General features: G+C 40.1%; 1 protein-coding gene across 1 annotated transcript; it reads right to left on the reverse strand.

The window, feature by feature from the left end:
* Positions 1 to 14,702: 14,702 nt before the first annotated feature.
* LOC126291417 (replication protein A 70 kDa DNA-binding subunit-like) lies at positions 14,703 to 60,543 on the reverse strand. Its single transcript, XM_049984913.1, has 5 exons — positions 60,303 to 60,543; positions 29,425 to 29,472; positions 27,623 to 27,816; positions 18,314 to 18,826; positions 14,703 to 15,583 (listed from the first exon to the last, which is right to left on the reverse strand). The coding sequence occupies exons 1-4, from the start codon at positions 60,333 to 60,335 to the stop codon at positions 18,352 to 18,354; spliced, it is 750 nt and encodes a 249-aa protein (XP_049840870.1). The 5' UTR covers positions 60,336 to 60,543; the 3' UTR covers positions 14,703 to 15,583; positions 18,314 to 18,351.
* Positions 60,544 to 64,600: the final 4,057 nt, after the last annotated feature.

Here is a 64,600-nt window from a genome sequence, read left to right on the forward strand (position 1 = left end):
CCACATCTTTACTGTGCAGTCCACCCCATGAACCATGGACCATGGACCTTGCCGTTGGTGGGGAGTCTTGCATGCCTTAGCGATACAGATATCCGTACCGTAGGTGCAACCACAACGGAGGGGTATCTGTTGAGAGTCCAGACAAACGTGTGGTTCCTGAAGAGGGGCAGCAGCCTTTTCAGTAGTTGCAGGGGCAGCAGTCTGGATGATTGACTGATCTGGCCTTGTAACAATAACCAAAACAGCCTTGCTGTGCTGGTACTGCAAATGGCTGAAAGCAAGGGGAAACTACAGCCGTAATTTTTCCCGAGGGCATGCAGCTTTATTGTATGATTAAATGATGATGGCGTCCTATTGGGTAAAATATTCCGGAGGTAAAATAGTCCCCCATTCGGATCTCCGGGCGGGGACTACTCAAGAGGACGTCGTTATCAGGAGAAAGAAAACTGGCGTTCTACGGATCGGAGCGTGGATTGTCAGATCGCTTAATCGAGCAGGTAGGTTAGAAAATTTAAAAAGGGAAATGGATAGGTTAAAATTAGATATAGTGGGAATTAGTGAAGTTCGGTGGCAGGAGGAACAAAACTTCTGGTCAGGTGACTACAGGGTTATAAATACAAAATCAAATAGGGGTAATGCTGGAGTAGGTCTAATAATGAATAGGAAAATAGGAATGCGGGTAAGCTACTACAAACATAGTGAACACATTATTATGGCCAAGATAGACACGAAGCTCACAACTACTACAGTAGTACAAGTTTATATGCCAACTCTGCAGATGACGAAATTGATGAAATGTAAGATCAAATCAAAGAAATTATTCAGATAGTGAAGGGTGACGAATATTTAATAGTCATGGGTGACTGGAATTCGGTAGTAGGAAAAGGGAGAGAAGGAAACGTAGTAGGTGAATACGGACTGGGGCAAAGAAATGAAAGAGGAAGCCGCCTGGTAGAATTTTGACCAGAGCACAACTTAATCATAGCTAACACTTGGTTCAAGAATCATAAAAGAAGGCTGTATACATGGAAGAAGCCTGGAGATACTGACAGGTTTCATATAGATTATATAATTGTACGACAGATTTAGGAACCAGGTTGTAAGACATTTCCAGGGGCAGATGTGGACTGACCACAAACTATTGGTTATGACCTGCAGATTGAAACTGAAGAAACTGCAAAAAAGTGGGAATTTAAGGAGATGGGACCTGGATAAACTAAAAGAACCAGAGGTTGTACAGAGTTTCAAGGAGAGCATAAGGGAGCAATTGACAGGAATGGGGGAAAGAAATACAATTGAAGAAGAATGGGTAGCCTTGAGGAATGAAGTAGTGAAGGCTGCAGAGGATCAAGTAGGTAAAAAGACGAGAGCTAGTAGAAATCCTTGGGTAACAGAAGAAATATTGAATTTAATTGATGAAAGGAGAAAATATAAAAATGCAGTAAATGAAGCAGGCAGAAAGGAATACAAACGTCTCAAAAATGAGATCGACAGGAAGTGCAAAATGGCTAAGCAGGGATGGGTAGGGGACAAATGTAAGGATGTAGAGGCTTATCTCACTAGGGGTAAGATAGATACTGCCTACAGGAAAATTAAAGAGACCTTTGGAGAAAAGAGGACCTCTTGTACGAATATTAAGAGCTCAGATGGAAACCCAGTTCTAAGCAAAGAAGGGAAAGCAGAAAGATGGAAGGAGTATATAGAGGGTCTATACAAGGGCGATGTACTTGAGGACAATATTATGGAAATGGAAGAGGATGTAGAAGATGAAATGGGAGATACGATACTGCGTGAAGAGTTTGACAGAGCACTGAAAGACCAGAGTCGAAACAAGGCCCCCGGAGTAGACAACATTCCATTGGAACTACTGACGGCCTTGGGAGAGCCAGTCATGACAAACCTCTACCATTTGGTGAGCAAGATGTATGAGACAGGCGAAATACCCTCAGACTTCAAGAATAATATAATTCCAATCCCAAAGAAAGCAGGTGTTGACAGATGTGAAAATTACCGAACTATCAGTTTAATAAGTCACAGCTGCAAAATACTAACGTGAATTCTTTACAGATGACTGGAAAAACTAGTAGAATCTGACCTCAGGGAAGATCAGTTTGGATTCCGTAGAAATGTTGGAACACGTGAGGCAATACTGACCCTACGACTTATCATAAAAGCTAGATTAAGGAAGGGCAAACCTACGTTTCTAGCATTTGTAGACTTAGAGAAAGCTTATGACAATGTTGACTGGAATACTCTCTTTCAAATTCTGAAGGTGGCAGAGGTAAAATACAGGGAGCGGAAGGTTATTTACAATTTGTACAGAAACCAGATGGCAGTTATTAGAGTCGAGTGACATGAAAGAGAAGCAGTGGTTGCGAAGCGAGTGAGACAGGGTTGTAGCCTCTCCCTGATGTTATTCAATCTGTATATTGAGCAAGCAGTAAAGGAAACAAAAGAAAAATTTGGAGTAGGTATTAAAATTCATGGAGAAGAGGTAAAAACTTTGAGGTTCGCCGATGACATTGTAATTCTGTCAGACGGCAAAGGACTTGGAAGAGCAGTTGAACGGAATGGACAGTGTCTTGAAAGGAGGGTATAAGATGAACATCAACAAAAGCAAAACAAGGATAATGGAATGTAGTCTGTCGGGTGATGCTGAGGGAGTTAGATTAGGAAATGAGACACTTAACGTAGTAAAGGAGTTTTGCTATTTGGGGAGGAAAATAACTGATGATGGTCGAAGTAGAGAGGATATAAAATGTAGACTGGAAATGGCAAGGAAAGCGTTTCTGAAGAAGAGAAATTTGTTAACATCGAGTATCGATTTAAGTGTTGGGAAGTCATTTCTGAAAGTTTTTGTATGGAGTGTAGCTATGTATGGAAGTGAATCATGGACAATAAATAGTTTGGACAAGAAGAGAATAGAAGCTTCTGAAATGTGGTGCAACAGAAGAATGCTGAAGAGTAGATGGGTGGATCACATAACTAATGAGGAAGTATGGAATCGGATTGGGGAGAAGAGAAGTTTGTGGCACAACTTGACCAGAAGAAGGGATCGGTTGGTAGGACATGTTCTGAGGCATCAAGGGATCACCAATTTCGTATTGGAGGGCAGTGTGGAGGGTAAAAATCTTAGAGGGAGACCAAGAGATGAATACACTAAGCAGATTCAGAATGATGTAGGTTGCAGTAAGTACTGGGAGATGAAGCTTGCATAGGATAGAGTAGCATGGAGAGCTGCATCAAACCAGTCTCAGGACTGAAGACGACGACGACGACGACGACGACGACGACGACGACGACGACGACGACGACGACGACGACGTGCAGTAAGCTACAGTGTAATTTAATGGTAAGAATAATTACTCAATGACACAATCAATTATGCTCAATGCATTTACAGCATTTTTTTTATTTAATGTAAGTTTAAATTATTATTTCTTTTCTCACATGCCTATTAATGATTGACCTTTTAGTGCTCGTCAAAAGGAATCTCGTCATTTTAGACATTAACCTTCAGTAGGCATTGTATATTTGAATGATACATTGCATTCGCCCCCGTGACTGCTATAAGAAGCAGTAGCATTTTTATGGATTACGGCAGTCAGCAGAATGTCTGTTATGACTATATATCTTTACCGAGACTTTAGGAAATGGACACTGGCATTTTACACATTTTGAATATACATTTAGATCTAAAATTTTCTTTTCATTCAGTCCAGGGATAGAAAAATCCTTTATTAGAGACCATTTCTTTGCAAGTACGTGTTTGTTCAAAACCTCTTATGAATATCTTATACACTATAATCAAAAGTTAAAATAGAAGTAAAACAAATTAGTAAGGCTGGAAAGTCCAAACATATTAATGTCCATTCTCATTTCGAAGTTTAAATATTCAACCCATACAGTTTATAAAGCTGTTTAATATAATGTTTATCTCGTACAAATTTTATTTAAATTCACAATAGCTTTTTTGGGTGGTTGTTCATACTATCTTCCCAAATCCCATTGTCGAGTGTGGTTTTTCCGATCTCAGTGTTGGTTGCTTCTGCAATGCAAATTAGTAGCGTCTGTGTTCAGGAAGCCCCTTAGAATGTGCTGTAATCCTTTGTTGTGGATACTGTAACAATTTTTTTAATCACGAGTCCGTTTTGACTTGATATACTGGGACCACTATGGCACCCTTCTGCCTGTAGCATTTGATCGCTTACACTTTTTCTCACTCTAACACTGTTTATCACACACAATTATAATAAAGCCCCATCCGTGAAAAACAACCAAAAGATAACACCACCGCCTCGGAATTTTACTGTTGGCACTACACATGCTGGCAGATGACATTTATCGGGCATTTGCTAAATCCACGCCCTGCCTGCCTGCCTCCTCCTCCTGCATTCTGAAGATATCTCTTTTGCAAGGAGAGATGATTAAATACTGTAATATTGACTGAAAGTAAGAACAATATATTTGTAGTAGAACCAAACTGCTGACTGATTTTAAGATTACCCATAGAACATAAAACACAGTTAACAGCTTATTCCATTTCAAAATTTCTTCAAACCGTATACTAAGAAACTTAACAGAATTAACATTAGATAGCTCTTGGTTTTTTAGGAGTATGCTGGAGATTTCTTGTTTTTGAGGTGAGATGCTGAATGGTATGCAAGTTGGTTGGTTGTACATAAATGATGAAATTGTTCTCACTGAACAATTGTGGTTAAGTTATTACGTAATATTAAAAAACCTAACATGTTCCACAAATCAGGTGTGTACGAATTTTAGTATTCAGACCATTATGTGGGTCAACCTGGGAGATACATTGAGGCCAGATCCTGTGAGCGTGTGGTTCTGGAAAGAAGGGATCTGACAAATGTAATTTTGTCACTCACTTGACTGACAGCAGACAGTGTTTCGGATCTGACCTCACATTTAAAATTGCTTCATAGATTTGAGAAGAGCAGATTTTTACATTTGATAGAGGAGACAGATTTTTAGACATCAGAAATCTTCCTGCTCTATCTTGCTCACTGAGCAAGGGACAATTAGAAACACCCAGTGTGGGAGCTTTTTGGAAACTGCGTTCATCAATAGAAGGAGCAGTGATGACCCAGGAGGGACGCATCAACCTAGTAGATTCATTTCTAATGGTTTGGCAGTATACCAACCAAGTACAAATGGTATGACCAGAAATCTAAGACAGTTTTCCAGAACGTATCAATTGTACATTTTGTAATGCAGTTTTTAACATCAGTGTATGCCACTTACATTTCTTGAAATTGCTAAATAAAATTTTTATAAATAACGTACGGTACTGAATGTCATCTTTAAAGTGCAGCTAAGAAACTAGGTTCAAAATTTCACCACATCCTCTCCCCTTACAAGTATATTGGCGAAAATGGTTTGTATTTGGACAATGTAAGTAAAGAATGGTAAATTATAATTTTCACACCAATTTGATAATCTTTGTTCCCTGTTTCATAGAAACGGGCTTTTAACATCCTGATGTACTTCACAAAAAGTGCTTCATGTAATGTAATACTTGCTGTAAGGATGTTTGAATTTATATGCCTACAGGCAGATTGCGTCTATTATAATTGTTATTTAAATTCACTGTACGGTCATGTATCAAAAAGTATTTTAATTACGATCAATAAAATAGAAGATGCTGTCTATCCAGTATGACACAAACTGATTTTAGCTGTATGTGTCTACAAACAGCAGCTTTGGTTGGACTAATGCTACAATATATTGGAACATGTGTTATAAAAGAGTACACGACTATCTCTAATGATCTGTATTTGTCAAATTGGAATTGAGCACAACTATGAAATGGCTTTTGATCAATGTGCTGCCTCGGTGTCTGATTCTTGTAGCATCTGTATTTATAGCATTGATGATAGCTGCACTGCTGGCTGAAAACTAGATCTGCAATGAAAGACAGATGATATTACAACCAATGTCATTATTCAATCTGTCCTGCATTACATCACAGTTGAGGGTACAGTCATCGGCACAGGATCGAATGTGATGAAGTATATCTTGGTAGTTAGAAATAGGAGGCTGTGGTAGGGAGGTAGGACAGTTTAGAAAAGCTGCTGTTGGTATGAAGGGTTCAGATGGTGCAGGCTGTGAAGCAGTCATCAAAATGAAGAATGTTGTGTTGGTTAGGCAGTGTGCTCAACATCTGGGTGGTCCAGCTGTTTCTTGGCCACAGTTTGCCAGTGGCCATTCATGCAGACACCTTGTTTGTTATCATGCCCGTATAGAAAGCTGCACAGTAGTTGCAGCTCAGCTCATAGATCACATGACTGCTCTGCTTCTGAAGGGATAGGTGATGCATGTGACCGAACTGGAGTAGGTGCTGGTGGGAGGATGAATGGGAAAGGTCTTGCTTCAACATATATGACAGGGATAAGAACCATGAGGCTAGGGGCTGGGAGAAGGGATGGATTAGGGACAGACAAGCATATTGTGTAGGTTTCGTGAGGCAGAATACCACTGTGGGAAATTGTTTTGAGTACCTATGTGCATCTTTTAAAAAACTGACTGATTGGACTGAAAATAATTGTAACTGCCATATTGAAGTTATAGTCAGATATAAAATATATAAAAACCTGTGAAGTTTTGGGTAGCTGAAAAATGAGCGTGTGAAAGAAAAATATTAGATCTATTATTGCAAACTATGTCAGCTGTGAGTCTATACTTGTCATTAAGAGAGAAAAAGTTTACTAAAGGAGGTTGACTGTCAGATCAAAAGAACGTGAATAAAAAATCAGTTCCAGTACAATGTGTTTCTTGGTTCAACGTGTATGCTGTGCTTTCATGAGTGAAATATGTGAACTACATGCAGAGCATTATTCTACTACAGTTAATATGATAGTGTTTAGGGCATGGTGAAGTATTTTGTGAGGTTTATGGCAGTGTGAAGAGAATAAGGAATATTACAGGAGATATTGAGATGAAGTTTGTGAAGTGTGCTACAATAATGATAATTATGGTGATGTTAGCCTGAGGATGCTTCAGGGACTTACTGGTGCTCTGTTTTGTAATTTGTATTATTCTTGTTTGTGATAGTATGCTGTGTATGGTTTTGGGGAGTGACTAGCGTGAGTTTATGCTAATGGTTGGAGTAAAGTTTTGGTCTGTGATAATGTTGCTGATTTATTGAAATTATTGCTGTGGCTCCGACATATCTGTCATATGTGAATTTTGGTTGGTAATCTTTCACGTCATAGTTTTGGGGAGACGGAAATTACCAGGGTGATTCATACGAAATTCTGAATGTAATGATATAGCTGATGAATAATTTATACCAAAGGATAAACTTTGGAAACTGTATGAATTATTATTTGTATAACTGCAAATAAATAATTAAAGTGAGTACTATGAAACAAGTGCTTGCATGTTATGTAATAGTATGAGATTATTTAAGATTCTAGTGCAATTTAAGGATATTTGCAGAATGTCCATTTTGTATAGCTTAGAGATGAAGTTAGTTACTTTGAATACTAGATTTATGTGAATATTCTGTCACTGTCAAAGTTATAATTTTTTCATATCAGCACACACTCCGCTGCAGAGTGGAAATCTCACTCTGGAAACATCCCCCAGGCTGTGGCTAAGCCATGTCTCCACAGTATCCTTTCTTTCAGGAGAGCTAGTTCTGCAAGGTTCACAGGAGAGCTTCTGTAAAGTTTGGAAGGTTGGAGATGAGATACTGGCAGAAGTAAAGCTGTGAGTACCGGGCGTGTGTCATGCTTGGGTAGCTCAGTTGGTAGAGCACTTGCCCGCTAAAGGCAAAGGTCCCGAGATCGCGGTACGGCACACAGTTGTAATCTACCAGGACGTTTCAATCCCCATCTTGTTTATGACAATATTTATTTAAACAATGGAAACTCCATTGCTGCAATACACATGTAGTAATTATCAATTTTCTTGAAATCATTTTATTACTTCTATGTATTATGTACTCTTCTGCATAAAAAAAGAAAAAATGAATATGTTCAAGCTTATACTTGTGGGATCTTGAGAAAACTGTATGCTGGTGTACATCCGTTGGACTGGTGCCTGAATTTGCTTAAAACATCTTTCAGTCTGAATTTAAAACAAACATTATCTATTTCCTAAAATGAGAATGATCATCACTGGTCAGATAGGTTAAAATGAAACAAATTGTATCTATTGTTACAATCTTTTCGAAAATATTTGAAGTAACTTTTCACATACAACTTAGTAACTACTTTGATAAACATAACTTTCTTTGCAGTGCCTAGCATTGTTTTCAACAAGAAAACAGTACCACCTCTGCAGCCCATCAAATTGTGAATCAAACATTACCTGCATCTGAAAATAAGAACACACTATGCTTTGAGCAATGCAATTTTTGCAAAGCATTTGACTGTCTCCTCAACATCTTACTAGCCAAACTGCAGTATTATAGAGAAAATAGAGCATTAGAAATAATTTTTATCTAAATAACAGGAGACTATTTATGGAATAATGTCCATCTTGAGTTGACACACAGAGTCACAATTAGTGTGCCTCAGGGCTCTGTCTTTACACCATTCTTCTTCATTGTTGCAATTAACATTTTGCCTCATTATGTGGGCTTCAGATGGTTATCTTCTATGTGGACAACATAACTTTAATCATCACAGGATGAGAAACATTAAGGTTGCACCAGAAATCACAGGACACTAACTCCTTAGCACTAAACTGGTTCTGATCATATAAATTACTGTGCAATTCAGAGAAAAAACAACACTTGCACCTGGGACTACCTAATGACATGGAAGCAAAGTCTGATCAGATTACTTACTGATTCCAAAGTAAACTGGCAACCCCAAAATAATCATGTCTCCAGAAAGGTATGAAGGGTGTCCTATCTCAAACAGAAATTATCTGATGTAGTGAGAAGCAAATACCTTAGAACAGCTTACAATGCAGTTTTTCAATCTCACATAGCTTATGGACAAAATAGCAGCAACACACCAGGGAGTTCATATGACACCAGGAACAAAAAAAGAGCATTGACATTCCTAGACACAGGCTGACAAAAACAGGGAGCACCCAAAAAGTGAACTGTTTGTAATTTTTAAACGAGTTGCTGCTTTCCGTAATCAGTACACCTTCCACAATTCTAGAAGTAAGTTGTACAACTGGTTAATAAACAATCTATTCTACAGTTTAAAGGAATTCTTGGCCTCAAGTACTGTAGAAACAGTTTTACTATTATGATTAGAATTCTGTACAACTGGTTAATATAAGATAAATTATTTCTACATGTGATGTGAACAGTAATTAATATAGCAATTGCTACTGTATCGTGCCATCATTGTAATGCCCAATCTACTAGATCTGGTCAATGTCTACTAACCAATCTGAATCCAAATCCAGCTCTGGAAGGGTTTCCTTTTGCTATTTCCCTTACCCTTTCATTCCTGATCTTGTCTCTCCTTGTTACTCCTATCCTACTTCTCAGGACTTCATTTCACGTACCTGTGATCTGCTTACATCTCTTTTCTTCATTATCCGTGGTTCAGACACATAGGACAGTATAGTGGTGTAGTATATATTATTTCTTTGCTATTTGGTAGGACCTCTTCATTCCAAACACTTCGCAGGAATGCTTCTGCCTGTCTGCCACATTAATTTATCTCTTTCTTGTTTCTTCTATTTTCCTTTCCAAGTACTTGACCCTTTCCACCACCTTCAGTTATTCACCTCCAATCCTTATTCTGCCAGCTGGTCTGTCTTTCTTGCTAATTGTAACATGGATCTCACCAGAGGTGACAATTCACTCCCCTGTTTCACATCATTTGTTTGCTGGAACCAATGTGTCCTTTTATTTCCCACTTTCTCACAACTCGCAGTTCCACAGTCTCAATTAACATATTTTTTAACGTTTTCAAATGTAAATTTGCCATTGTGCTGTGAGTAAAAACTATACTTGTGCTATATAAAGAAACTTGAGTATTTACCCTTTGTATGTATGTCATGTCACTCCAGAATCAAAATCACAAAGTGGAGGCACTCACAAAAAGTCTCTCTCTCTCTCTCTCTCTCTCTCTCTCTCTCTCTCCCCCCCCCCCCCCCCTTTAAACATTGAATCTACCTGCCTGGATACGTTTCAGATTGTCTGCCCCTTCACTATGCAATACTGCTTTAACCAACAAAAGCAGCGTTGAAAAAATTTGACTAAGTACCTACCACGCAAAGGCAACATAACTCCAGTCTATGGGCAGTAGCTGAAGGATTGTTAAAACTATTGAGTGTTCGAGTATCTTGCACGACTTGTTTCAAAGACGCTAAACCAACATACAGGAAATTTTAGATATTTCTTCAAACAAGGAAAATGGTTAACAAGTCCATATTTAATATCACGTCATTAATTATGCAATGCTATTGACAGTCTCAGTAACGAGTTCACGCCCAAAAGACATTTAGTCCGACCCTTATTTTAAACATCCTAAACAGTCACTGAACCACGACTACTTGAGAGTCAACAGTCAGTCTATCAGTAGTCTTCTTGTACACAAGTGCTCACCATAAAGACTCAATTTGCACAAAACATGCCACAGGGAGTTAATGTATGACTTGAAATGTTCGCAAATGAAATCTATAATAAATCACTCAAAACTCAACACTGTAGTCGCTTTTCATCAACTACACAAAAACTGATCAAAATGCATATGTTTCTTCATTTTTTGGTACACATTTGATCAGCACAATTTAATACTGATGTTTACCAGAGGACACCTTCGAGTGTCTCGAGTCATAGCTCTGAGGCACTAAGCCCTACTTAAATGTTGGGAAATGCTGAATCCCATTGGCTATTATGTTAACCAGCCAGTTACACCATATACAGCACTTCTATACTCGCGGTATTTCTAATGCCAGCCAATCAAATTATCGTAAGTAATTTAGACTACAACTCTCCTAATTCCAAAACGAAATAAAATTTAATGAAATCAAATACAATTCCTTTCCACAAAATAAGTTACTATTAAATTTTTTACTCCATGCCCCTTCTGGGTGCCATCTACAAAAACAATATCACTCTGACGTTAAGTTACAAATTATCTATTACACGAGTCTCTCATGCAGACATTTACATAGTTGTAATACAGTATCACATTCTCACTTTACACATGTCCTCGATTCACACTGTCTCACATGATCAAAACATGGTGAAATAATAATTTTCCAAACTATTTTTAATTACTTGTGAAACTTGTGGTAATGAAACTAAAAATTCCAGGAAGTCAGATTATGGGAACCTATCCTCTTGGTTGTAGTTTCAGACCCTAATCTAGTTTCACAATGGCAGCACCATTATTATGCGTTTTAGGTAAAAATTTGTATCTCCAAAAAATTGAAGTTATTGATTTCTAATTTTAACATTATGATTGAGTTATCCATAGAATTTGGTATACGAAGTATGAAAAAGATAGATTACCACTTAATAGTACTACAGATTTATAGAGTATGCGTAACATATTGCATGCAGCATTAAGCAAGTATACTGCTCGCTCGGCCCAATAGCCAGTGTCACCTGTGCAAGTGTGAGAACCAAACATCTGCTCTCCTCCCAACTCCACAGCAAGCTACACTTTCAATACAAGACGAAAAACTCTTAATAATCTGCTACGTTACAAGGGCATTGTGTAGATTCATGGGAATACAAAATCTCCATTCTGCCGGTGTCACTCGAAGTCTTATTCAAGAATTCACTTGGGAGCAGTTCAATCACCTGCTATACAATCCCATTCTTTAACTTGTGACTACCACTTGTTCAAAGCACAATTTTGGAGCAAGCTGCTTTTACTATGACGACACAAAGAAACGGTGTTCAGCAGAGGGTATCTTCATTGGTGGCATCCTGCTACAAACAGGACATGAAAGTTGGCTTCCCACTACAATTTTCTGCACTATGGTGACAACTCTGTAAAGAAGTATTTTAAGAAATGCTCTTTCTTGTAAAAATAAATTCTGATTAACAATTATTTTGATGAGCCTTTTTCAAGACAATACTTACTTTTCATTTATGCCTCACAATAATGAATGATATTAAAATTACAAGAACACAATCTAAGCCATACAAACAAAATATACAGTAGTTTACATGCCTGGTTCTCCCTGTTTCAGAAGTCTTGTCTGCTTTCTGCCCTGAGAAAGTTGCTTTTTGAGTGATATTTATTTTGTTTCATATTGGGACTCTAAGCACTATTTCATTCGTTTCCTTACTGGTACTCACATTTCAATTCTTTGCTTTGTTTGAAAAACTTATTTTGTTCGGAAAGCATGTACATTTTTTATTTATTTTTTCAGCTTCCTGAGGAACATGTCATAGTTCCTTTCCTTCCCTTTGACCCTCATTTGTGCATTTCTTTTTGGACAATATCATACCGCAGAATTAGCAACTACCGTCTGTAGTATGTAGTGTGTCTAAATATTTAGGGTTCATACGGAAAAGCAACATAAAACTGGACAAACACCAAAGAAAATCTGTCTTAGGTAGGGTAATGGAAGAGATTTGTTCGAAGACTTCTGGAAAACTGCAGAGGACCTGGAAACAAACGTTTTCATAAATACAATACTTACATCAACTCAAGAGTTCTGTTCTGGAGTTTTGAGCCCTTATCAATTAGATATGCCAGCAGACCTCTAAAGAATTCACAGATGTACCGCTAGGACTGTAAGAGGTTAGTACAGCTCAAGTGAAACCTAGTTCTTGCAAAATCCTGAGAGTAATCTGAAAGATCACTTATTTAAAGAAGACTGTGCAACAATTTGTTATATGTACCAAATCACGGGAATGAGTTGAGACATTAGGGTGCTTAAACAGGCATATAGACAGCCATTTGCTACTTAATACACAAATGCAATATGACAATACAGCTAATACTGAAAGTTCCCTCTGCCACCCAAGGTACATTGGTTTGTGGCTAAAGACAGGAAAAAATGTATATTTTATAGCCAAATTCAGTGTATTTTTTGCAGAATTCATGGTAGCCTTTGCCAATGAAGGTATTATTCACATCAAATAGCAGTTTGTTACCTGGGAAATGAACTGTTATTTTAAGATTACAGTGAGTTGACAAAAGGCAGGAGATAGCAATATGATCATATACAAATGGTGGTAGTTAAGTACACGAGGTATAAAAGGGCAGCGCCATTTGTACTCATGCGGTTCACATGAAGAGGTTTCCAACTTGAGTAGGGTGACACGATGGGAACTGACAGACTTGGAACACACAATGGTAGTTGCAGCTAGACTCGTGGGACATTCCATTTTGGAGCTTGTTAGGGAATTCAAGATTCTGAAATCCCCAGCATCAAAGGGCAGCAGTGTTTGCATATAGTTGTCAGTGATAAACAAGCAACACTGTGAAAGAGCTGCAGAAATCTACGTAGGTAAGAGCTGATGGTAGAGTTAGAGTTTGGTGCAGACCCCAGAAAGCTATGAACTCATGTTTTCACTAAGGCTGCAGGTGGCTCCATAGTGTTGTGGACTGTGTTTATATGGAATGTACTAAGTCATCTGAACTGAAGATTGACTGGATATGGTAATGTTCAGTTACTTTGTGACCATTTGAGCCATTTATGGACTTCACGTTTTCAAACAACGATGAAATTTTTATGGATGACAATGCGCCATGTCACCGGGCCACAATTCTACGCAATTGGTTTGAAGTACATTATGGACAGTTCAAGGGAATGATTTGGCCACCCAGATTGACACGAATCCCATCAAACATTTATGGGACTTAACTGACAGGTAAGTTCAGGCACAAAATCATGCACCAGCTACACTTCTACAGTTATAGACAGATATACTGGAGCATGGCTCAATATTTCTGCAGGGCACTTTCAATGACCTGCTGAATTCATTCCACATTGAGATGATTCACTATGCTGGTCTTAAGCAGGTCTGGTAATATTAAGAAGTATCCCATGACTTGTCACCTCAGCATATACATAAACCTCAGCTATGAGGAAAAAATAAGTGAAAATGCAATTTCAACTTTCAATAACCATCAGTTTCCAAAATTAGTAAACTGTCATCAGATTTACTCATTTTTTAATATCCTAAAATCACAAAATTTGTTATATTTCGTAAAAATTGCTGGTTTTGTGTTTTTGCCACGAGATTTTCCTCTTCCTACATATGACATATATAGATTGGTCAGAAATGAGTATGTTGTGCTGAGAAATATTCAAAACAAAAATCTGGCGTGTCATGGCATTTCGGAGTCAATTAGCATTGAAGTAAGGCAATCACACCATTATGCACACATATTCAAGTCACTTGCCATAGGCAGTGTCACCATACATGCTCTTTATTTGATCCTAAGAACAAAACGAGAGCGCATAGACTAACTGTACATTGAGTAGTAAGGATCGAACCTGAGCCAAAGGCTCCGCAATCTTGTGCACTATCGCCTACTCTATTAAAACAACTGACAAAATTTTGTGTCATGCCACCTGAATTTTCTCACACATTGGCCTGATTGACGTACTAAATTTCAATATTAGATAAGTTGGGGCTTGCACAATGTAATGAAGTTTTTTTTCTTAATTATTTGTGACTATCCTGTATATATAGCTGTGTCGGTTCCCATGTGTTAATGAAGGTCACTAATGCCTCAGTACACTATCTCTTATGAGGTAGTCTGTGGGTCAGAAGTAAATTTATGAGATCATTTTAGCACACAAATAATATTATTTTCCAAAAGCTACATAATTTTTGTTTTACACTGAACTTACAATTACTTATTTGCCTTAAAAAACTCATTGTCAATAACACATTTAAACTTCACAAATGATACTGAAGATGAATGCATAATAAAAAGCAGAAAATTACATGTCTCTTTATACAGATGGAGGTCATTTATGGTATTAACCTTATGACAAAATAGCAATAGGCACATAATTATTATAAACTAGATCCAAGCCTCAAACCTCTGTCATCCATCATCTACGTCTCTCTCAGAATGTATGCTCACAGAGTCTCAGTGGAGGTGGTGAACTTCTGTGGTGAGTTACATCACTGCAGTGAGAGGTCGCCTTCAGAGGCTGCATCCATTATACACCTCACCACTGTAGCCCAAGGAGTGAAAGAACTAATCAACCTTTACCAGTTGTAGTCTCTCACCAAAGCAGTACTGCTTTTGTCACCAACAGAAGAACACCAGCTTATTGTATATTGTATTTTCACAGAGAGCTATTAACTTTGATTTGTCTGGTGTAGTTGAGTGTGCCAGGAGTAGTATGCACTGCATAGTAGGTTTTGGAAAGCTCTATAATGCTCATGATGCAGAACTTTTAAAGGTTAATAACAGGAACGTACCAAGTACTGAACCTTATGTGAAATCCATGCTTAAATAGCAAATCAGTCAGTGTTTTCCCTTGGAAAAGTCAGTCAGTTTAGCCATCACTTGTTAATGTCACTCTTATGCCATACTGATTCCAGCGGTGGCACAAAATCTTAACACCATCACAGTGGGATAACAGGGACTGTGTGCCAGATGGTACTTCTGCTGCCACAGTGACTCCAGAACCATTCGCCACATGCTGAAACCTGTGTGAAGAAGGGAAAAGTTTTTATGAAATACTACCAGATGATGCTTCTGTTCATGTTCACTTAATTGCATAACATCTTTATTATTTATAACCATCTCATACTACTATGAACTGTGCTACCATCTATGTGGAATTTATTGATTGTATTTGTGCTTCAGTCACTATGCTAACAACTGAAGTTTCCACACTATCACTATTGTACAGACTCATTAGCTGCACCTGACAGGTGACCCTTAAATGACAGACAATGAAAAATCCAGAATGAAATAATAATATGAAAAGGATAGCTGCTACTCCATTGCTTAGAAACAGTGACTGGGCGCGCAAACGCGCGCGCGCGCGTGCTCTGTTTCAGAAGGACCACCTTTTTGTCCTAGAGCTTGAATGTTTAACAGCCTGCAACTCAAGCCTCCTCTGTTAAGTGATCATTATCTTAAAATAGGTTACCAAAGCAATGAATTTGCTGAAGGGTAGAAATGTGGCTGCTGTACTCGTTTGTACACAATTGGCCTGTAAGGTCAAAAATCGCCATTCTCAAGTACTATAGGCATCAGAACACACGAGTGTGCTGGTATATTCTTTGTGGCTCTTAATATCTGCAAGTTAAAGTGGGTGAGTAGGGAAAACAGTACTTTAACATTCAACAACAGCATTAGCAGTGAGCTGCTTGACATAGTTACCTCAAATATCTCAGTATAACACTGCAAAGTAATATGAAACAGAATGGTCACACAGGGACGGCAAATGGTCAGCTATGGTTTATTGGTGGACTTCTAGGAAAATGCACCTTTTATAAGATAGACCATATGTAGAACACTAATGCAACCCATTCTTGAGTATTGTTTGAGTGGTGTTCGAGTGTTTGGGAGTCCCACCAGGTCTGATTTAAGGAAGACATTGAAGCAATTCAGAGACAGGTTGCTAGAATTGTGGAGATACTTGTCAACTTAAATGAGAATCCATGGAGGGGGGATTAACATTATTTTCATGGAACACAAACTTAGAGACAACATTTAAGCTGGCTGTGGAATGATTCTACTTCCACCAACACACGTTTCACCCAACTGCCACAAAGCTAAGAGAAATTAAGGCTCCTATGGAAGCATATAGACAGTGGCTTTTCCCCTCATCCCATTTGTGAGTAGAATATGAAAGGAAATGACTATTACAGGTACGGGGTACCCTACCCATACACAATACAGTGGTTTGTTGAGTACATATACAGATTTAGATAAGGAAGCACAAATAGCAAGGTATTGTGTTGCAACTAACGGATGCCGTGAATTCAAAGTGAGAGAGTAGATACACATGCGTAAAATTAAAAAAATAAAAATATTGCTTTTAATTTTTATGCTTCCATGAGTAAGATCTTGATTTTGGAATAATGCATGTTACATACAATTGGAAACATTCCTGTTCCTGGTTCACCTGTCATGGTAGATATGAAGTGAAATGTCTTGTGACGAGGGCCTCCTATCGGGTAGACCGTTCGCCTGGTGCAAGTCTTTCGATTTGACACCACTTCGGCGACTTGCGTGTCGATGGGGATGAAATGATGATGATTTGGACAACACAACACCCAGTCCCTGAGTGGAGAAAATCTCCGACCCAGCCAGGAATCGAACCCGAGCCCTTTGGATTGACAGTCTGTCGTGCTGACCACTCAGCTACCGAGGCGGACATTGGGAGCTATGATATTAGTGTGTGTCTGCCAGTTCCAGCTGTTTTTCTGAGTCTTTGTTTGTTCCACATTTAACACTTGTATATACAACATATGCCACAATATAAAAATTTATTCAAGATTAGATACTGAAAGAAAAATGTTGACCCAAGAAGTCAGCAAAAACAGCTCCCGAATTGCATGTCCTCTCCTTACCCCCACCATCCACATATTGCTTCTCACAACAGGCACTGTTTCTGTATACAATGTGGCCTCAGTGGCTACAGTAGTGTGTGTGTGTGTGTGTGTGTGTGTGTGTGTGTGTGTGTGTGTGTGTGTGTGTGCGTGCGTTCTACTTTAGGAGAAGACCTTTAGGCTGAAAACTCAAATGTATAGCAGTCTGTTGTGCCTGTCTGCAACATTTCCTCCACATGGTGAGTAGCAACCTATCCTTTTCATAATTATGTTGGAAGATGACAGTGATAGAGTTGGCAAATAGCACAGCTACAGTTCAAGCAGCTACTTAATTATTTCAGCTATATAGAGTGCCACTTTTTTTAGGAGGGAGGGCATTTTGTGAATTTTATGAATTATGATAATTTTTATGAACACAGTCCAAAATTCCCTGTTATAGTTATGTATGGGACTGATAATTACTTAACTTCATTGCTAAGAAACACACCTGTGCAGCTCTGTCATTGGTACTTATCATCCACTGCTCACATATCCTCTTGCTCCCATCACAATTTTTGCGTACACTGCTTCACAAAATTCATGATTAGTAACCTTTTAGAACAAAAGTTACCTATGAAAAGTGTCACGGCTCCAAAATAGAAACAGCTTTGTATTAGAGCTTTTGACTAATGTAATTCAGATAGCATTTGAATGCTACATGAAGAGGAAGAGTGCCTACAATTTTATTTGACATTTAATTATTCACAGTTGGTTCATAAAGCATTTACTGCTTCAAATATGGTAAATAGCCTCACAATATACGAAATTTGCTTCTATTTCAGTAGATGTGAGCCCTTTTACTGTCAAGTAATGAGTTTCCAGGTATCTACTTACCACTTCACCTGTCACCCATAACACACAGGTATCAAGGGCTATGCTCCAGGTGCCGATACTCGCTGTCCCGCCCCACGCAATGCCGGTGGCAGCTGTCCTCGTGCAATCCGTGCTGCCACGCGCAGAATCGATACACTGAGTACGGCTACACGCCTCTCATCTGGGGGCATTTCCGCTATATGCTGCAACTCCGCACGCAGTGGCGGCCAGGGCAGAGACGCTGCACGCAGCAATGTGCGACGCATCGGCAATGGGGGCTGTTTCACTCTCCGCCTTAACAAAACTTGCAGTACCGCCGTACGTGGTTCCAATCTGTACAGTGTCTCTCTGAACAGTACCCTCGCTCGCAGTCTCGACAGCGCACGCGCAGTCTTCGATTGCCGCTCTGTGTACTGTGGTGCCGCCTCACGTGGTTCCACCTCGTGCTCTGTGTACAACACGGGGTTGCCAATCTCCTTGCCCACTTCAGTCCCCTTTGCCACTACTGTCAGGTTGTGGATGAGCATGATACGTCTGTAACATATATTTTTAACAGCTACTAAGTTTCAGGTATCATTATCATCATAGAAGGGGGGGGGGGGGGGGGAGGCTAATACGAAGTTATGAATAGAACACAATTGGCGCTGACAAAGGAGTGTTCAAATGAAAAGTTATGAAATGTCTTAAAAGCCGAACAGTTCGAAATTTGGATATGCTGTTTTGAGATATCGTAGTGAGAGAATCTAGTGTCCAGTGTGGTCATGCATATTGGTGGACACGTGCCATGAGGGGAGCACACAGTCGTGTTCCATTCATTTGACACGGCAACGGGCGTGAGGACATTGTGCCATTCACATTGAAAAATTTGATGAGTGAAGTTCATGGATTCATTCTGACTGCAAAAGGAGTTAAATGGGACAAATGGGTGGAGATTTTAATTTGCCGGATATAGACTGGGAGACTCAAACGTTCATAACAGGTGGCAGGGACAAAGAATTCAGTGAAACTTCTTAAGTGCTTTATCTGAAAACTACCTTGAGCAGTTAAGCAGATAACCGACTTGTGGCGATAACATATTAGACCTTCTCGTGACAAACAGATATGAACTATTTGAAACAGTTAACGCAGAACAGGGAATTAGTGATCATAATGCAGTTACTGCATCGATGATTTCAGCCGTAAATAGAAATATTAAAAAAGGTAGGAAGATTTTTCTGTTTAGCAAGAGTGACAAAAGGCAGATTACAGAGTACCAGATGGCTCAACACAAAAGTTTTGTCTCAAATACAGATAGTATGGAGGATCAGTGGACAGAGCTCAAAACCATCATACAACATGCGTTAGATGAGTATGTGCCAAGCAAGATCATAAGAGATGGAAAAGACCCACCGTGGTACAACAACCGAGTTAGAAAACTGCTGCGGAAGCAAAGGGAACTTCACAGCAAACAAACATAGCCAAAGCATTGCAGACAAACAGAAATTACGCAAAGCGAAATGTAGTGTGATGCGGGCTATGCGAGAGGCGTTCAATGAATTCTAAAGTAAAGTTCTATGTACTGACTTGGCAGAAAATCCTAAGAAATTTTGGTCTTATGTCAAAGTGGTAGATGGATTAAAACAAAATGTCCAGACACTGTGACCAAAATGGTACTGAAACAGAGGATGAGAGACTGAAGGCCGAAATACTAAATGTCTTTTTCCAAAGCTGTTTCACAGAGAAAGACTGTGCTGTAATTCCTTCTCTAAATTGTCGCACAGATGACAAAATGGTAGATATCGAAATAGATGACAGGGGGATAGAGAAACAATTAAGATTGCTCAAAAAAAGGAAAATCCGCTGGACCTGATGGGATACCAGTTTGATTTTACACAAAGTATGTGAAGGAACTTGCCCCCTTCTTGCAGCAGTGTACCGTAGGTCTCTAGAAGAGCGTAGGGTTCCAAAGGGCACAGGTCATCCCCTTTTTCAAGAAGGGATGTCTAACAGATGTGCAGACCTATAGACCTATATCTCTAACGTCGTATTATGTTAGAGTATAATGACTTTTCTGGAGATTAGAAGTCTACTCTATAGGAATCAGCATGGGTTTCTAAAAAGACGATCATGTGAAACCCAACTCGCACTATTCGTCCATAAGACTCAGAGGGCCATAGACACGGGTTCACAGGTAGATGCCATGTTTCTTGACTTCCGCAAGGCGTTTGATACAGTTCCCCACAGTCGTTTAATGAACAAAGTAAGAGCATATGGACTATCAGACCAATTGTGTGATTGGATTGAAGAGTTCCTAGATAACAGAACACAGCATGTCATTCTCAATGGAGATAAGTCTTAACTTTACTTCAGATTTCAGATGTGCCGCAGGGGAGTGTCGTAGGACCGTTGCTATTCACAATATACATAAATGACTTTGTTGATAACATCGGAAATTCACCGAGGCTTAGTGCGGATGATGCTGTAGTATATTGAGGGGTCGTAATAATGAGAAATTTTACTGAAATGCACGAGGATCTGCAGCGAATTGACACATGGTGCAGGGAATGGCAATTTAATCTCAATGTAGACAAGTGTAATGTGTTGTGAATACATAGAAAGATCCTTTATCATTTAGCTACAATATAGCAGGTCAGCAACTGGAAGCACTTAATTCCAAAAATTATCTGGGAGTACGTATTAGGAGTGACTTAAAATGGAATGATCATATAATGTTGATTGTCAGTAAAGCAGATGCCAGACAGATTCATTGGAAGAATCCTAAGCAAATGCAATCCGAAAACAAGGGAAGTAGGTTACAGTACACTTGTTCGCCCACTGCTTCAATACTGCTCAGCAGTGTGGGATCCGTACCAGATAGGATTGATAGAAGTGATAGAAGATCCAACGGAGAGCAGTGCGCTTCATTACAGGATCATTTAGTAATCCTAAAAGTGTTACGGAGATGATAGATAAACTCCAGTGTAAGACTCCGTAGGAGAGACACTCAGTAGCTCGGTACGGGCTTTTGTTGAAGTTTCGAGAACATACCTTCACCGAGGAGTCAAGCGGTATATTGCTCCCTCCTACATATATCTCGCGAAGAGACCATGAGGATAAGATCAGAGAGATTAGAGCCCACTCGGAAGCATACTGACAATCCTTTCCACGAACAATACGATACTGGAATAAAAGGGAGAACCGATAGAGGTACCCAAGGTACCCTCCGCCACACATTATCAGGTGGCTTGCAGAGTATGGATGTAGATGTAAATGCATTCAGCACTGATGACAACTGTACAAGGGAGACTGTGTGGTTGTCAAGTCAGTGAGGAAGTGGAGATCCCAGTTATGGGAAGGCTGGGGGCATTTGAGTGGTGACCCGAGATCCCTACATCCCGGACATGTTGACCTGTGAGTTTCGCACATGTGGTCGGCTCAATAATTCTCTAAGGCAAGCACTTCAACTCTGATAAAGTTGTTAACACAGTGGAGGGCTGCCTCCTGTCACAGCCAAAAAATTCCAAGGTTGAGGAATCCTTTGGTTCATTAGACAGAGGGAACTTTTCTTTTGAACAACCCTCAAATTACCAGTTATATATAAATAATTAACAGTTCGGATGACAGTATAAATGAGCAACCTATTGCCTGTTTTGATACAGTAAAATATTTCACTGAAGGTAAGTGTTAAATCTGGAAGTTTTGTAAATAAATTTTTCACACTGTTTTCATTCCAAAGTTACAGGGCTGTACAATACAGCAGCTCAGGAGGAAACCAACTGGACATAATTTAACACATTCGTAAAGTTTAATTTACGTATCAATGTGAAAGAAATCATAAATAATGCAGCACAGAGACTAGAATATGGAAGAACTCATCTGTATAATTCACAAATTGGTTTTTAGGTGCAGTTTTGCATAACCTGTGGAAAGCGCTATGTGCAGAACTATGTTCCTACCCAGATCAAAACAAAAAAATGACTTACAGCAAAGCAAAGTCAAGCATGAACAGCTGTGTGTTCCCGTGCTGGCTGACTGACTACCTTCTCGCACTGCCTTTTAAACGTGCACTAGTGAGTTCGCTTTACAGGATGCAATATCTTTGTGCCTTAAACACACCCCTGTGCATAAAATGATGCAGAGTTGAGTTCCTAGTATTTGTATATCTCAACAAAAGCAACAGGAAGCACATTGTATTTTACGATCATCAGGATGAATTACATTGTCATATTCAATACAAATGGATTGTCAAAATGGAACTGAATCATTCATATAAAAATAATAACAAACTACTTTAAAAACTGATGAGTACTTACCAATACTATTATGTGCATGTTATACTTTTGTAGAAGAGTAATCCTTAATAATGATAGGATATAAATTGTGCAAATGCTGTACATACAATTCAGCAAAAAATAAACAACACAAAAACAAAGATGAATTATGAACACAACATGATCAGAATCACTTCCTTCCTCGACACTTATCTGAGCCCCCCTACGGTAAGTCTTTCCGCTCCTGGGATTGGAATGACTCCTTACCCTCTCCCTTAAAACCCACATCCTTTCATCTTTCCTTTTCCTTCCTTCTTTCCTGACAAAGCAGGCGCCGGTTGCGAAAGCTTGAACTTTTTTTTGTGTGTGTGTGTGTGTGTGTGTGTGTGTGTGTGTGTGTGTGTGTGTGTGTATTTTTATTGTGCCTATCTACCGGCACTTTCCCACTTGGCAAGTCTTGGAATCCTTGTTTTTAATTTATTTACTATACACTACGATATATTTCGATGCTAAAAATACAAGCCTTACAAATTACCAAGAATAAATAAATTTATTGCTATTTCACAATGCCAATCTCCTACATTGATAAAATCAGAATAAACAGTTATCTACAGTTTGCTGTCTTACAGATAGCACAAGAAAATACTGTCAAAAGTCTCAAATGTTTAAGAAATCAGAATTAACTTCACAGCAAGATGTGAAATCTGAGGACAGTTATTAATAAACTGCTCTTTGCATGGATGAGTTCTGCACTGAAAACAACAGCATTTTGTATACTATCATCATTTTCAATATCCTATGTTTATTTTCTACACTGGCTGCTTTGAAGGCAGAATATAAATCTCAGCCAAACACAGAAAAAGCACTGAAACTGTGTTCCTAATATTAAACCCTCCTTTTCTGCAAGCCAGTCCCATGGGAGCCCCTGGTAACTAAACTTTTCTTTTTAGTTTCGTACTGAAAAGTGAATTATTAAAAGCATTGTTCAGTGCTGATACAGCACTCTGTAAGTGCATTATATCAGTGTAAATGTGAATTTTAATTTTTTATTGTATCAGAATGTATTCTTGAATTCACAACCCCCATTTGATGTTGCTGGGCTTGTAAATATAGACAAGGAAAAAAATTCCAGTATCTTTCCCAGCTAAATATCCACTTTTTCACCATGTGAAAAAACACTTTCCGTGATTAAGTAACAGTAAACTTACCCTCTGAATTGTAAAACTCATTGATCTTTTAAATGCTTAAGGTTTTGGTCACCAGCATAGAACTTCCTGGCACTTAAGAAAACGAGCCTCATAGTAAAAAAGAGAAAACCATGTGTTTTGTAAAGATCTGCAATATTCAGCAGCATGTATGCTGCATATATTTGTATTATGAAAGTATATATTCAAATTACACCAAAACAGCATGTTAGCTATCAAAGCATTGACATTGAGCTTAGAATGCACTTTTGCAAGTCACGTCATTTCACGTGCCACTGATACCAGATTCTCAGAGCAAAGGACACATGATGTCAGCCAATAGCACAAAAAGTGAATGGTTTAAATTAATACACATAGTGCAGTTACAAGAAATGCTAAGCTTTTGCATAAAATAGTGGTCCTTTTTGTGTGTGTGTGTGTGTGTGTGTGTGTGTGTGTGTGTGTGTGTGTGTGTGTGTGTGTGTGTGTGTTACAGTTTAATATATACCACACAAATGTGCCAGTAAAATGTTGAATATTGACATAAATGTTTGGTTTTCTGGGCTCAAAATTTTTCTAAGTGACTGTCACTCCAAGTGTTAAGCTTTAAATGAGAGTAAAATGCTCTGTGATTTAAGAAATTCAAAGCGCTTTCTTGCACGTAACTTAATTCATCTTGTGTAAAATGAAATTTAGTTTGGAAGTAATACTTTACAAACCACCATTCACAACATTTTCCCACAACCTGTTAGAATTATTTTTAGCAATTGCAGGGAGCACTAGAAAACAGGCATTACTGGGCACGCACAACAACGATTTTGTGGAAAGCCTGTATGTTCGTACGTATATAGCGTTAAGAGATCTTACATTATGTCATTCAAGAGATGTAGGCCCCCAAGCTGATAAGCTTTTCAGTATGCTAGCAGTACCAGTACTGTATTATCTCGTGTTTTGTTCTTTATTACAGCATAATGCCATACGTTCGGGAATGAAGTGTGCATTTGAAATTCAGCAAACAGTTGAAATTAACCAATAGTGTGGAATGAAACACTTCATTTCAAATAAACTGACTGCCTCTACAGAAAACATTAATAAAAGCCAAATTTCTTTAGCAAATCTACAAAAATAGCTTCATTCTTTTGCAAGGTGATTAATGCTCTAGTGCGACAAATGTGGAAATAAAATAAAATCAGAAAACAAACTGATAACATATTTTAGCCTTCTGTAATTATGTGAATTTATTTAACTCCAGGCCACAGAATTTCATTTCTTCTCTGCCCCCCCCTCCATTTCCTGTGAGAGCTGCAAATGAACAGGAAACAGTCTATTCACCAAACAAACACTGGTCACATGTAAACCTCCGCAACAACTCAAACTGCTCTGTGCATACATGAATCTGGCAGCTTTGACACACCAAAAAAATTTTCCTGCGTAGCTCCTGGCTGCTGATACAGGTAACAGCCACACCTCAAGTAGCCAGAAGCAGGAGAAGATACAGCTTATACACGACTCAAACAAGCATCCGCACAAGTCTGCTGGCAACTGCTCGAATGAACCTGATGTGACATCACACTCATCGGAAGCAGTTTGTTGTTGTGAAGTATTTCATAGCGTTCATAAAACCTTTGACACATCTTGCTGTTGGCAGACACTTCTTATGTGTGCAGTGTGTTTTGTTGTTGTAAATGGCACATTTCCTCATTTTTTCTATCATTTATGTTTTACTGCCACAGTATTATTCCACAGCAACAGAGTACAGTAAAATTCTTTGTTAGAGTATCAGTTCTTACTAGTCAAAACTACAAAATTTAAATGAAATCTAAAACAATGAAAAATTCCCAGGGTTTTCCAGATTTCCTCCCACATGAAAAAAGTCCCGGGTTTTTCCCAGTTGTCCCAGGGTGTATACATCCTGCACTAGAAGTGCGTGCCCCACAGGATCAGAATGCTCTAAGGTATAAACAGTAGGCACAGACAGGCAAACAGTACTGGTTGCATGTCTCAGCAAATCGTCGAAAGAATTTCACATTATTTCTCCTTCAACATACACATGGATATTAACAGCATTTGCTTTTGAAGTTCGTTGCTTTTCATGCATGAACTACCTTTAGTATTGGTCATCAGTCATGTGAGTGATAAAGGGAGGAGACCGCAATGTCACTAGTGGAAGAATATACATTTCATAGTTACTGAGAGATCCAAGCCTACCACTGTATAAAATGAAAAAAGGAATTTTGTTTGGCAGGAGAATGCCAACAAACTTGGTATAAGTGGAGAAGTGAGATAGAAGAAAAATCCATTGCTTGCTTCCTTCTGGAACAGAGTAAGAGGGCACAAGGTATAAAATGAACAAATGTGAAATAAGTACTTAAGACTAACCTAACTGTCCAGTTTCTATGAATTGCTTGTTGGAAGTTAAAGAGGCCTTCAAAATTTTCACCTAAACTGCCATGAGCAGCCAATGAGTATTGCCTGCCAACACAAGTGTGTAACTTTTTAATAAGATTGCAGAATGCCAGAACTGAGAATCAGCGATAAATCTACCACCACCATCACGCACCTCATACTTCCGTAAACATTTATATGTGCACATTTTCTCTCTCCCACAGTGCTTTTCCATAATCAACTGCTGGTCATAAAAATAATCATATCTGTATTCCGTGTTTTACTTTGTACCTATAAATAGCTCTGGAGTGTGATTTGCTTAACATAGCATTCATAGTGTTTGAATTCTTTGATGCTTATTTTCTCACACTTTCACCACTGTTAAAGCTTGTCCACACCTGTATTTACAACTATCTGCGCAAACAACCTTTGGGTGCATGGCAGAGGCTACATCCCATTGTACTATTTATTAGGGTTTCTCCCAATCCCATTCACAGAGTGCAGGAAGAATGATTGTTTAAATGCCTCTGTGTATGCTGTAATTAATTTTGTCCTCACTATTGCTATTTGAGCAACACGTGGGAGTTTTAGAATATTCCTCGTCACCAGTTAAAGCCGGTTCTTAAAACTTTTAAGCAGGCTTTTTCAGGATAGTTTATGTCTATCTTCAATTGTCTGCCAGTTCAGTTTCTTCAGCATCTTTATGACAATCTCACAGTTCAAATAAACCTGTGACCATTCATGCTGCCCTTATCTATAACCATTCAATATCCCCTGTTAATCTAATTTGGTACAGGTCTCACACACATAAGCAAGATTCCAGAATGAGTTACATGAATGATTTGAAGGCAGTCTCCTTTGTAGACTGACTTATTTCCCCTGTGTTCAATCAATAAACCAAAGCCATATCCCTATGAAGTGTTACAGTCAGGTATTTGACTTTACCGATTATAAATGTGATTTGTTCAATGGTGCAAGTTAATGGCAGTGACCAAAAGGGATTGTTCATTTGAATTCACTCCAATTTGTTTCAGTGTAAATAGGAATTGAGAGGAACACAATGGAGAAAAGAAAAATGGATTCATTTCTTCAAAACCACCGTTACAATGTTAAGGACTCTTCACTTCAATAGCACCTTCAGGACATGACTAATTCATAATGGCTGTCTACTGCATTTTAAATATTTATCTGACACAAAAGTGTATAATCACACTGGGGATATTTTCAAGCTTCTAGCATAAACTGGTGTTTACACCAGTGAATTTTTTGACTAGAACTCAATAACAGTAATTGGACACTGTCTTCTCAATAAATCCCAGTAGTCAGGATGTTCCTAAATTCACATAAAGGCAGAACGAAAACAAATGGAGAAACAAATACCATACTTAGTGGAAGCTTTTAATCCCATTCTTACTTTCCAAATAAAAAACAGATTCCTCAAATAGATCTGAAAACCTACAAAAATTAACACATCTTTCTAATAAGATAGAACACCAAAAATGAGAACTCACTTTTCATCTCCGTCCTCTGCATAGTTAATCATTTTGAAACGGTTCACTGTGACCACAGAGTAGAGTGACAGCTGTCCAGATCTCATCCTGGCATTCCACTGTGTTGAAAGCATGGCCATGCTGCTCATGTGGCTGCCATCAGAAACCATAAGCTGATATGTCTCATGGTCTCTGTCTATTACTCTCAAGCTGTCCTGCAAATTGAAGAGCAAAGGAGTTAATCAAATCACATAAATTAGCAAATAAACTACAAGGGCTTTTGTTGCCTTACTGCTTTCTTTTATTGGATCATTTGCATCAGCTACAAATTTGCTATATGCCTATTCATCATATGGGCTAATATTAAAAAAAACTTGCCTCTTCGTAGTACACACTGCTGAACGATATTCATTATTCTGCAATTGGAATTAAGCAAACAATTTTTAGTTTGCAGACATGAGGACACATGTTGATCGCTAAATACCCCAGTTTGATAAATATTAGTGTAAAACCAGCAATCTCTAGATTTCCTTTCTTTCAGGAGTGCTAGTTGTACAGGGTTCGCAGGATAGCTTCTGTAAAGTTTGGAATGTAGAAGACAAGATACTGGTAGATGTAAAGCTGGGAGGACGGGGCATGAGCCGTGCTTGGGTAGCACAGTTGGTAGAACACTAGCCCGAGAAAGGCAAAGGTCCCGAGTTCGAGTCTCGGGACAGCACACAGTTTTAATCTGCTAGGAGGTTTCATAATTTTACACTTGTTACAAATATAGGCCTACTCCTCTACACGTCCAACTCGAAACCACTTATCGTAATTCTCTTGAAAATTGAGTGAACACCTGCCACAATCCAAATATCAACAGCATTATGCCTCAGCCTAAATTTAAATTTCCTAAAAGCAGAGTCCTCTATTTCAACGACACACCAGTGCCCCCCCCCCCCTCCTGCCCCCAATCTGGCACCCAGTCTTAATAATTCCCCACAAAGTTCTCTGCTAAATGAAAATCAATGAACTACAGAGTGCTCAAGTTGCCCCCATTTCTCACACGACAAAATGTATACAAGAATGATTTAACTTACCGAACGAAAGCATTGGCATGTTGCTAGACACACAAATGCGCACAAACACACACAAAATTCAAGCTTTCACAACCAACGGTTGCTTCATCAGGAAAGAGGGAAGGAGAGGGAAAGACTAAAGGATGTGGGTTTTAAGGGAGAGGGTAAGGAGTCATTCCAATCCCGGGAGCGGAAAACAAACACACACACACACACACACACACACACACACACACACACACACACACACACACACACACACTTGTAAAGGCAATGTGACATGATGAAAATATCGTCCGCACTGGCGGAATGTTACGTGATACTACATACTTACACGTTTGTCACTATTACAGCACCATCTATCACAAAGCGAAAAGTGGTCCAACTAAAACATTCATATTTCTTTACGTACTACACTAATATGTAATAAAAAATACGGGTCCCTATTTAAAAAAACACAGGTGATACTCGTTTGACTTATGGCAGCGCCATCTAGCAGGCCAACCATAGCACTATCTGGTTTCCCCTTCAAGCTAGACAAGTTTCGTTCTTTGTAGTTTTTTTCATTTGATGCTTACTTCATGAGATATTTGGCCCGGTCAGTATCAATGGACCACCCTGTATATGCAGCTCTCGCCATTTTTATAAGCTACATGAAGCTAGTGCAGTGTTTAGTCAAAGACTGCACTGTTAAGGTAACTCAGGCACTCAGTTGTGGTTCTACACTTAAAAGTTTACACCTTCAGGACTGACTACAATACTTACCACAATCTGCATTACCGGACGTTCAATGGCACCACCTTGCATTAAAGTCTGCAAATAAGAAAAAAATGTCTTATGAAGTACACATCACCCTGCAATGTATCTTCATTTATTCGTTAATCCTTAAGACATTACACTGCAGAATGCAATATCACACTTACCTACATCTACATTTTATTTTCGAAACACACATTGTACCACACAGTATGCAATTGGACAATTTTATATATACCCTAAGTTAAATTTGGTTCCACCAACTATACATAGTTGTTCCGTACATGCTTTAAGATTAGTACAGATGGAGGCTGTCTGTCTAATTAAATTAACAGGTAATAAGGATACCAGATTTTTTAAAATAATTGATTGCTATATCACATCACCATTTACAAATCCATCAACAGTATAAGAAGTTTTCTTTGTTTAGTCAGGATTCTACAATATCTCTGAACTTATTAGTAGTCAACTTACTCATCCCACATGGTGATTTGTTAAAAAGAGACATTTCTGCATGCAGAAAGGTTTTTTTTGAAATTTATTAGTATAGTCCAGTGTTCCTGGAGTTCTGCAAAAGTGAACTTTTGATACTGTTCCATGTTTATACCAACTGCTCTTGGCATGAGTAACGGTATGAAATGCGTACAGATGTGAAACGGTCATCATCTTGTTGTCAATGAAATACATTTTGTGTGGAGTGTTGGCTCTTGACCCATACATGCATCTAATAATTTCTTTTGCCAAATGAAGAGTCTTCTGGCTAAAGCACAATTACCCCATATCATCACTCCAGAGAGAGAGAGAGAGAGAGAGAGAGAGAGAGAGAGAGAGAGAGAGAGAGAGAGAGAGAGAGAGAGAGAGAGAGAGAGAGGGGTTCACAGTAGGCAAGGAACAGCTGTTTTGCTGTAACAAATGTATGTTTTTAATTCCCTGATTAAGTACAACACATGGGATAGTTCACTGCATAAATCGTTTGTGTGTTTTAAGTTAAATTGTGTGTTGAGGTGGATACCAAGAAATTTGACAGTCTTTGCTATGGCAGTAATTATCTTTAGCAGGCATACTATATTCTTGGTTTTGCTACAGGGCAATTTTAATTCATTTGCCTTAAACAAGCAGGATGCTTTGTCTATTATAAGTTTATTCATTGCCTCCATAGTATTTTTCTAATTATGCGAAATAATAAATGTGGTATCTCCACTTACATTACTGCTTTGAAAGGTAGCAGGCTACGCAGATCATTAACATAAATAATGTACAAAAATGGTCAAAGCACCAATACCTGATGCACTCTTCTTATGATGTTCAGGGAGCCGGACTTTATTTCGATAGTCGTTATCATTTGTTTCCTACTGGAAAAGTATGAGAAGTAATGCCAACCAATGTGGCATATGTACATTGCTTATGTTCAGATCCCTTTAAGACAAACTATATCCTTCACTACTGTAACTGTGGACTGACCTTCAGGAAATCCATACTGGACCCGATTTAAGATGTGGTTGTTCTAAAATATTTATTTAATTGCTTTTTCATTATCACCATCTCAATGATTTTAGATAGCATTGGAACATTGCATGGGTTTATAATTTTCTGGCAATTCCATATCTTCCTTCTTATGCAAAGGTAAAATTACACTGAACATTACAGAGTCAGGAAAGGCAGCTTCCTCAAACAGTTTATAAGGTAGCATAGGGTTTGGCTTATTATCCCTATTATTTATTTTACAGTGAAGCTGGAGAAGTCATAACAGTACTCTGTTTTTGAGTTAATGAGTTTTGTTACTACACCTACTGTATCCTTAGGGAAGACATTTCCATTAATACTGTTCCTGGGTGGCTGGTGTTTAAGTATGCACACAGTAAGGCAACTAAAGTCAGCTCAGTGTCATCACTGGTTACTGCCTCATTATCAGTGTATTTCCCTGAATTGACAAAGCTGAGCTTAAGCTGATCAGGGCTAATAGGTAGTTTTTCCTGTACAGATCCCAGGTTCTGATTTTATTATCTTCCATGCTGCATTACATTTGTTATTTTAATGATCTACATAGTTATCACTGGCCCCTTTTTAGCTTTACTTATTTGCTTTCTTTTTTGTTATGGTTTTAGGGCACAAAACTGCTACAGTCATTAGTGCCTGGTCTGTGACTTAGTAAAAGATAAAAAACTGGAAACCAGCAGCAATGGGAGCTAAACTCAAAAAGGTGGGGAAACTAAAACCAGAAGGAAAGCTTAAAAAACCACTGTAGAAGGGGGTGGTTTTTCCCAAAAAAGAGCTTCACATGATTGACATCTCACTGAAACTAATAAACTTGAGAACACAATCGGCTGAGTGCGTGTCATCTGCTAAAATGGAAGATATACCAGGCAACAGCTGTAGACGGGCGCATAACGGAATAAAATAGGGGCACTCAAGTAAAAGGTGTCCCACCGCCCACAGCTGAGAGCAGTGGGGACAAAGCGGGGGAGGATGGCTAAAAAGACAGTGCCCTATCCGGGGTCTAGTTAAAATTACCCCATCTCGACAATGAGTTCAGGAGGAAGAGGTCCAAGCACAGGGAAGAGCTTTCATGTCCCGCAATTTATTATTGGGAAGTGCTGAATATTGTGTGTGCCATAAAAGACCAACACGACGACATAAAACACACTGTAGATCGGCTAAGGGAACCATGCGAACTCCTCTATGTTCGCTACCAAAGGATGGTGAGGATAGCAATGGCACATTGCAGCCAGCAGGCAAGGAATGCTGTTCAATATGGCCTCTGTGGACATAGGTGAAACCAACATTACCATGAGCCATCAGTGTATACAACTTCAGAGCCCCGTAATATGTTAAAAACTTAGAGGAAGTGACAGCGAAGAGTGGCGGGGTGAACCGAGTCCTTCAAGCCATGCAAAAGGTCCAGATGAAGCTTGAGCCGAGGTGTACACCACGGAGGTGTACGTGAATGGACCTCAAGTTCAGGTGGTGAAGAGAAGGACTCCAGTTTGGAGAGAAGGGATCACACGCAAACTGCAATTGTGAGCCCTGACCTGGCCCGATGTGGGAGATGAAATGACGTGGATGGGAAAAGAAGACAGTAATTCGGATGCTAAGGACAACTACGAATGTGTGCAACATAACTTGCAAGCAGTTGCGCATGTCACATCCGCAATGGAAGAACTCCAGCTTCCACCAGGACACTGGTCACCGGACTCTTTCTAAAAGCTCCCAACGCTAGGCGAATGCCACAGTGGTGCACTGGGTCAAGGAAACTATGCAGAGGGTGCCACCGAACCATAAACCTGTCTCCCATAGTCAAGGTCAGATTTAACAACGGCTCTGTAGAGCTGCAGAGACTGCCAGCATTCCCACTTAAGCTGACTAAGGTGAGGTAGCCAAGTCAATCAGGTGTCGAAAACCAGTCCTAAGAATCAATACATATCCACTACAGTGAGCGGGTCGACACTAAGATAAAGTTCAGGATCCCGATGAACAGTACAATGCCAACAGAAGTGCATGACACACTACTTCGTGGCTGAAAACAGTAAACAGAGGGCTTGAGCCCACGACTGCAGCTTGTGAATAGCTCCCTGTAGGTGCCGCTCAGCAACACCACTACTGGAGTAGCAATACAAATTGCAGAAGTCATCCACATACAGCAAGGGGGAGACCAACACCCCTACAGCTGCTAGGCCGTTGATGGCCAGTAAAAATAGAGATACACTAAATACGGGGACTTGCAGAACCTCATTCTCTTGAATACGGGGAGAACTAAGAGAGGCAACAACTTGGACACAGAAAGTACAGAGCAACAGGAAGTTATGGATAAAAATCTGAAGTGGGACCCCAGAGACCCCCATTCATACAGTGTGGTAAGGATGTCACCAGGTCGTGTCATATGCTTCACGTAAGTCAAAAAAGACGACAAGCAAGGGCTGGTGCCTGGGAAAGGCCGTTCGGTTGGCAGACTGACACTAGATTATCAATGGAAGAGCGACCCTGGCAGAAGCCACCCTGACATGAAGCCTGTAGGCCACGTGACACCAGGACCCAACCCAACCGCTGACACCATACGTTCTAGCAGCTTACAAAGAAAGTTGGCGAGGCTGCTTGCACGAAAGCTATCCACGTCAAGCAGATTTTTACCGGAATTTAGTACCGGAATGATGGTGCTTTCCTGCCAATGCAATGGAAAGATGCCATCACACCAGATCTGGTTGAAGATCATGAAGATGTGTTGCTTTTAGTTAGACAAGCGATGTTTAATCATCTGACTGTGGATGCAACCTGGCCTAGGAGCTGTGTCAGGGCAATGTGCAAGATTAAGAGGAGCTCCCACTCTGTAAATGGGGCATTATAGGGTTCACCGTGGCGTGTAGTGAACAAGAGGACTTTCCATCCGCTGTTTGAGGGTGCGGAAGGCTGGGGGTTAGTTTGACGCAGATGCTAGAGCATAGTGCTCGGCAGTCATCTTTGTGTCGGTAGAGAGCACGCCATTGATGTTAACGCCAGGGACACCTGTTGGGGTCTGGTACCCAAGAAGACATCTGATCTTCATCCATACTTGGGAAGGTGATGTATGGCACCCAATGGTGAACACGTACCTCTCCCTACACTCCTGTTTCCGGTGTTTTATAAACAGCTGATCGTGGGCACAGAGCCACTTAAAAGGTATTAGGTGCTCTAGGGAAGGGTGCCACTTATGTCTCTGTAGAGCTCGCCGATGCTCTTCCGTTGCCTGATTGACTCCCAGCGACCACCAAGGGACTGTCTTTCACCGGGGGCACCCTATAGAATGACAAATTGCATTTTCCGCCACATAAAAGATCGTAGTAGTGACCTGCTCAATCACAAAAGCAATGGCACCATGTGGGGGAGATTCAACGGTGATGGCAGAGATGAAGGCTACCCAGTCTGGCTTCTTTAAAGCCCATCTTGGTAGGCATCCGTGGGGATGATGCCGGGGAACTGACAGGAAGATGGGGAAGTGGTCATTACTACACAGGTCGCCATGCGCTCTCCAGTGGACAGATGGGAGGAGCCCTGGGCTGCAAATTGATAAATCAATGGCCAAGTAACTACCATGAACCACACTGAAATGTGGCGGCAGCTCGTATTTGAGAGGCAGAGGTCGAGGTCGAGTTGGGACAGAAAATTTTCGACATCACTGCCACGGCCAACAAGCACGGTGCTACCCCGCAAGGAGCATTAAAATCTGCCGAAGTGGGAATGTTTAGGGAATTGATCAATCAGTGCAACCAATATGTTCAGGGGTACTACACCATCTGGAGGGAAATATATGTTGCAGACAGTTATTTCCTGCATCGTCTGTATCCTGACAGTCACAGCTTCAAGAGGTGTTTGAAGGGGCACAGGTCCACTACATACCATGTTCAGGACATAAAGGTAAACTCCACCTGACGCAATTATATTCGCTATGGTTCTTGTAATTTCCACTGTAGCTGCAAAGGACAGGGTTGGTTTAATAGAGGGGGGGGGGAGCGACCAAACTACTAGGTCATCGGTCCCTTGTTCCGAATGAAACAATGCCATAAATGTGAGAATAAAAGAAGCAAGCCTGACAACACAAAATGGAGAGAAAGGAAAAACCACAAGAACGACTGAAGGGCAACAAACACTCAAATGGGGAAAAAAGGGAGAAGAAAACCACAGAAACGCAAGAAAAAGTTTGAAGAGATTAAAATGACAAAACAGGTTACAATGGCTGGCTGAACATGAGAATCGAAAGGAGAGGCCAGCCACTCTGCAACACATTAAAACCTCCACCCTATAAGCACTAGGATTGAGGAGACATATGGAGACATGCACTACAATTTAGGTCAAATGATAAAACCCACCCACATGAATAAAATGTAAAACTAAATCAGCCGATGAGGCATTGTCAGATAAAATTAGCGGCAACAAGTCCGTTAAGCAACTTTTTGTCGCAGAGGAGTCAAAGTGGGACAGTGCATCAGAATATAGGTCACTATCAATGGGGCACCGAACCAACACTGAGGCAGGAGGCAGCTGTTTGTTGTGTGTATTGAGACTATGCCATTCCGTCTCCCAAATCCAAAAAACCTGGAAACGTAAAAATGAATGCAGGTCAGTTATTGGAATGCCGATCTCCGTAAGTGGATTCCGTGTAGCCTGGGGGTCCACACACACACACACACACACACACACACACACACACACACTACTGAACGACCAGACCATTCCAGAGCATAGATGGACTCTGGGATGGTCGTTACCAAAGGATGACTAGGGTAGCCCTGGCTGATAGCTCTTAGGCTGCTGAAGGAGTCAGTACACAGAAGAAACTGACTTCCCAGGGCATGAACGGATGTGCTCAACAGCACGAGATATAGCCACCAGCTCTGCAGTGAAAACACTGCAGCCATCGGGCAATGAATGCTGTTTAATATATGTCCTCCATGGATGCACAGACGACATACCCATCAGCCATTGAGCTGTTGGCGTAAACCACTTCATGGCCTCGGTACATGTCAAGAATCAAGATGAAGTGACAGCAGAGCACCATGGGGTGAACTGAGTCCTTTGGGCCATGTGAAGCCTCGGCCTAGGTGTACACCATGCAGGTGTACGCAGTTGGTCTTTGAGTATAGGGGGTACAGGCAAGGACTCCGGTTCACATAAGGGATTGGACGCAAACTGCAATTTTAAGCAGTGACGTAGGCCGCTGATACGGGAGATGAGCCGCCATAAGGCGACGGTATATTGGATGCGCAGGAGAACTATGAACATGTGCAACATAACGGGCAAGCTGTTGTGCACACCTGACCTGCAATGAAGGGACTACAGCTTGCGCAAGGACATTTGTCACCGGACCAGACAATCGGGCGTTAAAAACCAGTCCTAAAAATTGATACGTCTCCACTACACCGAGGGGATTGTCAGTAGGGTAAAGTTCTGGTTCCAGATGAACAGTACAAAGCCAACAGAAGTGAACAACACACAACTTTGCGGCCGAAAACTCAAAGCCATGGGCTAGAGCCCACGACTGCACCTTGTGGATGGCTCCCTGTAGGTGCTGCTCAGCAACACCTGTACTGATGGAGCAGTATGAAATTCCAAAGTAGTTTACGTACAGAGATGGCGAGACTGACGGCCCTACAGCTGCTGCTAGACCATTAATGGCCACTATAGAGATACACTCAATAAAGAGCTCTGTGGGACCCCATTCCCCTGGATGTAGATTGGGGGGGGGGGGGGGGGGGGGGGGGGCTATGGGAGGCAACAACTTGGACACGGAACGGAAGAAGTGACAGGAAATTCTGCATAAAAATCTGAAGCAGGCCTCGGATACCCCACTTGTATACGATGCCAAGGATACGATGTCGCCAGGTGGTGTCATATGCTATTTGTAAAACAAAAAAAGACGGCAACGAAGTGTTGAGATCTGGAAAAGGCTGTTCGGATGGCAGACTCAAGGGACACAAGATGATCAGTGGTAGAGCGACCCAGGCGGAAGCTGCACTGGCAAGGAGACAGTAGGCCACATGACTCCAGGTCTCAACCCAACCGCCGACACTGTATTTTCCAGCAGCTTACAAAGAACGTTGGTGAGGATGATGGGCTGATAACTATCCACAACTCCTGCTAGTGCGATGGAAAGATGCCATCACACCAGATCCGGCTGAAGATCGCGAGGAGATGTAGCTTGTAGTCAGACGAGAAATGTTTAATCATCTGATTGGATCTGATCAGGCCCCGGAGCTGTGTTGGGGCAGTGTGCAAGGGCACTGAGGAGTTCCCACTCTGTAAATGGGGCATTAAAGGGTTCACTGTGGCATGTAGTGAACGAGAGGACTCCCTCCCATCCGCCATTTGAGAGTGTGAAAGGCTGGGGGTAATTTTCTGATGCATATGTGCGAGCACAGCGCTCAAAAGTGCTCAACAGTAGTGTTTGCGTTGGTAGATAACATGCCATCCAGACCCCAAGAGGAACACCTGTTGGCGTCTGGTTCCCAAAAACTCTTGATCTTTGCCCAGATGTACGATCTTGACGCATGGGACCCAATGGTCGACACACACACACACACACACACACACACACACACACACACACACACACACACACACGTCTCCCGACACTCCTGTTTCCACCTTCTGATAAGCTGGCAAACGCGAGCACAGAGCCATTTGAAGGCCATAAGGTGCTCCAGGGAAGAGTGCCACTTACGCCACTGTAGGTCATGCTGACATTCCTTAACTGCCTCAGTGGCTTTCAGTGACCACCAAGGGACTGTCTTTCACCGGAAGCACCCTAAATGAGCGAACGCATTTTCCGCCACAAAAGCAATTGTTGTAGTTATCTGCTCAACTACCACATCAATGTTACCATGTGGGGGAGATTCAATGGTGACAGCAGAGGTGAAGGCTTCCCAGCCTGCCTTGTTTAAAGTCCATCTGGGAAGGCATCCATGGGCCTGAGGCTGGGACAGTGACAGGAAGATGGGGAAGTGGCCACTACCATACAGGTTGTCAAGTGCTTTCCAGAGTATAGATGGGAGAAGACCAGGACTGCAAACAGAGATCAATGGCCGAATATGTGCCGTGTGCCACACTGAAATGTGCGGCAGCCCTAGTATTTAAGAGGCAGATAAGTTGTGACAGTAAATTTTTGACATCTCTGCCTTGGCCAGTAAGAACTGTGCTACCCCACAAGGGGTTGTGTGTGTTAAAATCTCCCGAAAGTAGGGAAGGTTTAGAGAGCTGATCAATCTGTGCAGCCAGTGCATTCATGGGTACTGCACTATCTGGAGGAAGATTTAGTTGCAGACAGTTGTTTCCTGTGTTGTCCTTATCCTGACATCCACGAGGGGTTTGAAGGGGCACAGGTTCACTGCATACCAAGTTCAGGAAATAGAAGCAAACTCCATCTGACACACTATTATAGTTGTTACGGTTCCTGTAATATCCCTTATAGCCACTGAGGGCACGGGTCCTCATTGCCAGGAATCAGGTTTCTTTGAGGGCAATGCAGAAAGCAGGTGAAAAGCTTAACAGTTCCTGTAGCTCAGCCAGGTGGTGGAAAAAACCGCTGCAATTCCACTGGAGGATGTCGTTATCTTGAGGCTGGGATGGCATGAAGCACAAAAGGTCGCAGGTTAGGCCTCAGGGTCACCTGTTGCCTCCAACAGTATTTATAGCCATTTCTATGGGGGACAAGGCATCACCGAAATCCAGGTCCGCAGGGGATGCTAAATTGATAGGGAGTGGTGGTGTGGGGGCCAGCAAAGGGTCTTGTTTCTTAGCAGACTCCTTAGTTTTCTTGCTGTCTTTCTTCTCTTTAGGGGCTTGCTGGCAAGGTTTCTCTGAAGTAGCTTTTGGCTCATTGAGCCACTGGAGAGTGAGTGCCGTGGCATTAGGGAAGACCTTGGGAGAGAGGGTTTCAAGAGATCCCTTCCACATAAGAGGAGCTGGAAGAGGTTGTTGATTCTCCATCAGTGGGGAAGGGCCTTGCTCCCAAAGTAGGTGCTTTGGGAGCAACGGAGGAAGATTTGCCCACTACCAATAAGGGGGTAGATGTACTCCGGTGGCCCAGAGGGCCCACTGTTGTTGCACAGAGGGAGGAACCACTGGGACTTGGTACAGTGATGGTGATGTAGATGCAGCGTATGTCGACGTCAACTAAATGGGGTGTAATCTTTTGAATTTACGTTTACCCTCTGTGTAAGTCAACTGTTCCAGGTTCTTGTACTCTACGATTTTCTGCTCCTTTTGGAGTACTGTGCAGTCTGACAAGCACAGGGAGTGGTGCTCTCCACGGCTGATGCAAGTTGGAGGTGGCACACATGGAGTATCTGGGTGCAGTGGACATCTGCAGTCTCAGCATATGGCACTGGCAGTGTGGTGGGAAGACATATGCCCGAACTTCCAGCACTTAAAGCACTGCATAGAGGGAGGGACATATGGTTTAACATCACAGCTGTAAACCATCACCTTTACCTTTTTAGGCAATGAATCACCCTCAAGGGCCAATATGAAGGCACCAGTACCAACCCTGTAAATGCTCCAGATGAAATGAACACCCCGCCATTTTAAATTTGCATGGAACTCGTAATCATACTGCAAGACGTGGTCACTATGGAAAATAATCCCCTGCTCCAGGTTGAGCCTTTTATGGCGAGTAATGGAAACGGGAATATCACCCAGCTTATCACAGGCAAGTAACACTCAGGATTGGGCTGGGGATGCTGCCTGAATCAAGACTGCACCGTTTACCATCTTGGATAACACTGTCACTTCTCCAAACTTATCCTCAAGGGGTTCAACAAAAAATTGAGGCTTCGTACGTAGAGAAAGAGTCCCCATTGGTTCTGCTGCAGACTAAAAACCGAGGCAAATATGGCTTTTGTAGCTCTATGTTCCTCCCATGGAGTAGCAAGGGAGGGAAACAATTGAGTCATACCTGTTGGCATTGTATTCTACCTTGACCTCCTTAGAGACTGCTGGTGCCGTACGGTCACCAGCAAGAGATGACAGTCCGCTTCATTACAGGCCATCCACCTGACGCCAACCACTCTGATCAGGGGGCTCTCACCAAGGGAGGAACCCAGCCATAGCACAAAGACCAACTGGCACGATGGCTGTTGCTGAGAGTCCTGATGCCCCAGGAAGACAGGCATCTACTCCTTGGCATATGTGAGGAGTTTACAGCTCAGGTGTCAGCAGTGCTATCCCTGTGTTATCATAACATGCAAGCTTTCAGGGCCGATGTCTTAATTAAAACTTCCAGGCTGAACTGTCATGGTCCATATATGAAACCTCTTCTCCTCGACATTTTGTTGCCTACTGCAGGCGACATCTTCCGAGGTGAGTCGGTGACTGGCTGCCAGGTGCTGGAGGTCCCACTTATATAGAGTGCTTAGATGGCATCACCACTCATCACGTGATTTTTACTTTAAAACTATCTCTGGCTAGTGCCATTTCTCTCAATTACAGGTAAACGATTGTCACTTCTTTGGTGCAGAGTCGACCACTGTATGTTGTCTAGTATTAATCCGTTTTTATTAAAATTATTTTTGGGCTTGTAGAGCTCTATAGCTTCCCTGTACATGCAGGTATAATAATGGGAGGTCCTAGCTATCACGTTTGTCTCACTAAATTTTATTTCGTGATCACAGTCTTTGAAGACATGTTCCGCTACAGCTGATTTGTCAATTTGTCCCAATCTACAGTTCCTTTTGTGTTACGTCAGGCAGGTATTAACACTCATTTTAGTTGTTCCAATATAAACCGTGCCACAGCTACACGGAATTTTAGACACACCTGGGGTGGCTAAGGGGTGTCTTGCGTCTTTCACCGATCTTAAACTTCCACTAATTTTCTTGGTAGGTCGAAAGATTGTCTCAAATGGAAATGTGGCCAAAACTTTCCCAATACGGTAAATGATGCTATGAATAAATGGAAGACAAACTTTTCCAGCTGACGGTGGTGGTGGTTGTGGTGTATTTTTGGACATTTTTCTTCTAGGGTGGAATGCTCGATCTATCTCGTTGTCAGTGTACCCATTTCTCTTTAAAGCCGTACGCAGACGGCTTAATTCATCTTGCAAATAAATTGGCTCTCAGATGCTATTAGCCCTGTCCACTAAAGTTTTTATGACTCCTATATTCTGCCTAGGACGATGATTCAAATCTTTATGTTGGTAACAATCAGTGTGTGTGTGTGTGTGTGTGTGTGTGTGTGTGTGTGTGTGTGTGTGTGTGTGTGTGTGTGTGTAACATGCCATTTAGTGATTGTATCTTCGGATTTAAACTTTATGTGCACCAAAAAATCACTTCGTTCCTCTTCAGCATGATTCCATATCACAAAGGTGTCATCCATGTATCGATACCATTTCTTAGGGCTTTTATTGACCGACTGGAGCACTTGTTCCAAAAATTCCATAAATTGATTAGCAACAGCTGGACTCAGAGGGCTACCCATGGCGTAACACTGGGACTGTTCTAAAGTTTTTGAAGGCAAGAAGAATGTTCCATTTAGCATAAGTGAACCGGATTTATTTACGCATGGAATTGACGATCCTGCGGGAGCGGATCCGACAAACACGCCGAGGACTTGTGGTATCTAATAGTCAACTGTTAAATCTTCATTTACTTATTAGCAAACTATGCAGTTGGGTGAGTGGAATAAGGTGGAGAGATTAATATTCAGATCTATGGAACTTGGCGCAGAAGTGTCTTCTAACAGGCAGAAGAAGAAGAAGAAGTTTGAGCACTTACAAAAACAGGAAACATTCATTACAGACAATTCCCATACAGCTATCAACTTGTCCGGGAAAGAACTATCCAAGGGAGAAAGCCTCCGTTCTCTCGAAAGGAGGAAATTTTGCTATCACTCCATCACAGATTCCCACAGAAGATATTGTTGCCAATATAGAAGCAGGGGTTCATCTCATCACCGCATTCTGCCGATGAAATCAGGATGGAAACAGCCAGGATATTACGTAAAGCCAAGCCACCCAGCAGTAATTTATCCCTCAGAGAAAGGAAGGTGTTACGAGAGATTAATGAGGGCAAGAGTATTATTGTACTTGCTGCTGATAAGGGGAATGCTACTATCTTAAGTGCTACCCAGCGATTAATAAAAAGCTCTTCCATTCCTACAGAATATACAAAATACCTTTTCAAAACAGAAGCTTGCCCTCCTAGACTGTATGGGTTACCCAAGATACACAAGCCCAGTGTCCCATTGAGACCGATAGTAAGTGCCATTGGGGCTCCCACTCAAGAGCTGGCAACATATCTTGCTCCTTTGTTGCAACCATACATAGGTAAAACTGACACTCATATTAAAAAATTCCATGCATTTTACCAAAAAACTGAGGGAGATTACAGTTAGTCCAAGTGACATCCTTGTTAGTTTCAATGTATTATCCCTATTCACCACGGTCCCTGTTAATGAAGCTCTTTCTTACATAGCTGATATGTTTCCTACTGATATAATAGCTTTGTTTCAACATTGTCTATCCTCGACTTATTTTCAATATAACCAGTTTTATGAACAAATTGATGGGGTGGCCATGGGTAGCCCTCTGAGCCCAGCAATTGCTAATCTATTTATGGAATTTTTCGAACAACAAGTGCTCCAGTCGGTCAATAAAAGCCCTATGAAATGGTATCTAAACATGGACGACACCTTTGTGATATAGAATCATGCTGAAGAGGAACAAAGTGATTTTTTGGTGCACATAAACAGTTTCAATCCAAAGATACAATTCACCATGGAGAGAGAGAGAGAGAGAGAGAGAGAGAGAGAGAGAGAGAGAGAGAGAGAGAGAGAGAGAGAGACTAAAGAACAACTAAATTTTTTCGATGTATTGGTTATTAAATGAGCAGATGGGTGTCTTTAGGGCACAAGGTGTATAGGAAAGAGACACACACCGATCGTTACATACATAAAGATTCAAATCATCATCCTATTTAGAAGAGAGGAGAGAGAAAAACTTTAGTGGATTGGGCTAATAACATCTGTGAGCCAATTTATTTGCAAGATTAATTAAGCCATCTGTGAACAGCTTTGAAGAGAAATGGGCACACTGACAACAAGATAGATTGAGCACTCCACCCTAGAAAATGGGTCCAAAAATACACAACAACAACCACCACCGTCAGCTGGAAAAGTTTTTCTTCCATTTATTCATAGCATCATTTATCGTATTGGGAAAGTTTTGGCCACATTTCCATTTGAGACAATCTTTCGACCTACCAAGAAAATTAGTGGAAGTTTCAGATCGGTGAAAGACGCACGACACTCCTTAGCCATCCCAGGTGTGTAAAATTCTGTGTAGCTGTGGCACGGTTTATATTGGAACAACTAAAAGGAGTGTTACTACCCACCTAACGGAACACAAAAGGAACTGTAGATTGGGACAAATCAGCTGTAGCAGAATATGTTTTCAAAGACGGTGATCACGAAATAAAATTTAGTGAGACAAATGTGATAGCTAGGACCTCCCATTATTATACCTGCATGTGTAGAGAAGCTCTAGAGATCTACAAGCACAAAAATAATTTTAATAAAAAAGAAGGATTAAAACTAGACAAGATATGGCAGTCGACTTTGCACCAACGAAATGACTATTACCTGTAATTGAGAGCGATGGCACTAGCCAGAGATCGAAATCACGTGATGAGTGGTGGCGCCATCCAAGTGCTCTATATAAATGGGACCTCCAGCACCTAGCAGCTAGTCGCCGACTCACCTCGGAAGATGTTGCCCGCAGTAGGCAATGAAACGTCAGGAAAGAATAGTTTTATATATGAACCACGGCAATTCAGCCCGGAAGTTTTAATTAATGATCCCTGTGTTGCCAGGGGGCTACCACAAAATGAACACATGACGAGCCCACCACAACGGATGGGCTACCGTGCTGGATATTGGCCACAGAGAAATCCAATACTGTCATGGTGGCAAAAGAGGACAGGAGACAACAGAAGAAGATGAAATATACTCCAGAAAGTGCCCCCTCCCGAATAGTTGAATCATAGCTGGAAATGCAAAGCCATGACGAGATTTGGGAGATCGAATGTAAGGGCACTATGGATAACTCTTGCACCACGTAAGGCGTCCTTCCCCACATGGCCCACACTTTGTAGAATTTTGAAAGTGGCAGGTCAAACCATAGAATGGGGCTTGAACTTATAAGGCCAAAAAATGACTGACTTTAGTTATCTCTCACGACAGGCAGGAATACCTCTGGCCCTTTCTAACCCCCGGATCTGCATTGCCGGGAACCAGGTTTCCTGGATGCAGAAAGCAAGTGTAAAGCTTAACAGTTGCCATTGCTCAGCCAGGAGGTGGGAAAAACCACCTCAATTCCACAGGAGGATGATGTCATCTTGAGACTGGGAAGGCATGAATCACTCAATGAGATAGTCTATGCCTCAATGTTGCACACAACATCCTGTACAACCAAGCTGGTGTCATCAGCAAACAGATGTTTTACAGTCACCTGTAATACTAGATGGTGTATGATTTATATAAATAAGGAATAGGAATGGCTCAAACACTGATTCTCGGGGCACTCCCCATTTGACTGTACCCATTCAGACCCCAGACCCCACATCACAGCCATTCTCAACATCGTGAATAATGACCTTTTGCTGTCTGCTTCTAAAGTATGACGTGAGCCAATTGTGAGCTACTCATCTTCCACAATGGTCCATCTTCTGGAGCAATATTTTGTGATCAACACAAACACCTCAGTTGAAACAAAAAGTATGCCTAGCGTTCAAAACCATTTATTTAATCCATCCAGTACCTCACAGAGAAAAGGATATACCATTTTCAGTTGTTAAACCACTTCTAAAGCCAATCTGTACATTTGATACCAAATTATGTGATATAAAATGAATTATTATTGTCAGGCTAACATGTACAGCACAGCAATTTAATATTCTGCTAGGCACTCCATCACATCCACGAGATGTCCTTAGTCTTCAGTGATTTAATTATTGACTCAATCTCCTCGTTGTCAGTATCACAGAGGAGTATTTTAGACAATATCAGAAAAAAAATTTTCAAGAGTGTTACATGATTCACTAAAAAACTAAGCTTTTTTATTTAACTCGCCAGCAATGCTCAGAAAATGATGATATACTGTACATATATCTGGTTTATCACAACAGAATTATTTTTACTACGAACTGACAATATATCGTCAACCTCATGCTGCTGACCAGATGCTTTCTTCTCAACTGACCATATGATATCCTTAGCCCACTACTCAGCCACCCAGGCTGCCTTTTACTGCTAGTACCCTGTTTAGAACATTCTAATTGAAACCAACTCTCAAAGAGGATGAGAAATGCGTTAAGGAAAGCATATTTGTCATCTATCTTATTAGCACTATCAACATCATGGTATCAGGGATTTCTTGCAGAACTTAATAATGTTCAGTTCTCTAACAGAAAGATCGACAGATTTCTAATTTATAGAGTATGTAAAGACTTGCGGGGAAAATACATCAACAGGTAATTGCAGAGGCAAAGGTGCCTAAAAATGATAACCCAATAAAAGTGTTTGGCAAATCAGGATCTGTGTGTGTTACTGTACAAAGTGAACTTCAAAGATATGTGAACAGCAGGAAATTAATCTTACAAAGATATCAATAGCAACAAATAAGACCTGCCAAATTACATAAATTGGTACCTTATAAATGCTTCCCAAAAACTTAGCTTAAATCCCACTAATCAGAATAAACTTAGATTTTGGACACCAGCATAAAGCCAGCATCAACTACTGAGCATGAAGTAGTAAAGCTGATCAAAAGCCTCACATGCAAAACATCAGCTGGTGTAAATGATGTACCAGTGTCACTTGTAGTCTATACTGCTTCACAAATCACTAAGCCTTGGCTCACATTGTTAAATTAATCATTCACTGATACTATGTTGCCAGAAAGATTAAAAATAACGAAAGTGATACCACTATTCAAGTGTGGAAGTAGGCATGAAATTTAAAATTACTGACCCATTTCACTCCTGTTGGCTTGTTTGAAGTAAGAGATTAATGAAACAATGACTTGCAGTAAGACGACCACAGCCTACTGAATAATAGTGCGGCTTCCAAATTGATAGAAGTACAGGAACATAGATATATGATTACACAAGCCAAAAATGGGTTTAGCCCAGGGTAGTATGGTAAGCCCCATTCTGTTTCTCATTTATATAATAATGTACACACCTCTGCTGTACAGATATGACACATTTGCAGATGACACTAGTTAAATCAGTAACATTAAGGAATCTCTGTCCACTACAACCAATAAATTCCGGAAGTCATTTGATTCATGGTGCACTGCCAAAAGGCTAACTCTAAATGAGAAGAAAATTATACAAAATTTGGGAAGATGGATAGAACCCTAGATCTCAACCTGGTACTAGGTGGAAATGAGTTAGAAAGGATACAATGAACAAAACCTATGGAATGCAATGTTGCCAATACTTAAAATTGCAAAGACCACAAACCTAATTGCTCCTGGAAATTCAGTTATGCATGTTTTGCTCTGAGAATTATTTCTAAAGTTTGCTCCCAGAGGCAGCTATAAAGGCACATTTTGGTTACTTCCAGTCCCCTGTACCTTATGGAATAGCTTTCTCAGTTAAAATTAATAGTTTATTAAATGCAGTTTTTACATTGGAGAAAGGGGCTATTCTAATCTCGTCCCACAGCTCGGACAGAGCTCACTGCAAGTCCCTTTTTAAAATGCTTTTCCATTATTGTTCCCTCCTTTTATATAAACAAATGTTTATTGATGACAAGAGCTACATGTGACCTAACCGACTCCAAATACCACAATTATAATACACTTGTGGGTCCCTCCATGTAGAACAAGTCAAAACAACTACCATTTAAAGACACGTGAGCCATTTCGGTGCTAAAAACTCTTGGAATATGGAACAGTTTTCACATCAGAGTTAACCCCCAACTGCACACCATGACTTAAGTCATGTCAAATTTCATCACCATTTTTCTTTTAGGGGCATTATTCCTTTCTTGACCAGTGTGACTTGAGCACAACAATATGGCTCCTTTATACACTCCTGGAAACTGAAATAAGAACACTGAATTCATTGTCACAGGAAGGGGACAGATACATCACATGATCACACTGACAGAACCACAGGCACATAGACACAGGCAACAGAGCATGCACAATGTCGGCACTAGTACAGTGTATATCCACCTTTCGCAGCAATGCAGGCTGCTATTCTCCCATGGAGACGATCGTAGAGATGCTGGATGTAGTCCTGTGGAACAGCTTGCCATGCCATTTCAAACTGGCGCCTCAGTTGGACCAGCGTTCGTGCTGGACGTGCAGACCGCGTGAGACGACGCTTCATCCAGTCCCAAACATGCTCAATGGGGGACAGATCCGGAGATCTTGCTGGCCAGGGTAGTTGACTTACACCTTCTAGAGCACGTTGGGTGGCACGGGATACATGCGGACGAGCATTGTCCTGTTGGAACAGCAAGTTCCCTTGCCGGTCTAGGAATGGTAGAACGATGGGTTCGATGACGGTTTGGATGTACCGTGCACTATTCAGTGTCCCCTCGACGATCACCAGAGGTGTACGGCCAGTGTAGGAGATCGCTCCCCACACCATGATGCCGGGTGTTGGCCCTGTGTGCCTCGGTCGTATGCAGTCCTGATTGTGGCGCTCACCTGCACGGCGCCAAACACGCACACGACCATCGTTGGCACCAAGGCAGGAGCGACTCATCGCTGAAGACGACACGTCTCCATTCGTCCCTCCATTCACGCCTGTCGCGACACCACCGGAGGCGGGCTGCACGGTGTTGGGGCGTGAGCGGAAGACGGCCTAACGGTGTGCGGGACCGTAGCCCAGCTTCATGGAGACGGTTGCGAATGGTCCTCGCCGATACCCCAGGAGCAACAGTGTCCCTAATTCGCTGGGAAGTGGCGGTGCGGTCCCCTACGGCACTGCGTAGGATCCTACGGTCTTGGCGTGCATCCGTGCATCGCTGCGGTCCGGTCCCAGGTCGACGGGCACGTGCACCTTCCGCCGACCACTGGCGACAACATCGATGTACTGTGGAGACCTCACGCCCCACGTGTTGACTGCGATGGAGCTCCGTATGCTACGGCAAACTGGCTGACATTGACGGCGGTGCACAAATTCTGCGCAGCTAGCGCCATTCGACGGCCAACACCGCGGTTCCTGGTGTGTCCACTGTGCCGTGCATGTGATCATTGCTTATACAGCCCTCTCGCAGTGTCCGGAGCAAGTATGGTGGGTCTGACGCCGGTGTCAATGTGTTCTTTTTTCCATTTCCAGGAGTGTATTTAGGGTCTTTGCAAAGACACCAATATAATATTATCTTTGGTAGATAGCATTGAATCGTGGGCTGCATTCATTTGTCGGCTTCCTGTGCTGGTGCTAGTTTAGTTATGATTTACAGTGATTCTATTTTCGTTTTTCAAGAAACAAAAAATACTTTATTAATAAATGTAAGCATCATTCATTATTAAAACACTGCAATTCATATAAGTACAAATGTTGCCTTTTTATGATGAAATTTAGTTCCATTTCTCTTAAGCAATGTTAGGCAACAATGCAATCGTTTGCCCACTTTGTTACAGAGTCATGGATCCCAGAAATTTTTATGGAAAACGGAAAAGTGAAGAATATGAAGTTAGGCCTATTACTACGTATGAATCAGAAGATTATCTCTTAGCTTCAGATAGTGGAGATGATATTGAGATAGTAGAGAATCATCAAGGTAATATAATTATAGCTGAGAGTGATGATGATAGTGCAGAGGGCACTGATAATGGTGTACTTGGGCATAATGAAAGTGATAACGAGAACATTAATAACGAAGTTCAAAGCGATAATGACTGGAGACATACTACCCATTTTATTATTCACCCTGTTCAATCATGGAAGAGTTCTTTCCCTTGAGCACCAGAACAGCCTTGTCAACCTGTGAACTGTTTCAGGGCAGTTGTTAGATGAAAAAACTGTAGAAAAATGTTGCTTCCCAAAATATGCACTACTGAAAGACATTTCTAAACCAATAAACACTGATAAAAATGAAATTGAACAATTTTTTGGTTGTTGTATGCATCTGTCCATTTATGGATTTCCATCATCTCTTATGTATTGGAAAACTGCTACTCTGATTCCGACTGTTGCTGATATAATGAGCCACAATACGTGGAATTGCTAAAATTAGGACTCCATTTCAACGACGACAAAAATATAGATCCAGCTGACAAATTGAATAAGATCAGGCCCTTCCTGGAGTCAATGGTAGGAAATTTTCAAAGTATCACCATGAGTGAAAAGAAAGAAATACGTGAAAAGTAAACCTAAACATGGAGTTATAACACATTTGTCTTGTGTGATTCAAATGGAATTGCACATAATTTAGAGATATATACAGGGAATATGAAGCATGACCCTTCCTTCCCTGCTGTTGGTATAAGTGGAAACATTCTTCACTTGGCTTCTGTGACACCTAGATACATGTTTCACAAACTGTATTTTGATAATTCAATTCACAGGAGTTTTGTTAGTAGTTTAACTAGAAAAAATGAGTATTCAGTCTTTAGGAACTGTGATACCTAATTGGCTCAAAGGTTGTACATTCATATCTGACAGATGAAAAAGAGCAGTTGAGGGAGTTATGAGGAACATTTATCAAGAATTGATGGTATTATCTTGTGTGCGGTAAAATGGTATGACAACAATTCTGTTCATTTGCTCAGTACTTTTGCTGATGCTCATCCAACATCAATAGTGGAGAGATGAGACCATATAAAGAGAAAAAAAAAATGTTGAAACCCCTAGCATTGTTCACTATTATAATCACTGCATGAGTGGTGTTGATCTGTTGGACACATTGATACCATTGTATCGCATCAATATCCGGACGAAGATTGGTATTTCAGACTTCTCACTTACTTGAAGTGACCGTAGTCGATGCTTGACTACTATGCAGATGAATCTTATCAGCGCACTTCCACTGCAGAGTGAAAAATCTCCTCCTGGAAACATCCCCAGGCTACGGCTACACCATGTCTCTGCAACATCCTTTCTTCTAGGAGTGCTAGTTCTGCAAGACTCGCACAAGAGCGCTAGTTCTCAAGGCTCGCACAAGAGCTTCTGTGAAGTTTGGAAGGTAGGAGACTAGGTACTGGCAAAAACAAAGCCATGAGGATGAGGCACAAGTCGTGCTTGGGTAGCTCAATTGGTAGAGAACTTGCCCATGAAAGGCAAAGGTCCCGAGTTCTACTTTCAGCTCGGCACACAGTTTTAATCTTCCAGGAAGTTTCATACAGAAGAGATTGAACAGGGTGTAAGGTGGGAAAACTAAATAAGCCCAGCCTATTGGACTTCAAAGCTACTGTTGCTGCTTGTCTTTGCAAACAGAATAAGGATGGGCAGAGGAAAAAGGGGAAGACATAGTAGTTCGTCAATTGAAAATACAATTAAGTTCAAGAAAATTGGGCCAGCAACACCACTGCCTGAAAAAAAGAAATGAGGAACAATGCAATGGGCCACTGGCCTCAAGTTTTCAGAAAAAAAGAGGATGCTGCAAAAAGCTAATATGTGATGGTGCACCAAAAGTTTCTTGTACAAAATTTATAGTGGATCTTTGCTTTACATCACATTCTAATTTCTTTATTTTCATACTAAATAATATCAGAAGCTAAAAATAAACTAAAATGATGACACTAAAATAAATTTTTAATTTCGTATTTTTTAAAATTGTATTGTGTGTATCTTTGCCTGTAATTGTTATCCCATTATTCTTTCCTTACTTCCAATTTTGTTGTCACATGCAGCTGCATTCTTGTCTTAACAGATACTACGATACTCACACAAGACTGAACAAAAAGTTCAGCTGCCCACTGTGGCCTCAGAGTCACAGACCCATTTTGAAAATATAGGTAATTTTAATGACAAACATTCACCTTAAATGTGTTAAATACATTATTCTTTAACATTCTGTTTATATAAATCTTTTTTCCCCGCAATAATAATTTGGATAGTGGAGGGTTAAAATCATTTCTTGATCAGAAGTGTTTGTAAAATGTAATGAATATGTCAGCTTATATGATTATGATGCCCTCATTCGCTGTTTTGATTCTGTTAACTGACAAACCACTGGTGCCATGTTTGTCTTTGCAAGAGAATGTTTCTTCTGTTGGTCTTCCTCTGTTTCAGATACAGAGCAACATACCTCTGCGGATCAGGTGTTAACCTAACTAAGATGGTTACAGTGTCAGCAGGTTTTCATGTGCACATGATTTTATCAGTGCTATGTAATGTATTCTTGTATTTTATTTTTCGAGGAGTGTTTTAAATGAAAGTTTCATGTTTTACCTACGTCACTGACTTATTGTGCATTTTGTTCGTCTATGCAGATTCATGTAATTAATTGAAGTTTTCACTGTTTTAATAGTGTTTTATTTTCAAATTTCTTTCATTTACTTACTTATTGTGCTTGTTGCACTCAAAGCAGAGATTTTATTTTGTGGTTATCCTTCCTATGATATACTGAGCAAAGTAGCTGTAACAGTCTTAATGTACTGCACTCACATTCAGAAGGACTGGGGTTTACTCCCTGTCCAGCCATCCTGACATTTCATTGGTTTCTCCTGATGAATGCTGGAATGCTTCCTTTGATTAGGCCATGGTTGATTCTGTGCTCTATCTCATCTTATCCTATATTATTTTGTAAATGTTTTAAGTGTAATGTATATTTCTGACATCTGTGATACATTGTACCAAATGGTCTATGGATGAATAAATAAACAAAAGTGGGACATTAGTGTTTCTTAGACAATACAACATTTCACTAAAAGAGTTGTGACGTTTCCTCATTTCATTTATAGCCACATCATTAGTGCCAACCAAAAACACTAACAGAATCAAGACCCACAGTGTACAACTAAAAAGAGTTTCTTATTGTCACATCCTGGAAACAAGCATTTGGTTTAATTCTGCTTTTAACAAGTTGGAGATGCTTTTTCTCATTACTCAAGCAATGACAAAGATCCAAAGAATTGTGTTACTTGAGGCTTTCCCGACGGACATGTTGCATATATGGTTCTCGGGCGAGATGTCTGATGTCATAGTGAAAACTCCACAATATTTCGTCGGCGCAACTGGCCGACCTCTTTAGGTGCGACGAACACATGGCTAAGGCAGGACCAGGGCCCCTTATTTATGCCAGTTTTAGACAAAGTGCGCATGCATGGAGGCGCCAAATTCGATGGCCAATAGCGACGATATCAACTGATACCTGGGAGGACAGTAATGCCACCTATAGGATGAAGAATCTAAGACTTCGGCGAACACGCGGAGGCTGCCGCCGCTGTTCTGCGCTGCCATTGGGTGCCCCAGCGACCTCTGTTGGAAGCTGCAAGCAAACCTGCTTGTCCACGTAGGCGCCTTGATTATCCTCCCGTTGTCAACAGAATATTTATGTTGCTTGCGAATCGTCATGCGTCATGCTCGAAGCGACTTCAATATGGCCGGTGCTGGATCCCAAGCTGTACTAAGCTGAAAGACCGTGTGTCTGTTTACAAGATTCATCGAGCTACGTATTTCCCCTGCTTCCTTAACAACACTGTCCCAGTACGAACTCGTCGATGCGAGAATTTTTGTATGTTGATAATTCATAGAATGGCCTGTAGTGAGACAATGCTCGGCCACTGCAGACTTCTGGTTGCTCCGGACGAGTGTACTGTCGGTGTTCAGTTCATCTCTTCCACAGAGCGACAAGTTTGTCCGATGTACGACATGCCGCAGCAACAAGGAACCTCAAACACCGCGTCTTCTTAGGCCATGGCTGTCCCTAGTGAGCAATTCGCCAGCAACATAAATGTTCTGTTGAAAATGGGAGGATAATCAAGGTGTCTACGTGGACGCACAGTTTTACTTGTGGCTTCTGACAGAGGTCGCTGGGGCGGCCGATGGCACCGCAGAGCATTGGCAGCAGCCTCTGCGCGTGCGCCCAAGTACTTGGTTCTTCATCCTGTAGGTGGCGTTACTGTTCTTCCAGCTATCAGTTGATATCGTCGCTATTGGCCATCCAATTTGGCACCTCCATGCATGCGCACTCCCTACTTAAGACTGGCATAAATAGGGGGCCCTGGTCCTGCCTTAGCAGTGTGTTCGTCGAACCTGAATATGTCTGCCAGTTGCGCTGATGAAATATTGTGGAGTTTGCACTATGACATCCGACATCTCGCCTGAGAACCATATATAAAATACCCAAAGAATTATTTAGTGGCAGCATTGCATTAGGTTTTCAAGGAAACAATTTTTTATAACCACTTTTTAAAACAGTTCTCCAGCCTGACTGGTGTTGTCTACTTGTACATTAGCTTAGAACTGTGTGTTTATATAGTTTTTCCCTATCACTTATCAGGCTTAATTGACTCATCAGGCTCAGCTGGTTCACACCTAGCATTCTAGGTCCATTATTTCTGTTTTACACCTCCAAGAATCCTACCACATTTAGCCTTTTTTAAAAAAGGTTTCAACCTTACCACAGAAGTTTTATACATTATCACATTCAGTGCACAGACTACCATTTATCAACTTTCTTAACTTTCTGCAAACAGTAAGCTTTTGAGCAGTCATGTTTATTGCCTCTTTTGTGCTTATTTCATGTTCTACTTTGACATTCAACCCGTTTGTGAATTAGTCCACTGTTGTTTTCAGTCCTGAGACTGTTTTGATGCAGCTCTCCATGCTACTATATCCTGTGCAAGCTGCTTCATCTCCCAATACCTACTGCAACCTACATCCTTCTGAATCTGGCTAGTGTATTCATCTCTTGGTCTCCCTCTACGATTTTTACCCTCCCCCTCCAATACTAAACTGGTGATCCCTTGATGTCTCAGAACATGTCCTACCAACCGATCCCTTCTTCTGATCAAGTTTTGCCAGAAACTTCTCTTCTCCCCAATCCTATTCAATACTTCCTCATTAGTTATGTGATCTACCCATCTAATCTTCAGCATTCTTCTGTAGCACCACATTTCGAAAACTTCTATCCTCTTGTCTAAACTATTTATCGTCCACGTTTCACTTCCATACATGGCTACACTCCATACATATACTTTCAAAAATGACTTCCTGACACTTAAATCAATACTCGATGTTAAATTTCTCTTCTTCAGAAACACTAACCTTGCCATTGCCAGCCTACATTTTATATCCTCTCTACTTCGACCATCAGTTATTTTGCTCCCCAAAAAGCAAAACTCCTTTACTACTTTAAGTGTATCATTTCCTAATCTAATTCTCTCAGCATCACCCAACTTATTTCGACTACATTCCATCATCCTGGTTTTGCTTTTGATGATGTTCATCTTATACCCTCATTTAAAGACACTGTCCATTCCGTTCAACTGCTTACATTTGTCCTCTGGCCAACCCTGCTTAGCCATTTTGCACCTTCTTTTGATGTCATTTTTGAGATATTGTATTCCTTTTCTCCTGCTTCATATACTCCTTTTTTATTTTTCTCCTTTCACTAATTAAGTTCGATATCTGTTCATTTACCCATGAATTTCTACTAGCCCCCGTCTTTCTACCTACTTGATCCTCTGCTTCCTTCACTATTTCGTCTCTCAAAGCTACCTGTTCTTCTTGTACTGTATTTCTTTCCCCTGTTCTTGTCAATTGTTCCCTAGTGCTCTGCCTGAAACTCTCTACAACCTCTGGTTTAGTCAGTTTATCCAGGTTCCATCTCCTTAAATTCTCACCTTTTTGCAGTTTCTTCAGTTTTCATCTACAGTTCATAACTGATAAATAGTGGCCCGAGTCCACATCTGCCCCTGGAAATGTTTTACCATTTAAAACCTGTTTCCTAAATAGGTGTCTTGCCATTATGAAATCTACCTAACACCTTCCAGTGTCTCCAAACCTGTTCCCTGTATACAACCTTATTTCATGATTCTTGAACCAAGTGTTAGATATGATTAAGTTATGCTCTGTGCAAAATTCTACTAAGTGGCTTCCTCTTTCATTTCTTACCCCCAATCCATATTTACCTACTACTGTTCCTTCTCTCCTTTTTCCTACTATCTAATTCCAGTCGCCCATGACTATTAAGTTTTCATCTCCCTTCACTACCTGAATAAATTCTATTAAGGTAAAATATTCAGTGTCAGGTTGGTGGTAGGTTTTCTTCTTCTTTAAAAATAATGTTGGTATCTGTTATTAAAGCTCGATTCCAAGTCTTTCCTAATTTTGTCCGAAATTTGTTGTACCTTATTTTCAATAGCTGCTTTTCTTTTCTGCTACTTAATTCTATAATTTTTAAACCAGGAGATACATCTTAACTTAGAACAAGCAAAATCCAATAGGCTAACAGCTTCCTTATTAAGAATATAAATGTCATTAACAAGGTCACACAATTCTGGTTCTGATTTCACAAAAATATTTTTGAGTAACAATTTGCGCACAGGGAATTTACAGGAATCACATTACACAAGGACTTACTTGAAATTTAAACGAAGTTTGTTGAACTTCATCAAAGACAGACTATTTTCAAGTTTTTTGAAACTGAACCGTAAACTGCTTTGTGACACTTCACTTGCTATCTTTATAACAGAGCACTGTTGATCCATGTTATTGCATTCCAGTTAATCTCTCAAAATTAATTATAAATTACACACAGAACAAGGCACATATCACATTGTACACTAAGTATGTACATCCACTCTAACAGATGTTTCTGAACAGACTGACTTCAACAATGCCACACCCACCAATGATCTAATTCTTTATTGACAATAAACCTGACGTTACAATACACAATCAGCCAATGAACAGAACGACATTGCCAGAGCTCGACTGCAGTGCAGATCATGGACGAATGTTTTCAGTTTTAGAAACATTCAGTCATAAATAAAGTAATTGAACAAAAGCAATGTGTTGATGCAGACTTTCTTTTACAGAAAGTTTGGAAAAGCATTCTTTATACCAATTGCTTCCTATTCTATTAATTAATTAAACCGAACAAGTAATAAGCCTCCTAATTCAGGCGATAGCAAGGAAAGGTGTTTGTATCATTCTCACTAACCGCTTTTTCGCAATAAAGAACAGCGGTAATTGTTTATTTCCTATTGTACTTCGACGAAATGTGAGTAATTCATAGTAATACCAACAGTGTTTGTCGGTATTTTGCGTAATTGTTTAAAGTCCTCCACGAGAACTATTAAATGAGGAGCTGCGTTAGTGCAATGATTAAAGAGTTTGGATGCTAAACGAAAGGTTCAGAGTTCAAACCTTGTTTGGTGCTTAATATTTTATTTATTTAAAAACTAATATCTAAGTGTCTTACTTCATGAATTTTGTTCATTTGAATGTAAAATCGACCATAAGGAAAGTATACGCTATGGAATTTTACCTCTGCAAACTCTTCAAAACTTCGTGCAATGGTTTACTACATCTAATGCTGCACAATACTTGTGTTGTACATCGAAACAAACTTAAGTCATTTATGGGGAGAAGGTATCAGTCAAGAAGATTTGCAAAAATCAAATTTTTGGACCAAACAGTTTTTGTGAAATAAAAGTGCATCAAAGCAGTCTATAAACACCATGTGTCTGCACAGGCGAGCAGTGCAGTGATGACAAAATTGCGCACAGCGCAGAATGCGGGGAGCATGTGTCTGTAGCAGCGAAAGGGTTCATGTGGCCGTGGTGGCTTTACTTCATAAACTGCGCGCTCCCCTAAATGCAAGTTTGCGAACTATACTATAGCATGCCTCTCTTGGCGCGTCTGGGCGGGGCACGCGCAAACTGGCAAGATAAAGGAATTTAACTATAGTGAAAACTATAGAAGAAAACAAGAAGCTCAAATGGAATTAACACACACAATAGCCGACACTAATGGTGGAGGAGGAACTACCTACTCCAAAGGAACAGAAATCATGCCAGAAATGCTCTGATTTGGACAAAATTGAGCATGATTTAAAAAAATGGTAGCATTTTTGTGCTAAACTTCATCCAAATCTGAGACTATCAGCTGGAACATTTTCTCAAATTGGTTGAACTGACATGGAATGACCCAATAAATAGGAGAACATGTAAAAAAAAGTAAAAACAGCTTTCTTAAAAGTGAAGGGAAAACAATTGCAAACCCACTACAGATAGCCAACATATTCAACACACATTACACAAATATCACAGCAAAACTAATTCAAGGAATATGTGATTACAGCTCCAGAGTGCAACTACCAATGAATGCTAAAACCACGTTTCTATACCCTGTTACTGCATTAGAGGTACAAAATGCCTTAAATCAGTTAAAAAATAATATGACCTATGGTTGTGATGGGATTCTAGACAAAGTAATAAAGAACAGTGCAAGAGACATAGATTCCCCACTTGCTGACATGATTAACTTGTCATTTAGCACAGCAATCTTCCCAGAAAAACTAAAGAAATCGATTGTCAAGCCTATTTACAATAAGGGTAACCAGTCTGATATCAATTACTGGCCTATATCATTGTTATCTGGAATTTCGAAAGTAATTGGAAGGGTAGTGCACGAAAGACTCACTTTCTGAATAAATATCAAATTCTAGTTAATGGACAAAACGGTTTTAGGAAAAACAGGTGAACTGACAGCAATCTATAACTTTTTAAAACTTATAAATTCTGTAGACAAAAATGAATTAAACTGGCCTGTTTTTGGACCTGTCTAAGGCTTTCAATGTTGTTGAGCATAATTTACTGATCAGGAAACTATATTGCTATGGGGTTCGTGGAGTAGCACATGATTGGTTCAAATCCTATCTTTCTAATAAGTATCAGAATGTAGAGGTACAGCATGCGGGTAAAGTCTACTCATTGGCATACCAAAGCGTCAGGTATGGCATGCCGCACAGCTCTTTACTGGGGCCATTGCTGGGCTTAATCTTGCCAAGCCTTATATCAACAGCAGATGTAGTATTTGCCAAAGACACCAGTCTGTTTGTCAAAGCTACAAATTAAACTGGCTTACTAGAGAGTGTCACAGTAGCCACAGAAGAAGCAAATATGGTTAACAAACAAATTGTTAATGACAAAAAGTTTGTTATGTCTGAAGTTCGTCCGAAGTAAAATCTGACCGAACTGTAGAACTTTGGCAGTTTAAGATAAAGCAAACACCCCCACCCCATTACTAACTTTTTAGGATTATGGATAGATGAATAATGTGGGAGAAACACACAGAAACATTATAAGTCAGTATTGTTATGTTCTTAGAATGCTAAAAAATTCCTATAGTGTTGATGCAGCAGTGTTCTGTTCATACTTTGCACTCATACATAGCACACTAAGATTGGAATCATATTTTGAAGGAATACCAGTTTGGCCAAATACCCATTTGTGCTTCAAAGGAAGGCAATAAGGATAATCACAGGTATGACACACAAAGTCATGTAAAAATGTTTTCAAGGAACTACAAATCATGACAACCATGTATCTATATTTATGAAAGTATGTTTCATGAAGGCACACCAGGAGCATTCTTTGCTAAGCAGTCAGAGAAAGTCACAAAAGCTATGTATCAAAAGTGTTCTTTATCAGCCAAAAATCTTATTTAGTGCACTACCAAAGGAAATTATAAGTACACCAAAATTCCACATTCAAAAAACTTGAAACATTAATTAGCAAGAGTTTTTATAGTGTCAAGGAATACTTAAACCACCAGCATTCAATATACAGTAGCTTACTTCATCACATGACCCAAAATGCTCATTGAAAACTAAATGGTATTCATCTATTCTAATTTAGCATATTATCAGTGTTATGCAAATGGTTTCATGTTATATGTAATAATATTTTATTTATGGACATATAATTGTAAACCTTTTCATGTCCTATTTTCTATGTAAGTCAATGTATGACAAATCCTATATCATTTTTGTAATGAGATACAAAGATACTAAGTAAATAAATGTCCAATTTCATAGTGTAATGCAGTATGGTAGCTACTCTGGGGAAAAGTCCACTTTCAAAGACATTCTTCTCACCCAGGAGAGAGCTATGAGAATAATGAACAGGGCAAAGCCAACTGACAGCTGCATACCTCCCTTCAAAAGTTCACTCATTTTTCCTCTTTGTAGTCTAGATATTAAAAACATGTAAGAGTGTAAAAAGTAATATCAATAAATGCAACAAAAATATGGATGTTCATGATCACAATAAAAAAAAAAAAACAAAGCACCATGTTCCAATTGTGTGCATCTCCACCTACAAAAACTCACATTTAACCAAGGCATCCAACTATACAAGTCTACCACCAGAAACAAGGAACAGGAAGTCTCTACCTTTGTTTAATGAGACTCTGAAAACCTTCGTGCTTCATAATTGCTTCACACAGTATCTGAACATTAATGTAAAGCAGTTTTGGGTTAATGTCATTTAAAAATATGCAAACTGCGTGCTCTAATAATGTCAGTCACGTGTGTGTTTTATATATATGCCAGAAAGAAATTTAACTAAATTAATAACTATTTAAAATCATGTTTGTACATTCCCATCACATCACAGCATGAAATAAGCCACATCGTGTTATGAACTAATTAATATCAAACTCCACATATTCAAAAATGAACTTAAAAAATGTTAATTAGCAAGAGTTTTTATAGTGTCAAGTGCATCAACATGTGCATGTCTAGTACAAAAAAGATTCAAGGGCCAAATAAATACACTATTTCGCTGTTGTGTTTTTCTGGACTTTTTACTTATTGGACACCGTCCCCTCAACAACCCCTCCACACACCATTCCATGAATCTTTGTTATGGCGACAGACTAATCTGTAGCGAAGCCCGACTTCTAAGTTGGGTTAGAAGATAATTTGGGAGTGGGTTGGCGAAGCCAGCAAAAATTCTGATTGTGTTAAATTGAGGGACCGGTGCCGAGGTCCGATGTGTGCGTCCGTGCCATTGTGACAAAAGAGGGGATGTGGGGGAGGGGAGGTTAGTTGAGTGCAAATACATTCATCGTCGACGCCATCTTGTTAATCTGTAATGTAAGGATTCAAACGCCCTGTCTTAGGTGTATACGAATGTGTGTATATATAAATGGGGAACAAACGTTATTTCGTCTCTATAAGGACCATCAGACAATGTATACTACAGCGAACGTGGCTTCAGGAAGACAAAATGAAATTTGTATTGAAATGGGAAACATGACACGAAAATAATAATCTGAAGTTTATTTTCAAAGAACACTGACGACAATGCTGTTATTGCGTGAAACAGTACAACAGCTACAAAAAGTCTCAGGGAGGACACGGAAGATTAGCTCATCAGCACCCTAAGTTAACCGTCACTTTGTTTACGTAAACTACCTGATATCAACATAAATTAAAAATCTTACGGCAACTGCTCCCTCCGTGAGATGCCAGCTCATCTTGACAGTAAACACAGCAAGAAAACTTCTTTCGTTAAAAAGTACTTTCACGCCCAACCGTTTTAGTCGCGCAACGTGACACACTGTACAATAGAATTCCCAACGACCAACTGAGTACTGACACTATGCGGGTGCTGGGTACAGGCGTCTAAAGCTAGCGAAATGAGGGATGCTCAACTACCGGACCTACCGATAGATGGCTACAGCGCGTGCCGGCCAAAGATCATATCAATGAGTATCTGCCATATCTGTATGTGTATAGTGTATTTGGCAAGAAACCCAAATGTCAAAACACGGATGAAAATGGTTTTCTTTCTGCGCCCTTAGAAGTCTTTTATATTGGATGTTCTACATATCTACACATCAATATAATGAAGTGTTTCTAATCTAGCGAGAAAAGACAGTGGCAGTTCTGCTACGAAATTCCTAAATTCGAGTGTGTTTTGGAAGTTTGACAAGCTGACCTATAAATCGTTTACTATTAATTTTATGAGTGCTTTACTTGTTTGCCCGTTTTAAAACTCTAATTAAGATTCAATGCAGGTCAACAAATTAGCTTACTTGCCAAAGCTTTTAACTACAAGTATACTTCGGAAAATCAAGTGTGGAAAACAATGAAGACGTCTCTTGAAAAAAAAGTTGATATCGTTCGGGTATCTTTACTGACAACAGAAATTGCAACTGAACTATTAAAGTATGACTTACGTATAAGCGAAAAAAATTATTATTTTCCTTTATCTAAAGTGATGCATTACCGATCTGCATATATGCTGAGACTGTAATTGCAACATGCACTTACGAATTTGGCTCTCTCTTTGATCAAATATTTAAATGCCATAAGAACATGATTTTCTCTCTCTCTCTCTCTCTCTCTCTCTCTCTCTCTCTCTCTCTCTCCCCTCCCTCCTCCTTGTAAAGAATATACCTGTAATAATAGCTAGTAGCATACCAAGAACATGAGGGTGTCCCATACGATAACAGAATATTATGTCCTCCAGGAATCACATTGGGTACACCACATACAGCATAAACTGTACAGCAACTACAATATTTTGTGAGCAAGTAATACCAGTCAGTATCTTTCATTTTAAAATAATTCTTGACTCCCATAATTATCTGCTTCTATGTGTGCTTGTACTACAGGTTATTGGGAAAGCAAATGCTAATTGAATAGATCTTCACACTTTTCATACTTTCTGAAAAAAGTACATTGTTTTATTACTGTATCACCTCTATGGTGAATTAAGAGGTACTTGGTTAAGAGCTATTCCAAGTTCTGTACAGAAGAATCTTTCGCATTTTTCATGAGGTTTGTTATTCTGTACACAAACATTTCTTCTAAATGGTAAATAATGCATTCAGACATTGTTGGTATTAAAGGTAATTCATGAAATAAATTATATTTAAACCATAAAATTGAAGGTTCCACATGGCACATGAAAAATACCTTGCTACACCCATGTATGTACAGATTCCAAATTGTCTGTGAATTTGAGTTACAAACTTTTTAAAACAGAAATACGAAGAGCACAATACTTTGGCTCTACAATAACTCAAACGTAAAATACTTTGTTCCTTACATGCCTCGTGCAACTGCTTTCACTCTTAATGGAAAACTAAATGGTTTATGTTAAAGTTAACTAGCAAAAAGTATAACCATTGTTACATAATTTCTGTGAAGTAAGATTCCCTAATGTTAATTCCTTCCTTTGGCATCATAACTCGTAATTTCAGTTCCGTATGGGACGTATGAACTAACAAAATGAAATGCTTTTATTACTATGACCAAACAAAATCTTTTAAACATGTAGAACACAGTTCAAATCAGCAAAAAGTGTAACTGTGTAATTAAGGTAAATGTTGATGAAAATTAGGCATGTAACATGAATACTGAAATTTCCTAGATTTCAAAGTGTAACTGTAATCACTGTGTTCTGTACTTTGTAGTATTAAAAGATAATTACATATGATTATTTGCATTCTCTTCCCCCTTTCCCTCCCCACAGGAAAATAAAATAGAAAGACCTCCTAGCAAAATAAAGACAAAATTCAGAACATTAGGTTTTGCCTAACTCAGCCCCCTTATTCTAGAATAGTTCTAAAGTAATAAGAATGCTTACGATCAATTGGAACATTGTGTTCATTTTAGGAAGTATTAAAACAAGAATTAACAGAGTAACAATTTTATTGCTCTTATGTTGCAGAGTATCCACAAACATTATTGTTTGATGCATTGGACCACTGCATACTCCATTAGATCACACCCATCCTATGATTAAACTGTTTTCTTAAAGTGAAAAATTCAAGTTAACGTAGTTATTGAGGGAAATATTTTCTAGCACTAAAAGCCATCTATCAAATAAGTCTCAGAACATAATTTTTTCATTAATTTCACACAAATCACCTGTTTTTAATGCAAGTGCATATTTTGTAACACCAAACATCTTAAAATAAGTTAATATAATAAACAATTATAATTTTGCTACAATATCTGCACAGGATGTAAAGAGTTAATTTTACTTCAATGTGATTCATTCTTTCAAGTTCATCATTACACAACCACAAATTTATGTACAAAATAGTTTTAAGAAATCTGTCAAAATGTCACATCCATCTGCATGGAACGTCCCATTACATAATCTTTTCCAATTTGGGCACTATACATGATTAAACAATATGTGTTTATTTAACTCCTGCCTTACACTAGATTTGTTGTTTAAAATTTTCTCAGCAGATATTTTTTCAATATGTTTTTAAGCGTATTCAGGGATGCAATCTTACAAACAAGTTGAGTCTGAAGTAAGTCCTCAATCCCAATTTCATAATGGTAATCATGACCAAGAGCAGGAAACGGGTAATCTACAATTTTATTTTTGACACAATGCAAAATCTTGGCCTGAATATATTTCTGTCACATATTCCCAGCAATCAGAAACATCTGAAACAGTTTCTATGAGTATTCTACAACAGAGTACACGCAGTTACTTGTTTTAACCAGTTTTCCCCAGTTAACAAAATTTACAAATGCATTTTATTGGCCATATTGGGAAAAGCATAGAGAGCATCACATTGCAGATTTAACTACTGGTGGCATCAGTATGTGATCTGCCTTGACACGTGCAATGACACATATCCTGCAATATAATATAGGGATGGGCTATGATCGCGCTCGAGAAACGCGCGACGCGAAGGCAATTTCTCGAGAATTTGTCGGGTACGCTCGAGAAGTTGACAGTGCTGCGCTCTCTGATAAATTGCGCAAACCTTCAGTACACGAAGCACTGAGCCGCAGCGGTCGTACTCGTCGTACGTACGTGCTCGGAAAACTTTGAAATTTATGATTGATATCAACTGTACTACCGTTATTAATGTGTACTGAAGTTTTAGTATATGTCTCATAAGACAAAAATCAGAGAATTGTTGTTTAAAATAAAGCACAGAATTCGCATAAAACAGAAGCTTTATTCTTACAAAATAAATTACCTTGTACATTCTGCATGTATGCATGCATGCTTAAACATAAAAGAGAAGTGCTATAGCCTTTTATATACAGAAAGTGCGTACATGCATTTACTTACTGAAGAAAGAACGGAAACAAAAGTTGTTCATCAGAAGGCATTTTTACATCCCATTGCTATACTCCATCGATTTTTGTTTAGAAATATGATTTTAATAACCAATTGACCTTTTAGTCTGCTTCTTTGTTTGTTTATAAGTAGCCCTGTTTTCGAAAATATTCTTTCACTGGGCACAGCAGTTGCAGGTATTGCAAGATATTTTTTTGCCACGACAGCTAGACCTGGGTAACTGTTTTCTTTTTTTTCCCCAGTAGTGTAAAGGATTATCAGTACGGTTCTTCCAAATATCGTTGTACCTCCAGGTCTATGCTATCACACTGTTTTTCATTAGACTTTTATTGGAATCGTCTTCATCGAAAAAAGTCCATAAGGAACTACTGGCGTTTTGTTCGAAATGATACTTGTGGCTAGTGTCGTTAGCAGCCGAATGAGTAGATTGTACGGTCTCTACCACATTTATGCACTCTGGAATTAGGCTTGCAACGGCATGTTTTGAAGGAATGGGATTCGTAAATCGTAACGTTTTGAATCTTGGGTCGAGAACTGAGGTAACGTTATGTACTTTGTTTCTTTCTATTAATCCTAGCCGGGCTATTAGTGAGTTGTGCAGATGTTGCTGTAGCTCTTGCGCTGTCGTGGAGCCCACTTCCCATTGCATATGTTTAGGATTAGCTGCCTGATTATTGG

This window comes from Schistocerca gregaria, chromosome 9 (assembly GCF_023897955.1).
Source record: "Schistocerca gregaria isolate iqSchGreg1 chromosome 9, iqSchGreg1.2, whole genome shotgun sequence".
In the NCBI taxonomy this organism is placed as follows: Eukaryota; Metazoa; Arthropoda; class Insecta; order Orthoptera; family Acrididae; genus Schistocerca; species Schistocerca gregaria.

Bases quoted from the DNA above. Each gene is read 5' to 3' on its own strand.
- LOC126291417 (XM_049984913.1), bottom strand. From the start codon at position 60,335: ATGAGCTGGCATCTCACGGAGGGAGCAGTTGCC. The intron at 29,473-60,302 runs GTAAGATTTTTA...TCTTATTTGCAG, and splicing joins TCACGGAGGGAGCAGTTGCC to ACTTTAATGCAAGGTGGTGC. The intron at 27,817-29,424 runs GTAAGTATTGTA...TTCAATTTGCAG, and splicing joins GTCCGGTAATGCAGATTGTG to GACAGCTTGAGAGTAATAGA.